Below are 72,089 nucleotides of genomic sequence, written 5' to 3' on the forward strand. Positions count from 1 at the left end.
TGGGTATATACCCGGTAATGGGATTGCTGGGTCAAATGGAATTTCTATTTCTAGATCCTTCAGAAATTGCCACACTGTACAAAAACAAGCAATGGGGAAAGGACTCCATGTTTAATAAATGGTGTTGGAAAAACTGGCTAGCAATGTGCAGAAAGCAGAAACCGGACCCCTTCCTGACACTTTACACTAAAATTAACTCCAGATGGATTAAAGATTTAAACATAAAACCTAACACCATAAAAACACTAGAAGAAAACATAGGCAAAACCATTCAGGACATAGGCATAGGCAAGGACTTCAAGACTAAAACACCAAAAGCAATGGCAATAAAAGCCAAGATAGACAAATGGGCTCTAATTAAACTCCAGAGCTTCTGTACAGCAAAAGAAACCATCATTAGAGCGAATCGGCAACCAACAGAATGGGAAAAAATTTTTGCAATCTACCCATCTGACAAAGGGCTAATATCCAGAATCTACAATGTCTTTTATGACGTAGTGGTGGATGATAGAGATGGGCTGAGGAGACCGCCTCGGGTGAGAGAGCAGTTGGAGAAGAGAAGGCTCAGTTGGAAGCAGCCAACGTGTCTGAGGAGGAGGGGTCCGTGAAGTAGAAGGAGGTCTAAGAAAGTGTGGCATCATGAAGCCAACAGACTGGCAAGTGGACACAAGAGTGGACACTGAATTTGGTACCACGGAGGCTACTGCTGACCACAGTAGAGAAGATGGACACAAGCCTGACTGGAGTGGGCTGAGTAGAAAATGGGACTTGAGGAAGTGGAGACAGCAACTAATGACAGCCCTTTTGCGAAGTTTTGTTCCGAAAAAGGGCAGAAGGTTGGGACAGTAGACTTTATCAGTGATCTAGAAAAGGAAGGGAAGGCTGAGTAGGCTGGGCTCAGTTCATTTGCAATTGTGTAAAGTCGCCTAAGAGTGGCTGAGGCTGTGCCCTGAAAGGTCCCTTGGCCCTGGGCAGGGCGCCATCTGGTGCTCAGCCGTGGAGTTGGACTGACAGGTAGGTTGGGCAATACCTTTGCTAGGACAGAGATTTTTCTTCTCACAAATTTTAAATCCATGTTGGAGTAAACTGCCAAAAGAACAACTTAAAAAACGATGACTGAAAGATGGAGGTGGACAGTTCTCCCACTTCCTTCAAACCCCTTCCAGGTTATTCCACTTTGTCTTTCTTACTCCCTCATCCTCTTTACCTTAATCCATGAGTACCTCTGTGTTTCCTTTTCCACTGTCCATTTCTATAATGCAGAATCTAGTGATGCAGCTACAAACCAAGAAACACCAAAGACTGCTGGCAGCCAGAAACCAGGAGAGAGGCTGGGAAAAGATTCTCCCTTAGAGCCTCAGAAGGAACCAGCTTTGCTGACATCTGCATTTTGGACTTCTGGCCTCAGACTTGTGCAAGAATAATTTCCTCAGCTGCCTCTGTCCTCTGGAAGGCTGCCTTCTGCTTGGAAACAGGCCCAGGGTCTCCACCGTGCTAACCTTCTTAACCAAATACCCACACTCCTCAGAAGAAACCAAAAAACACTCCATGACAAATTTTTAAAATTCTTTATCCCTGCCTCGTTTTCCCTTTTGCTATTTCCTTATTTTCACATCTAAAACCTAAGTAGTCTACATTCTAGCTCTATTTCCTCTCTCAAAGTCTTGAATTTTGATTTCCTACTTAATGAACTAATCATCTCAGTTCTGTGAGTTCCAAGGTCTTTTCTCAGTCTATCTTTGAATTCTGTACCGCAAATTCCAGCCAAACCTCCGTTTTCCATCAGCAGCTTTCTACCAGTCTCCCACCCTTCACCAAGAGCTAGTGTTCACATTTTCCTGTGGCTCATTTTTTCTTAATGATTTATATATCTTCTTTGCCAATGCGTTGTCACATGGATCCCACCAAGTCCTGCTTCATGTCAAAAGCCCAGAATTGGAACCAGGCACAGTGGCTCACGCCTATAACCTCAGCACTTGGGGAGGCCGAGGCCGGTGGATCACGAGGTCAAGAGATTGAGACCATCCTGGTCAACATGGTGAAACCCCATCTCCACTAAAAATACAAAAATTAGCTGGGCATGGTGGTGCACACCTGTAGTCCCAGCTACTCGGGAGGCTGAGGCAGGAGAATTGAACCCAGGAGGCGGAGGTTGCAGTGAGCCAAGATCGCGCTATTGCACTTCAGCCTGGGTAACAAGAGTGAAACTCCAACTAAAAAAAAAAAAAAGGCCCAGAATTTTCATGAAACAAGTAACAAGTTATCAAGGACAGCCCTCCTGCCTCCCTAGCACAGCCCTGTGAAGAAACCTATGAATAGATTCCAGAGGCTGATGATGGGCAGTGAACATGGCATTCAGTAGGGCAACTTGGATGTGCCTCCAAAATGGCATGACCACTATTCCACACTCATGACATTCCACTCCTTATCTTGAAATGTTCTCCCCACTGCTCTCTGCCAGTCCATATCAGCATCTTCTCCACCATGACACCTTCACAAATACTGGACATTCCAACAAGGGGTCCTTCTGGATGTGGTGTTTCTCTCCATGCTGCTCCCATGTCCTCAAGTGATAGTTTTGTCATTCTAATACCGGGGAAGATATGGAAGAGGATGGCAGTAGTGGTGGAGAAGCAGCTCTCACACAGTAGAAAAGCGGCTATCAGGTATCGTAGGTGAAAGCCAGGTCTCATGCCTCTGAGATGGGGATGCGCTGAAGCTGATTAAAATTCTGTTATTATACATCCTCAGCCTATTGTTCTACCTCAAGACCCATGCATACCTTCTTCTAAGGCTTCCCTCAATGCTGGTTGTTCTGGTAGTGTTGTAAGGAAGCAAAGAAGGAAGAATGAAGCATCAAAACTCTGCAGCCATCTTAACCTAAATGCATCTAGTGTTCCCCTTTAGTTTACAGATGAATGCACTGGGGTTCAGAGAGGGTGAGATTCATCTAAGATTACAAAGCTGATCAATCAGCCTAGAACACAGGTCTTCAGAATTGCTGGTAAGAGCCTTTTCCATTTATCCATTGATTCAGCAAATTTTTTTTAGTTATAATCTATAAATTGTTGCACTTGGACAAAGATACAGTGCTGAACAAGATGGGACAAAGGCCTTTGACCTCAAGGAATTCATATTGTAGTGGGAGGAGACAGACTACAAACAAAAGAGAAAAAGCAATAAATATCTCAATAATTATAGCCTATGATTGGGATGTGAAGAAAATTAAGCAGGTACTATGTATTAGAGTGTTCTGATGATGCTAATTAAAAGACATGCCCAAGGCTGGATAATTCATAAAGAAAAGAGGTTTAATAGACTTATAGTTCCACATGGCTGGGGAAGCCTCATAATCAGAGAGGAAGGCTAAAGGCATGTCTTACATGGCGGCAGGCAAGAGAAAATGAGAACCAAGTGAAAGGGGTTTCCCTTTATAAAACCATCAGATATCCTGAGACTTATTCACTACCACAAGAATATGAGGGAAAAAATGTCCCCATGATGCAGTTAGCTCCCACTGGGTCCTTCTCACAACAGGTGGGAATTAGGGGAGTTACCCATTGGAGATTTGGGTGGAGACATGGCTAAACCATATCAGACTATAATACAGAGTAGTTGGGGAGAGGTTTACTTTAGATGGGTTGTGAGGGAAACATAAAAACTGAGAGAAAACCAGGCATACAAAGAGATAGAAGGGAGATTTTTGGACAAAGGAACCAGCATTTTCATAGGTTTGAAGACAGAATGTGCTTAGCGTCTTTGTGTACCCCAAGCCAAAGGAGGCCCCTGGGGCTTAGCTGAAGAACAGAGGGCAGGGGTGTGGCTTGAGGAGGGGGTGGCAAGTGGCAGATGACTCACTCCTGCAAGTCCTATCAAGGAGTTTGGATTTTATTCTAGGTGAAATGGGAATCCAAAAACTGGCCCTCTTCCACACAGATTTTGCCCAGAAGACACAGTATTTTGGGAGGTATGGTTCTACACTACAGCTATTTGAAATAACTGAAACTTATGAGGAAAAATCCATCTGCTTCTGTACCAAAAAAAGAATGAAGATAAAATTGAAATTCATAGTATGCGGATTTGCCCAACTAAATTAAATTACTTTTCTGGAGTCTAGTGGATAAATGTTTTAGTCCATTCAGTAGCTGGAACAAAATGCCATAAACTGAAGTGTTTATAAACAACAGAAATTTGTTTCTCATTGTCAAGGCTCAGGCCGATTTGGTGTCTGGTGAAGGCCTGTTTCTTTATAAACGATGTATTAGTTCATTCTCACACTGCTATAAAATACTGCCCAAGACTGCGTAATTTATAAAGGAAGGAGGTTTAATTGACTCACAGTTTCACATGGCTGGAGGCCTCAGGAAACTTAAAATCATTGCAGAAGGCAAAGGGGAAGCAAGGGCTTTCTTCACATGGTGACAGGAGAGAGAAGTGCAAGCAGGGGAAATGCCAAACACTTATAAAACCATCAGATATCGTGAGAACTCGTTCATTATCATGAGAACAACATGGGGGAAACTGTCCCCATGATTCAATCACTACCCTCCCTTGACACATGGGGATTACAACTCAAGATGAGATTTGGGTGGGGACACAGAGCCAAACCATGTCAGATGGTGCCTTCTTGCTGAGTCCTCACATGATAGAAGGGGCAAGCAAACTCCCTTGAACCTCATTTATAATGGCCCTAAGGACACTAATTCCATTCATGAGGTCTCCGTCCTCATGACTTAGGCACCTTCCAAAGGCCCCACTTCTTAATGCTGTCACCTTAGAGATTAGGTTTCAACATATGAATTTTAGGGGGACAAAAACATTCAGACCATAGCAATAAGTATGTTGGTAAAATTTCTAAAATAAACAAATTATGCTGACATAAACAGGGAAGCGATTAACTTATAACTATAACTGAGACTACTATTTTCCAGGTACAGCTCACAGAGAAGGTAAATGTCAATCAAAACATTTTAACAGAACAATTTAAATATACTCGAAGAGCATCCCCTTAAACTCATCAAAACATTCCAAAACCGGCCGGGCGCGGTGGCTCAAGCCTGTAATCCCAGCACTTTGGGAGGCCGAGGCGGGTGGATCACGAGGTCAAGAGATCGAGACCATCCTGGTCAACATGGTGAAACCCCGTCTCTATTAAAAATACAAAAAATTAGTTGGGCATGGTGGTGCATGCCTGTAATCCCAGCTACTCAGGAGGCTGAGGCAGGAGAATTGCCTGAACCCGGGAGGCGGAGGTTGCGGTGAGCCAAGATCGCGCCATTGCACTCCAGCCTAGGTAACAAGAGTGAAACTCTGTCTCAAAAAAAAAAAAAAAAAAAAATTTCAAAACCAAAAGCAGATCTGTGAATGTGGATAATTGCCTCTAATATCATGTTTTATAAGTTAGTATTTTTATGCTAAGTTTTCTTAAAATGAAGTTTGCAGTACAAGGATGCATGTTTGCACTTAAACATATGGTCCATGCACATATACATACATGAAGAAAACGTGTGCCAAATGCTTAAGGGCCGAACTGCACTTAATTATGAAGTTCCATGTTTTAAGATTCACAATTTAAAAACATTGGATTAATATGTAACATGTCATTGGGATTTCCTACAGAAAGATTTGATTGTGTTTAATTTTTTTCAGTACGGTTTAAATAAACTAACTTGTTTGCTTATCTAGCTATCTCTGATTATTTTACAAAAAAGGTTTATTTTCCACTGTTAGTAACAATTCAGTTACTAGTGCCAAGCAATGTCCTGCAAGGATAGTGAAGTGCAAATCTTTCTTAGTGAGACCAGTTTGTGCCAAGGCAACATCTTCATGGGAGCAAAGAAATCCCACATTATGTCACAAGCAGGACATAAAGTTGTTCCACAAACCAGAAAATAAGTATTCAATATTCAAGGACTCATGAGCTTGTACTGTGTGCTAGCTTACTGGATTGACTTTTTAATAGAAGGAAAAATCTTTATTCTTCCTCTGAAATTGCCCAAGAATCCACACTACTAAAACCCAGTTTGAGTAGACCAAGTAGAATGGAGGCATGATATGATTGAGGATACATTTCCAGAATCCTAGGCTGAGGATAAACATAATTTTTAAAAGGCATGTAGTTACTGGTCTATTTAATTCCTTTTATTCTTATACATGTTAAGATGAATTACTGCCTTGATTTTTTACTTTAGAGGCATATTTGTAAGCTGTGAAACTACCTCCTTAGCAGCTTTTTCTGCCTGCTAAAGTTCTTCTGGCTAGAACAAGGTAAATGCACAATAATTGCTTCTCATCTCTCCTTTTCTGGAAATAGGTAGATGGAAGCAATTGGTGTTCATAGTCTATAGAGTCTTCTTTTAATAATTTCCTTTAAGTCAAAGCTAGATTTGGAAGTGGTTATAAAAAAAAGAAAAAGAAAGAGCTAGAGAAAGCTGGTACAAGATGGTATTCTATTAATACCCGTTGCTTGGAGTTCAGTTTGGCATTTGACTGAGGAAGTCACCACTTTCTCTCAAGCAAATAAATTAAGTTAAAAATGCAGGAAATATTCTAGAATGTGCTTACTATATGCTTATAACTTAAGTCATGGAACTGAGAATTACTTCAAATTTTTCCTAAGTTTAAAATAAAGCAAGCGCATATATGAAAGCCCAAATCACAACTAAAATGATTTAAAATGAATTAACCATATTTATTCAGTTATGCTAAATACTCTCATTATTCTCTCACCTCAAATCAATATGGATATTAATTTGAATGAATAGAGATTTGCCATTATATGCCAGATGTATAATTTTTAGAATAGACATAGGAACACACACTGTGAAAAATATATTTCTAAGTAAACCAGCAATCTGTTTATGTTTCAAGTTTTCATTTTGAGTTTATTGAATTTTTTTTGTTTTTTGTTTTTTTTAAATAGGGTCTCACTCTGATACCCAGGCTAGAGTACAGTGGTGTGATCTTCCCTCCTCAGCCGCCCTAGTAGCTGGGACTACAGGCACTCACTACCACAACTGGCTAATTTTTGAATTTTCTGTAGAGACAGGGTTTCACCATGTTGGCTAAGCTGGTCTTGAAGTCCCGGGCTCAAGCGATCTGCTCGCCTTGGCCTCCCAAAGTGCTGGGATTACAGGCCTGAGCCACTGCTCTTGGCTTTTTTGAATTCTTTACAGGTCTTTTTGGTTACATGGTTAATTGAAGTTGCTTCATATAAATTACTTAGTTTTGCCTTGTACTTTCATATAATTGTATGTTCTTCAAATTATTAGAATGATAATACAGCTTTTTGAAGATGACCCATCATAACCTAGCATCATTTACTTTGGGAGATATACACCCAATAAAAGCACCCAAAAGTCAGAATATTTTGACTTGAAATATTTAATCCAGGCAATAAAGCTAGACAATTGGATTTAGAATTCAAGATTAAGAAAATCTTAAAACATTGCTAGTCTTGCTTTTTCAGAATAAATCTTATTCAGGCCATCTTTCTGGGATTCTAAAACTCAGATCTATCAGAGCCTCAGAAATTGCTGTGAAGAACAGACTTTTGAATACAAAACAAGATAATATTCCCTCAGTTCCTTGTGACATAAATGCATTTGTTGGGTGGTTTATCTTCTTTTATAATGGACATTTTACAGATGATTAAAATCAATTCTAAGTAATGTCCACTCTGAAAATGAAACGTTGTGTTATATGCGGAGAGAGAGATGAATCAGTTCACAAATATATTTCTAAAACTGGGTTTAATTTCTATTTTGAGTCCCATTTCATTAGGGGACATAAACCAAATTTAACCCAGCTAAATGTGTTGGGTCTCCTCCCCAACACACACCCTAAATTTTTTCCAGGGTTCCATCTAAGTTCCTATCCTGTCCTCATTAGACATCTGTCCACACAGGAGGCTGCCAAGACACCCTCATTCCCATTGAGTCTTTGGTGACAGTCTTTGCAGATGACTGCAGCACCCACTTCATTAACACCACCAGGTCTGTTTCATTTGGAACTGTGCATTGCTGGAACAAGGAGAGCTCTGAGGCTGTCTCAAGTCCATCAGCCTAGGCACAGTGTCCAGGCATTTCTACTCAATGCTAGTGAATCATCTGGGTTTTCAACAAGTAACATAAGGCTTCCCACAGTCTCAGATACCCTAAACTATATTGAGATTCTGGCGTCTTATCTGCCTACTCCAAAATTTGACAAGGCTGATGTGAGAAAGGAGAAGGGTTTCCTATCAACCTGAGTGTCTAAGGTCTCTTCCTTCCCCCTGTAACTCTCTTTCTCTATTTCATTTCCAGAGGGTAGCTACACTGTTCACCAATTCTTCTAAATCATTTGTTTTTGAACCTTGCAGGATTGGAAATAGCAGTAAATTCTTTGGCCTTTCTCCTAAAGAGAGGTGGGGTATAATTCCCTCCCCTTGGGTCTGGGCTGGCCTTGGTGACTTACTTAAAACCAATAGCATATGACAGCAATACCCTGTGTGACTTTTGAAGATAGAACAGAAGAAACCTTGCAGCTTCTGTACGGTCTCTAAACACTGACACTCCACGTGCTTCCTCCAGGACCCAGCCACCAAGCTGTGAGAAGTCCAAGCAACATCCAGAGGCCATGGGTGAGCACTTTAGTCAAGAGCTCCAGCTGAGCTCTTAGCCAATAGGGAGCATCCAATGCCAGCCTATGAGTAAGCCTCTTGGATGCCCAGCCCACACGAGCCTTCGGTTGGTTCCTGTTCTAGTCAACATCTGATTGACACTTCATGAAAGACCTGAGGCAAGAATCACTCAGCTGAGTCCTTTCCAATTCCCAAACCACAAAACTGTGAGCAAATTTAAATGACTGTTTTAAGCTTCTGAATTTTGGTGTAATGTTTTATGCAGCAATAGAGAGTCAGAACATGGAATATATTTTGCACGTTTTGAAGCTCAAAATCCAGACCTTTTGTAGCTCTAAAGTCTCAGCATTTTCATTGCTCGGATAGTCGATAAGTTGAGAATTAACTAGGAGAGACAATGGGTAGATGGAAACGTGATGAATAGCATGGGGCTACAGTGGATGGAATCCTTGGTTGTCTCTAGACATTACCCCACTGCAAGGGTATGACATGTTATATGTGAGTGAAGTGTTTTCTGTGTCTTTACAAAAAGGGATAGGTTTTTATCCTTTAAATAAAAAAAAAAATGTGCGGTACAGTGGCTTACGCCTGTAATCCTAGCACTTTAAGATGCCAAGGTGGGCAGATCACTTGAGGTCAGGAGTTTGAGACCAGCCTGGCCAAAATGGTGAAACCCTGTCTCTACTAAAAATACAAAAAATTAGCTGGGCATGGTGGTGCACACCTGTAACTATAGCTACTCGGGAGGCTGAGGCATGAGAATTGTTTGAAACCAAGAGGTGAAGGTTGCAGTGAGCTGAGATCATAACACTGAATTCCATCCTGGGTGACAGAGCAAAACTCTGCCTCAAAACAACAAAAAAAGATAATTATAAGACTGATATGAAAAGCAATGTAACTATCATACATTAGCTGTTCTCAGAGTTTGGAGCATGCTGGGACTATAAGAACTCTGCAGTGGCAGGTGGCAAGGAGGGAATCAATTCAGATGGTGTGCACACCCACTTTTGTCAAACACTGTTTAGGGAGAAAGTACTATGCTTGGAGAGAAGCCTTGGAGAAAGTAGCACAGCAATTCATGAATGAGCAGGTTCTACTCATTTCTCATATGTAGGTGCTGGAAGATAATGAACAACATGCTTTCCAGATCCAAGGAAGAGTTGACTCATAAGGCTCTTCCCAGTTTAATGCAATGACGTACTGAAATTACATTTCTGGGCACCCTCTTGCGATCTCACCTCTCCCTGTCCACTGGTTTTGTTTCGCTCTCTTTACTAATTGTTCCTGTGTTCATGTGACACAGTATGTCTGTCCCACAATCCCTGAGTTCTCGTACTTCAGCTCCAGTGACACACGCAGCTGCTCAGAGTCTCAATGCTAACCTCCTAGGATAAAGATGGACGTGGTTTCGATCGGTGACTGAATGGACCTGGCAAGCCCACCTTGGCTGGGGTATGGTTTATATATCACAGTCATGACACATAGGAGCCCACCACCCCTATGCAGGAGGTGGGGGGAGAGGGAGCAGGTCTCAGAGAAGGGGCATCATTGTGGATAAGGTGGGGGTTCCAAAGTTGTCTACTTGGTCCAGTGTCTTCAACGTAACAACTGCTTAATAAACCATAGCTGTTATGAGAGACACATTAATAACATGTACTATAGATTTTAAACTAATGTCCTGTAAAGTCTCTTTCAAAGACATTCATGTGGGCAAAAATTAAGAACTTATTTCCTCAATGCCCAGACTGACTGACCACATGATCTCTCTAACCCAGGGTCTTTATTAAGAATGTCATCATCGAGGTTGATGCACCTTATAGAATGCTCATAAATGCAGTCTTCTGGGCCAGCATAATTATTAACCAGGAGGTAACCATTTTGGAACATAAACACCCCTGGAGAGAAGCCTTTGGCCCAGATCAGAACAATAGCTGTCCGATATTGGGTGCCCACTCTTTGCCTGTCACTTGATCAGTCCTTTGAGAATATTCTTTCTTTGAATGCTCACATTAATCCTGTGGGGGCAAGAATAACCATTTCTTTTCCCAGCTGGAGAAAGTGAAGTTCAAAAGTGAAGCAACTTCTTAGCAAATAAAGAGTGAGGTAGGATTTAAACCCAGATCTGTCTGTTGAACTTCTCAACACACTTGCCTAGAGGCACAAGGCCCTGCCTGCTCATGGTCCTCAAGAAGCCTCAGGGCACAGTGCCCCGCAGCCTTTCTTCCCCAGCTGACCCAGTGTGCCACTGCAGCCAACCCCACCACGCTTTTCTCTCCATCTCTGCAGAGGGCACTTGTTATTTTGTCTGTCCAGGATTATTCTTGTGTCCATACCTCCCTGAAAAAGAAATAATGGTAACTATGCCCCTTCCCTTGCCATCCTAGGAGTTCCTGCAGAAATTGCAATGTTCCACTATAACACTATTCCTCCCTCTCTTCACAGGCATTGGGTATCTAAGGAGTAGGCTCTAGATCCCAGCTGAGATAATCAGCTGCTTCTCCTGCATTTTCGGAATTGGTGTCAAGAGATGTAACCAGGTCTCTCTCCAGTTGCTGTAGCTCTAATATGTTAAAACTTAGGAGCTTCCAATGTGCATTTGCCACATGCAAGGAAATGAACAGAGAGAAGCAGAGATGAGGAACAGAGATAGGCAGAATTCTGTGGGGGGCCTGCCCATAGTCCTGATAATTATACAATTATGTGACTACACACTGACACATAGTAGGCCACCAGGCTATCAACTTCATGAGAGCAAGGATCACTCTGGTTTTGATTATTATTATACCTCTCTAATATCTAGCATTGGTTCCTGGTGGCACACAGCAAATTGTTGTTGAATGAGTGAATGACACATTCTATTAATGTCTCCTTTTTTTCTCCCTTCTTTCCTTACATAGGGAGACCTCTGGCTCAGGAAGTTTGGTGAACTCTTATCCAAACAGTCCTAGTTATTAATAACATTGTTCATTACTCATCCATCTGCCCATCCACCTGAAAACACACCGTTCAATCACAGAGAACCTTCAGTGAGCCAGGCATTTCTAGGAACTGAAAAAAGCCCAAAGAAGACGGTCATTGAGAGCTTCTGTTCTAGGCGCAAAGGGAGGTGGGAGAGATAGGCCTCTAATCTCTAATCAGTATTTTCCAGGCCATTCGGCATGGGCTACAACTGGTTGACAACAGCACAAACCCAACACTATTTCTCTAGTTGTAGTTCTACCTCACAGGGGTCCCATGTATTTGCCCCTCTTCCTGAGAGGTACACCAAAAGCTCCCATTCTTGTCCTGGTGTAGCTACCCACATCTCCCAGAACTCCTCCCACAGAGGGGAAGAACCATTCCCAGCTCTGTATACTATCCAATGGTTTGGGTATTAGGGTTTTCCAGAGAAACAGAACAAACAGGATACATATCCACATATAAACAGATCTATTATAGGAATTGGCTCATGCAGTTATGGAGGCTGAGAAGCTCCAAGATCCACCATCCACAGACTAAAGAACAGGGAAGCTGGCGGTGTAATTCAGTTTAAGTACTAATGCCCAAGAATCAGATTAATGGTGCAAGTCCCAAAGCCTGAGAAACAGGAGCACTGACGTCTGAAGTCAGAAGAAGATGGATATTTTAGCTCAGGCAGGGAGACCGAATTTATCCTTCCTCCATCTTTTTGTTCTATCTGGACCCTCAACTGAGTGGATGGTACTGCTCCAAATTGGTGAAGGTGATTTTCCTTACTCAGTCTTCTAATTCAAATGCTAATCTCTTCCAGAGACATCCTCACTGACACACCCAGTAATATTATCTTACCAGCTCTCAGGGCATCTCTTAGCCCGGTTGAGTTGACATGCACAATTAGCCATCATAGCTTTGCTGCTCTGCCTAGCCCCATCCGGTTGAGATAGGCCCCAATCTCAGATGTCTAGACTTTCTCTGCCGGCGGCATATCCTCCTCGCTGCTCTGAGCCCAGCAGCCTCTCATCTACCTGTTCCTTAGATCCCAGGAGACCACTGAGAATGCTCACCTCTTTGCCATGGACTCCTCAGTGTGTCTCCTGCTCTGTCTGCTCTGTCTCCAGCTGTCCCATGGCTAAGACAATGGTTCCTGCTGTCTTCAGTCTCCTCCCTCTTTCAGAGTCTGCTTCCCTTCCCTCCACCCACAGATGTGGGCCACTTACCATCACTCATAATTCACCGAGGGCTAAAGACATTACATCCTTCATCTTATTTAAAACTCTCAATAACCTATGAGACTGGAATCACACCCCCATTTTATAGATGAAGAAACTGAAGCTCAGAGAGGTTATTTTTGCAAGATCAAATGCAGACTAAAAAGCTTAATTTTTTTTTTTTTTGAGAGTGTTGCTCTTGTTGCCTAGGCTGGAGTGCAATGGTGCAATATCAGGCCACTGCAACCTCCACTTCCTGGGTTCAAGTGATTCTCCTGCCTCAGCCTCCTGAGTAGCTGAAATTACAAGCATGAGCTACCATGCCTGGCTAATTTTTTGTATTTTTAGTAGGATGGGGTTTCACCATGTTGGCCAGGATGGTCTCAAACTCCTGACCTCAGGTGATCTACCCACCTCAGCCTCCCAAAGTGCTGAGATTACAGGTGTGAGCTACTGCACCCAACCTAAAAAAGTTTAATTTATTTGTTGAACTTCCTATGTAAGGTCTGCAGAAGCAATGAAGGTTTATACAGTGATTCAGTTCGGACATTATCTCTGTTCAGTGTCTACAGGCTTGGGGTCAATAAACCTGAGGAGACTCATCTGGGCAAGCATTCATCCCACAGGGTCATCTCTGAAGCTGTAATGAACACTGTTGCAGTGTCCTCATGATTCAGAAGCTACCCTAGGCCTTTTAAGCTTCAATCCATGATAAATAGCATCAGTTTTTGCTGAGCAACTAAAAATACTTTTATAATGAAAAATTCCATACATTTATGAAAATAGAATGAACAGCATAATAAACTCCATGTACCCATTACTCAGCTGCTGCAATTAACAGCAAAAAGTCACTCATATTGTTCTATACTTCCACACACTCCTCCTTACAACTGGATTAATATGAAGCAAATCTCAGTATCATATTATTTCACCCAGAAATACTTTGGTATGAGTTTCTAAAAGATAAGGTTCTGTTTTTTAAAACATACCATAATATCATCATTATACATAAAAAATTAAGAGTAATTTTTTTTTTTTTTTTTTTTTTTTTTTGAGACGGAGTTTCACTCTTGTTACCCAGGCTGGAGTGCAATGGCGCGATCTCGGCTCACTGCAACCTCTGCCTCCTGGGTTCAGGCAATTCTCCTGCCTCAGTCTCCTGAGTAGCTGGGATTACAGGCATGAGCCACCATGCCCAACTAATTTTTTGTATTTTTAGTAGAGATGGGGTTTCACCGTGTTGGCCAGGATGGTCTCGATCTCTTGACCTCGTGATCCACCCGCCTCGGCCTCCCAAAGTGCTGAGATTACAGGCTTGAGCCACCGCGCCCGGCCGCAAGAGTAATTTCTTAGTATCAAATGTTCAGTACTGCTTCAAATTCCTTCTACTGCATATAGACTGTGCCCAAATTATGATGGTTCAACTTACCATTTACTTTACAATGGTGTGAAAGCCAGACACAATTCAGGAGAAACCACACTTCAAGTTGAGTTCTGTACTAAAAGTGATAAATAGAATGGTTGTATGGGTATACAATGGTTCTATACCCATACAGCCGTTCTGTTTATCACTTTTAGTAGAGAATTAAATAAGTTACACTGGCTATTCAATATTTTATTATAAAATGGCCTTTGTGTTAGAAAATTTTGCCCAACCATAGGCTAACTAAGTGTTCTAAGCACATTTAAGGTACTATGCTAAGCTATGATGATATTTGGTTGGTTAGGTATATTAAATCATTTTCAACTTATAATATTTTCAGCTTACAATGCATTTATCAGGACATAAATGTCAGAGGTGTTCGAACCTGAGCAACTCCACCTTCCATAGGGGCTGGGTAAAATAAGGCTGAAACCTACTGGGCTGTGTTTCCAGATGATCAAGGCATTCTAAATCACGGGATGAGACAGGAGGTCGGCACAAGATACAGGTCAGAAAGACCTTGCTGATAAAACAGATTGCAGTAAAGAAGCCAGCTAAAACTCACCAAAACCAAGATGGCGACAAGAGTGACCTCTGGTGGTCCTCACTGCTACACTCCCACCAGCACCATGACAGTTTACAAATGCCATGGCAACGTCAGGAAGTTGCCCTATATGGTTTAAAAAGGGGAGGCATGAATAATCCACCCGTCATTTAGCATATCATCATGAAATAACCATGAAAATGAGCAACCAGCAACCCTCTTCCTGAGAAGCACCCAAAATGCTCCCGTTCTTGTCTCGGTGTAGCTACCCACATCTCCATGAACTCCTCCCACAGAAGGGAAGAGCAGTTCCCAGCTCTGTATACCATTGGGTATTAGGGTTCTCCAGAGAAACAGAACAAATAGGATACATATCCACACATAACAGGAGATCTATTACAGGAACTGACTCACACAATTATGGAGGCTGAGAAGTTCCAAGATCCACATCTGCAGGCTAGAGATCCAGGATATATATACATATACATATATATATATATATATATATATATCTCCCCTATTAGTCCTAGTTCTTATATATATAATAGGGTGTGTGTGTGTGTGTGTGTGTGTGTATGTATGTATATAATAGGATATATATATCCTATTAGTTCTGTCCCTCTAAGAGAACCTTGACTAATACAAGGCGCAACTTAGGAAAGTTAAAGTCTCTCCTAAAACAGAGTAGGTTAGAGGGCCCTCTTAATAAAAGGCAAGGATGCTTGATCGACCTTGGATTAGAGGTCAAACTTAGGAGGGTTAGAGTGCCTTCTAGGGTTTAGGGTGTTAGAGGCCCCTCTTGATAGAGTCCATTTTGGCTAAGAATGGATTTGGCACTACAGGATGTTATCTGCTATTCTCTTTGGATTAGTCTGCCTTGCACTGTTTCCTGACGACTGTGGGTTACAGGATAAGGCATGTACAGGATCGTGGGACATGGGGGACATTTTCTTCCTTAAAAAGGGAAATTTGAATGCTGATGGGACTGCTGAAAAAAATTTCCTCACTACCGACAAGCAGCTGCCTGAACTTTTCAGCATCACTGCAATGGGTGGGTCTTTTCTCTGGCCTCCCTGAGCTCTTTGCCTTCCCCACTCTCCCTCAGGCAATGCTTCCTCTCTCTGTGTCTCTCCTTCTCTGTGCAAACTGAGTGATTAATGTAAAAATCACTCTTTATTTCCTCTGCAAAGTTTTAATCAACAATAATTTAAAACGTTTTGTTAGGCTAGTCATAAGCTGTAGCAAATTTGGTGTGCTTTGTGTGTCTTTCTGTGTTCTATGATGGAGAGGGGTACCGTAGGCTAGAACATGGTTGTAGGACCCCTGTAAGCCCGCTTTTCAAGATGGTCCAGTAAACTGGTCAGTTATAAACTTTGCTGCAGGTCTCTGGGAAAAAAAAAAACAAACCTGGATGAAGTTTCCTTCTTGTCTTGTATGTCCTTGGGAGCCTGACCTTGTAACCATGTAGCCATGCTTTCTGTTTTCACAATGGCAACCATGGTTCAGGGTTCAATTCCCGGCTTAGGAGATGGGTCCTTTATCTCCTGTCTGTGTATTTATATGTGTTGTGTGTGATGTTTATATCTAAAAGAGCTTTAATTGATTGTTTAATAATAATAAGCACATAAATCAAATATTTGTCAGAAAAGTTAGAAGTGTAATGCTTTTCATTTAGTTCATGTAACTTAAGTAATCTTTGGGAAAGAAAGACAGTTTTACAGATTATTGATAAAATAAAACTATCAGCCAGGCATGGTGGCTCAAGCCTATAATCCCAGCACTTTGGGAGGCCAAGGCAGGCAGATCACTTGAGATCAGGAGTTCAAGACCAGCCTGACCAACATGGCGAAACCTCGTTTCTACTAATAATACAAAAATTAGCCAGGCCTGGTGGCGCACACCCATAGTCCCAGTTACTCGGGAGGCTGAGGCGGGAATCGCTTAAATCCAGGAAGTGAAAGCTGCAGTTAGCTGAGATCATGCCACTGCACTCCAGCCTGGGTGACAGAGTGAGACTCCATCTCAAAAAATAAATATATAAATAAATAAATAATTTTTAAAAGTAAATAAAAATATCTTTAAAATGTAAACATTTGGTCTAAATTATGCAGTTCAGATATTAAGTTTGCTAAATGCTTTAAGATCATAAACTGCTTCTTTGGCTTCTGAAAATTGTTCACACTTTACCTACTTGGAGCATTCGATTCTAGATGAGGCCTGGGGACATGTAAAAAAGATTAAATGGTAAATGTATTTTAAAGCGAAAGTATCCAGAAGTTAATTGTGACGATCTAACAATAACACTGAAAACTCAAGATGTAAAAACTCTTGTGAGCAGTAACAAAACATAGTTTATGTTTCCCTAGGTAATGCAACAAGGGATACTTTAAGGATCTTTTAAGTTAATTTTGTTTTACTGTTAGATTGTTACCAAGTAACTTCTAAGATTTGCTACAACTTAATTCCTATGCCTAAGTCTATTTGGCCTAAAGAGAAGATATGTAATGAGACAATCAAACACTTGCCTGTTCTTTAGCACTGGGAACAACGGGCAACAAACACCACCTAAGGGAAAGTTATGAGAAAAAAAATAACAATGGTCAAATACTGAGCCAAGATGGGAGTTAGTCTTTAGAATACATTATACCATTTAATCATCATGACAGCACCACAGGATAGGAACTGTAGATATTTGGAGTCCATCATTTAGTTCAATTCCTCCTTAAGGATGAGAAACTGAGTCAGAGGAAAAGAAAATGACCTTCCAAAGAGCATCAAGTGGGTGGAAGAACTGGGCTGGAATTCAGGTTTCCTGATGTTCAATTTGGGCCCTAAAAGTGCCTCGGCCATTGAGTTACAACTATGCCTAAAAATAAAGTGGTAATATGAGACAAAATCAGTTTTGTTTCAGAATTATTACTCTTTCAGAGAGAGAAAGAAAATATCTTCTCCTGAAGAAGTAGAGTGTTGGCTTTAATAAACCCTCCTTCCCAACCCTTTTCATTAATAATTGAGCATTTAAATGTCAAAGACGATTTGAGTATACAGAGAAAAAACTAACATGTAACAAACAGGTTGGAAGCAAAATGTCTTTTATTTGAATACTGAATACATTCTGTTAGGACATAAGAGTGTGCTAAAAATGAAATCTTTTAAAGAAAAAAGTAGCACTGGCAGCAATACAATTAAAATGGAAAAAGTATAATTTCTAATTATTTCAAATATAACATAAATGACAAATAGATACAGTAGCATTCTGTGAACTCCACTTAACAATTCGTTTATGTGATAAGTTATAGTTTAAGCTTCCTTGAGACATGAGTATTTGGAATTTTCAAAAAATACCAACTATATAAAAAATAGGCACAGCAAATGGAAGAGCATATCATGATTCATTAGACACTTTTAATGAAAACAGGACTTGCCAATTAGAAAACAGTCAAAATTTTTGCTTTAGAAAAAAAAAACTACCTCAAACTCATGTTTATATTAGAAGTGACAGTGCTACTTGTGTTTCTAGCATTCCATATTTAATTTATCTTTTAAATACAAAGAATATGCTCTGCCCATTACAGCAGGATGACACGAACTTAATTTTCAGTTCCTCCAGATGCTCACAGCAGCAACAAGACAAGTCTTAGGATCATCATGAGGCTGGATTTTAAATAAAAGAAAGGCAAAGGGAGAGTCACTTTTATCTGGCATAAGACAGAAAGGGCCATGCGCTTGCCTACCCAGTAGTGTTACTAAGCTTTGGCTCGGGGGCTCTCCCAGCTCAACCCCTTGGAGGATTATAATGTCCCAGACATAACTGAATTAGCCACTTAAAAATGTTCACTAAATGAATAAGGAAAAATCAGAACTTTCTGTCCTGAAAATCTTGAATGAGGGTTTATAAGAGAAAGGTTTGGGAAGAAACTAATTTTCAAAAGCTAGTAAAATAAAGCAACTTGAAAAAATAACTGAGGACCAATTTGAGGGAGTTATTAATTCAATTTCAGCTACTTTCTATTAACTGAGGCCTTCTTCTGGTTCCATAAACCCTACTTCTTCTTCTTTTTTTCTAATTGAGTCTCACTCTGTCATCCAGGATGAAATGTAGTGGCACAATCTTGGCTCACTGCAACCTCTACCTCCTGAGCTCAAGCAATTCTCCTGCCTCAGCCTCCCAAGTAGCTGGAATTAGAGGCACCTGCCACCACACTCAGCTAATTTTTGTATTTGTAGTAGAGATGGGGTTTTGCCATGTTGGCCAGGCTGGTAATCTTGAACTCCTGACCTCAAGTGATCCACCCACCTCAGCCTCCCAAAGTGCGAGGATTATAGGCATGAGCCATCGCATCCAGCCCATAAACCCTACTTCTGATTCTTTCCACCACTAAGAATCACTTTTAGAACAGGGCTATAACTGGAGAGCCATCTTTTGTAATCACACTCCCCCCTTCCCTCCCTGAAACATAATACATAGTCACACTAGAAAATTCTACACAAAAGTAGAAAGAAGAACATTAAAATTATTCATCATACTACCACCCACAGAAAAACACTACTAACAGTTTGAAATATTTCCTCCCTGTTTTTTACACACGAATATTTTTAATCACACTATATTTGGTTATTTGTTGCCCTGTTTTTATACTTTATTATGTCACTAAGATTTTTCAATGCCACTCAATCATCTTTGAAAACATGAAATGTAATGCTCACTCAATATTCCATTAAATGGACAAACATTTATTTAAACATCTCCTTACTGGTGAACTGTCAGGGTATTCCTAAGTTTTTCAACTGTTGAGTTTTCATTAGAAATAAAATTGCAATGAACCTCAGTCTTTGTGTATATCTCATTGCTTTGGAGTAAATTCCAAAAAGTGAAAATGTGTATCAAAGGAAATAAACATGCTTATGGCTTTCAACATATAAAGTCAGCTTTCTGGAGAAATTTTTAAAATGTTATCTCTAAAATTGTATTTGGTAATACGGATAGAATTACTGGATCAAATTAAGAGAAACTTGAGTCTTTCTGTTTCTCTTTTAAAAAATATTAAACTTCTCTCTTAAAAACTCTTAAAAATATTAAATTTCTCTCCCTTAAAAACTTGAAATAACTGCACCACACTGTCACTTTGTCAAACTCTCTAAAAGAGATTGAGTATTAGATTTAAATGAACATATTTACTGTTGCAGACGGGTGAATCTTGAGGAAAAATGAGGCTGAGTTTAGCTCTTTCTTCTGAAAAAGGCAAGTATGCCTATATGACCAGATACTATAGCAACACTATGCATATCCAGTAAGAATGCTCATGGGTACGTCAATATCAAAGACCCACTGAATCCATGATATCTCAAGGTTTTTACTGTCATGCTTACTATAACAAAAAGGACTTTGATCTTTCAAATTAAAATGGATTTTTCCATAAAATGCAGCACTTCAAAGAACAGCAGAGGAAAGTATTGATCAAAATAGTTTTATTTACCTTAAACCTGCAACGAGACCAGCAGGCATTATTTTCTTGGACCTCTTAAATCTCACACCCATTATGGTGGCCAGGAAGAAAGCTGTAACTGAAAACCAAACTAATTCATGAACTAGAGTTTCAAACATGTTATCAATGCTTGCAGGAAAAAAAATGGGTATCATTTAAAGCTTTCTAACATTACAACTATTATGGATAGGTACTGAGTTGCCATTGTCTTAAAAAGATAAAGTCTCTATTAAAACACTTCATAATCTACTTCATCAAAAATGTTTCTGGGTAAACATGTTAAAATCTACTCCTGAAATGTCTTCAAAAGATAAAGACTTTCTCTCTCTCTCTCTTTTTTTTTTTTTTAATTTTGTTGAGACAGAGTCTTGCTCTGTATCCCAGGCTGGAGTGGCATAGTGGTATATCTCAGCTCACTGTAAACTCCATCTCCGGGTTCAAGGAATTCTCCTGCCTCAGCCTCCCGAGTAGCTGGGATTACAGGTACATACCAATATGACCAGCTAATTTTTGTATTTTTATAGTAGAGACAGGGTCTTGCTATGTTGGCCAGGCTGGTGTTGAACTCCTGGCCTCAAGTGATCTGCCAGCCTCGGCCTCTCAAAGTGTTGAGATTACAGGTGTGAGCCACCACGCCTAAGAAATTCTTTTTCTAACCTAAATTTCTATTTAAAGAACACTCCTTGAAGACTAGCACTGAGCGTTATTCAACTTCTCTCAGAAACACAAAGCAGCACACTTGGACCCACAGGAGACACTCAATAAATGTTTAGTTAACCGAATATAAAGAAAATAGTTAATATATCTCTTACAAGTAAGATCTGATTAATTTAAAAAAGACTAAAAAGAAGGCTGACTGGTTCGATTTCGTAGCATTCCATTTCAGAGAATTTGATGCCTGGAGACTAAAAAATAGTCTAAGCAATCGTGTTTTATTCAGAAGCATTAAGTCAGCCTTTGTGGAGCTGTACCAATATGAAGAGAAAGGTGGTTTTATGTAAGAGATTAGACAGCAATGTTTTCAAAGAAAAACTATTGATATAAAAAGTAACTGAAAATAAACACTTGTGAACTATTTAAATGCATATAAATAAAAATCCTAATATCACTATATCTGGCTGATACATCTAACACAACCTCATCACTAAAAATATCCCTAACCCCTTTTAAAAACTAAAGAAAAAAAATCCCAAATCTTTCTCTCTCCTTCAAATGTAGAATAATTTTGTCTTCATTTATATATTCTTCCATACACAATCAAGGCACCTTGAATAATAAATCAGAGACAATTTCCTTGGTATAGTTTTCTAAACCTTCCCTGTATATCTCTTTCAAGTGAGATGAAAGTCAAGTGTCCTGGTGAGTTTAAACACACAGGTTTCCATTTTTTCTGTAGATATTCTCCCACTAAGCTGAAAAAGGGAAGAAGCTAAAAAAGTGTCAGCCTTGCTTTTTTAGGTTAAGTCTTTAGGCAGTGCAGAATCTAAAAGCTGTTTGTGAACTAAATGAAACGATGCAAGCCTGTCTCTTTTTAGTTACTTTCACTGCAACGTAAAAACTATGCTAAATATCCATTTTCAGAAAATCTGAAAATCAGTCCTTGCTTTTCCTAATTCAATTTTGCTATTAACAAGTTTTTATAGAAATATTGTTCTGAGTTGGAAGGTTTGGTAGCAATGACATCATTTTTTATCAGGTCTTTCTAGAAAGGAGTAGTGTTGTATTCCGCCTCAGCACATGCATATGCCCATTTGCCATTTGACTAAATATGTTCTAGTATATCTAGCATGGGGTATCAAAAAGATCACCTGCAATGTTTGAGTCTCTAACTTGGGGAAAATGCCATACTTACACAGTGACACTTTTACATCTCGTTTGTCATTGGAGACACGGTAAGCTCCATAGCCAGCCAAACAGCCAACAAAAAGACCAGCAATCAAAGACAGAACACCACCTGGGAGGGGAAAAAAATATGGGCTCACAAAGAGAATCCCCAAATGAAAGGAATTCATTCCATTTACTTCTATTGTGATACAGGCACCTTCAAATGTACTGCTATTTGAGCACAGTAACTGGACAAAGCCAAATGAAGAATAGGACTCTTCGTGAATACTTTCTAGGAGATGACTGTTTCATGCTGAACCCAAATGCAAGGCAGAGGAGCCCTGAAGGTGCAGCAATGCAGGGAGTTAGATGTCACTTGGGGGAATAAGAGAACCTGCCTTGTGCTGGCGGATTGGACACTGACTGCACGATCTTGGGCAATTACTTAACTTCCTTCAGCCCTTCTCTTTTAATTTTTCCTATTCTCCTTGCCTCCTTTTTACTATGAGGTTGTAATGATAAAACCTAAGATGCAAAAGCATTTTTAGTTCATAGAGGTAAAGATATAAGTTCTGTAGAAACCAAGCAATGGTTCCAACCTGAATAACTGACAACCTTCAAGCCTCAAGATATCAGGACTTAAGGACTAATGGAGACCCTACTGAGAAGGAGGAAAACCAAAGTACTGACTCCAGCTCCCCAGCTCCTATCCCATGCACCCACCCACCAGTACACTCCCGACCCCCAACCCATACACCCACCCAAGAGCACTATGACAAACACCAAGCACTTTCTGTGCATTGGGCAGTAGGTCGCACGCCAGTGACACTATGAACAAGACACACACAATCCTTGCTTCATGGAACTCACCCTATTTCGAATCTATTGGATTAGAATCCCTGGAGGGTAGGGTTAAGATTATCTCTATTTTTAAAATATCCATTGGAAATTCAAATGTGTAGCCACGGTTAAGAGCCACTGCAGCACATGCAGGCATATACACACAACACACACACACACACACACACACACAGCCCAAAGCAGCATCCTGAATGAGAAGACAAACATGCTAGGCTCTAGTCCTAATTCTTTCACTTGCTGGCTGAAGGACTTTGGCTAAGTCACTTAGCCTCTCTTGAGTTATAGCAGTTGTAAAACAGGGTTAATATCATCCATGTCAGGTATATATATAAAGGGTTAGAATGTTAAAGTTGGAGGGAATGTTAAATTACACATTGTTTCCCCAAACGCTGTTATTCAAACATAGTAAGGTGATATTTTAAAAATACATCTGGACAGGTCACTCTCCCAATTAAAAACCCTCAGTGCTTCCTAAAGCTCTCAGGAAAAAAAAAAAAAAAAAAAAAAATCCAGTTTGGTATATTGTGGGAACCCTGGCCGCCTTTCAGTTCTCTGAATATACCAAACTCTATTCCTCATGGCTTTTAGACACACTCTTCCTGTGTGGACTGCTTGTATCTACACTGTTCACTTGGCCAAGTGTAGCTCACCTTCGGATGTCTGCTTCAGTGTTACTTCCTCAGAGATGCCTTCTCTGACCCACCATTCTGAACAAAGGCCCCCATCACAGACTTCCACTATTCCCAATCAGACATTTATATGCTATTCATGGACTGAATGTCAGTCTCCCCCTACTCACTTATGCATGCCATTCTTTTTGCTCATTGCTGTTTCCCCAGGGCGAGACACAGGGCCAGGTACACAGGAGCACTTGAAAATAGTGATTTAATGCATCCCCGTTATGGGTCATGTTCAAGCGGAAAATACCAAATAAGGATATCGTTAAGGAGATTAAAGCATTTTTTCAAATGCACAACTAAGTAACCATTAAGATGTCTTCTCATGTAGAGGTTCTATGATGCTCTTTTCTGTACAGTATATGCTGAAGATATCACCCCACTCCACCCTCCCCATCACCACCATACATGCACACTTAAGTATGTGGAGAAAGTAGCAGTGTCTACACTTCAGTCTTGATGGGATCAGACAGCAAACAACAGGGGCAGGCTCACCAGCACCAAGAACCAGGGAGATTCTTGAGAAATTTCAGCTTGCACGAGGAAGGTGGAGGAACTGTGGGCTGTTTTACAAGAAAGGCATGCTGGTGGAAGGAAGCAAAGATCCTAAGAACAAGCTCAGTGTCCAATAGCAGGGGCTACAAGAAAAGCAGCTCTAAGCTCTTTCCTTCCCACTTCCTGGGATGCCTGATCTGGGATGCCTCATCTGTTGTACACACACACACACACACACACACACACACACACACGAAACAGAAATAGGAGACAGCATGACTATAAATGATTCTACAATAAAAGAAAGTAAAATTTAAAAATCTTAACCTTTCCTTTTTCTCCATGACAACCCTTTAGTTGATTACCTGAGTTTTTTTCTCCCCCCAGTTTTTTGGACAAAGGTGAAGAGACAATTTTGGATATGATATCTGAGAATTTAACAATTTCTTCATTGAAATACACAGGATCAATATAACTCTGTTTTTGGTACCATGATTATGTAATGCAAAAAAAAAAATTCTCATTTAATAATAAGCAGTGGTCCTGAAAGAGATCAAATCAATTAACTATGCAGCTGATAATGACAGATGAAGTAAGAGTCTTGTGGTGAAAGAGAGGCCCCGAACCCCCAGGCTGGAACACTCTGTCATGCCTAGCCCTCTGTTTTTCACGTAAGCCTCTTCCTTTCATGAGTCCCTTCCATGACACGTGGGTCTTCAGCCATCTCTAAGGCATCTTTAGCTTCTCATCCTACTTGCAGACCCTCATATGATCTAGCACAACCTCTATACCCCAACTCATTCCCTTTGATGAAAGTTTGGGTTAGGCTTACCTCTCCGCTTATATCCAAAAATGCTTCCAAATGTCACAAGGGCTGCATAACCAAAACCGATCAGGTCCATTGGCAAGGTTGCAATTCTAAAGCAAGGGGGAATGGACAAATTACACAAAATAAAAAGTTTGGGGTAGGGAATGTATCGAAAAATGATATGCTCATATGGTTTGGCTGTGTGTCCCCACCCAAATCTCATGTTGAACTGTGATCGTTGAGTGTTGCAGGTGGGACCTGGTGGGAGGTGACTGGATCATGGGGGTGGGTTTCTAATGGTTTAGCATCCTCCCCCTAGTGATGTCTCGTGATAAAGTTCTCACAAGATCTGGATGTTTGAAAGTGCATGGCACTTCCCCCTTCACGCTCTCACTCCTGTCGCCATGTGAAGATATGCTTGCTTCCCCTTTGCCTTCTACCATGACTGTAAGTTTCCAGAGGCTTCCCCAGCCACGCCTCCTGTACAGCCTGCATAAGTGAGTTGATTAAACATCTTTTCTTCATAAATTACCAAGTCTCAGGTAATTCTTTAGAGCAGTGTGAGAATGACTAATACAAAGGCACTTCACAGAAGTAGAGAAATTAATTTCTCTAGTCTACTAAAGAAAGTGAGGTTTGGCCAGGCATGGTGCTCACGCCTGTAATCCTAGTACTTTGGGAGGCCAAGGCAGGCAGATGGCTTGAGCCCAGGAGTTTGAGACCAACCTGAGCAACATGGCAAAACCCCATCTCTAGTAAAAATACAAAAAATTAGCTGGGTGTGGTGGCATGCGCCTGTGGTTCCAGCTACTTGGGATGCTGAATGGGAGGACTGCTTGAGCCCAGGAGGTTGAGGCTACAATGAGCCATGATTGTGCCACTGCACTCCAGCCTGGGTGACAGAGTGAGACCCTGTCTCAACAGGGCTCACAGGAAAAAAGAGATTCAAACTTCAGCTCTCCCAACCCTCTACTATCCCTTTCATCCTCATCACGTTAAGCACACTCAGGGAGATACCTCAAGCTGATTCTCCTCTGCCTGTCTTCAAGGTCTGCTGTACTCTCAGCTGTTTAATTCTTTCTACTTCCCCAAATAAAACTTCTGCTCTCGTTAGCCAGGTCTCTTCACTGAACTGTGACCCTATAATTTTCACTTTTCACTTCCATAACTGAAATGTCCTCCCTCCCTACCCACCTACAAAAGCCCAACCATCCTTTGCACCCCACCTCCCTTTTAGCCTTCTCCCCTGACTTCTACCCTTATTAACTACCTTCTAATTTCCTTAACTCTAGCCTGTACTATCAAAGTGATCTGAAGCAAATGGCTTCTTCCTCTTCTAAATTCCTTGACTTCCACAACTCCATCTTATAATTCTTTCATGTTTGTACAGATATTAGTACTCTCATCTTTTACAGATGGATGTCTTCTTGGAGACCGAAAAATTCACTTTAAATGAATAATTCACCTTTTAAAGAATGGCTGTCATTAGTTTCCTTGCAAGATAGCTCATCTGTGGTAGCAGGGACATCTACACTTAAATCAATAGAGAATACAATACATACAATATATACGATATAGCTCCTGACTGAAGTTAAACAGATGACAATGGCATTCTACTGTGCATCATAGCAGCAGCCAAAACACACCCAGTGGTGAGAAGTTCCATTGAAACCCTGCCCACAATTCTCTCAGATGCAGTAGACAGTGTGTCAGCCACAGGCTAGACGTGGCTACTGGGCCTTGGACCATGCCCCTCCCTCACCCCCAACTTTCCCTGCAAGTGAGGAAAATAGATGAGATGAGCTCTGGAGTTCCGTGCAGCTTTTCAAGTTTTAAGATTCCTAGTGGTGCCTTTATTTTTGAATTTTCTCATACCTATATTTCCTCCTCAGGGAAAGGAATTATCTTTGTAAATAAGAGGAATGGTACATGAGATCCCTTGCATATTTTTACAATTTTCTCCCTGCTTACCATTTAGGTTAATGGGCCTTTTATCTCCTGTAGCAATTGGTAACAAATTAATTTAGAAGAACAGAAAAAGGGGCCAGGCGAGGTGGCTCATACCTGTAATCCTGGCACTTTGGAAGGCAAAGGCAGGTGGATCACTTGAGGTAAGGAGTACGAGACCAGCCTGGCCAACACAGTGAAATGCTGTCTCTATGAAAAATATAGAAAATTAGCCAGGTGTGGTGTGGTGGGTGCACGTCTGTAATCCCAGCTACTTGGGAGGCTGAGACAGGACAATCCCTTGAACCTAGGTGGCAGAGGCTGCAATGAGGTGAGATCGTGCCATTGCACTTCTCAGAAGAAGGAGAAGGAGAAAGAAGGAAGAAGGAAGGAGGAGAAAGAAGAAGAAGAAAGGAGAACAAAGAAAAGGAGGAGGAGGAGGAGGAGGAGGAGGAGAAGGAGGAGGAGAAAAAGGGTTTTGAGCTGACCTCAGAGTCATCAACTAGCACTTACTATGAGGAAGGGTACGGGGGAGGGAATCTGAGGCACAGGATATGACAGCACCAAATAGGAGGCAACACTGAAAAATGCTCAGTGTCTACAGGAAGGAGAAGTCGGGAGAGCCCATCTGTGCCCGAGAAGTGGTACAGCAGGATATAACATGCAGGGAGAATCTGGGTCCAAAAACCATTCGCTGACTGAACGATGGCTAAACAAATAATAACAACGAGGTTCATAATGTTTTTGAGCAATTACTATGTGCTAGGGGCCATTCCAAGGCATTCTAGGTGTCTTACATGCATCAACTCATGTACTCATGACCACACCCTATGGCAGGCGTCCCCAAACATTTTGCACAGGGGGCCAGTTCACTGTCCCTCAGACCGTTGGAGGGCCGCCACATACTGTGCTCCTCTCACTGACCACCAATGAAAGAGGTGCCCCTTCCTGAAGTGTGGCGGGGAGCCGGATAAATGGCCTCAGGGGGCCGCGTGCGGCCCGCGGGCCGTAGTTTGGGGACGCCTGCCCTATGGTATGTACTATCATGATTATCCCCATTTTCCAGATGAGGAAACTGAAGCACAGAGAAGGCAAGCAATGCTCGAAGGTTATACAGCGAAACAAAGATTTCCGACTAGGGGAAGTCTCAGTCCTAACCTCTATGCAACGTCACCTCTGATAATTGAGTTAGCTGCTGAAAAAAGTGAATAAGTGAACCAAACATGTTCTTCAGAGTTTTCAAGTGAATCAAACATATTCTTCAGAGTTTTCTATTCTGGATCAAGCACATGCTCTTCACAGCTTAAAATTGTGACCACATGGCACTGTGTCCCATCTGGTAACTTACAATGTTCAGCCCCATGAACTTCTCACGTTTGGTCCTGCTTACTAAAGGAGCTAACCGTATGCCATAAGGCATGCTTATCTTCAAACCTGATACCACACCACTTACTAGCTGTGGGATCTCAATAACTCAGTTTCTCCATCTTTAAAATAGGGATAATAAAAATATCTACATTATAGGATTGTCCTGAGCATTAAATTAGTTAATACTGGAAAGCACTTAGAACACTGCCTAGCACATACTGAGCACTCAACAATTAGCTGGTCCAATAATAATGATTCTTCTCATTCACCCTTACACCTATTTTGAGCTTGAGGTGTGTAAGGCTATTACTATTTCAGCACACTGAGAAAACTGAGGTAGGGTGAATTTATGATTTAGTTAATGAATCATACCATAATATTATAACATCTATTTGTACTCAGTTCAACTTAACAGATATTTATTGAGCATTTTCTTTGTGCAAGGCAGCAGGAAGCAATGGTAAGTGCTAAGACATGGTCTTGGTCCTCCAGGACCTACAGTACAACATAGCAGTAGGAGGCAGATGTGTAAATGAGCGTTAAGAGGAGAAGTGTGGGTACCATAACAAGTAGTGGCATCCAGCGAGGACTAGGAGCCTAAGTAAGGTTACCCAGATAAGACAGGGTCCCAGCTGGGAACTTGAAGAGATGTTGCGCCGAACCCCTATTAACTTCAATAGGGAAGGCAACAGTTTCAAGAGGCCGAAAGAGACCCAGAGCCAGCAAATGAGACATGGGGTTTCATTAGGGGCTTACATACAGAGGAGGGAGTCCAGTGGCAGTGGGCTGGGCAGGAAAACAACCGCTTGCAAACATCATGAAATTTATGTGGCATTTTCACTTAACACCCTCCCCTCAATGACCTCCACCTGGCAACCTTGATTTAACTCAAAATTCAGGGCCTCAATTCCCTGTGTGGCCCTTGTTCTACAGGACAGGCTGGGCAAGGGCTCAGATGTTCTTTATAGACAAGAAACAAATCTCTGGGTGGGACAGGCCTGGATTCCCTAGTTCACAAAACACATTCAGGTCCATCTGCCACACAGGGTCATTGTAAGGGTATGCTTTAATTATTGCTGTCAGGTGCATTTACCCTACAGGGGAGCATGAGTAAGTCAAGTGAAGAGGGTGGCAGGAAAGGGTGTTCCTGGGGGGAACATATGCAAGGCACTAATGGAACAAGACAGCATGGCATGTTCTCAAAATGATAAGTGCAAGGGGCTTGTGCAAAGAGAGGGTTCTGGTGAGAAAGACAGGGCTGTACACCCACATAAGCCCCGTGAAAGGAGACTGGTTCTGTTCTAAGGATCACTGAAGGAAACCTCACAATCAGATTTAAATTCCAGCAAGCACTTCCCCAGTTGAAGTAGTGAAGACAGGTTGTGAAGTGAAGCAGGAAGATAAATCGGGAAGCTGCAACAGTAAAGTAAGCAAGAAGTTAGTTGATAACAGTAGGTTTATCTAGAGAAATGGCAATGAGAATGGAGAGAAGGTGAACAGATTTCAGAGGTGCAGGAGGTGGAATCAGCAGAACTGAATGCGAGGAGGGACAGGAAAGCCAGGTGAATCAGAGATGACTCACCCCTAGGTCTCTGGCTTAGACCATGAGAAGAAGCAGGGAGTCAGGAAGCCTCATGCTATTCCCTGAGACAGAAAACATGGGAACAGCAGCAGGTATGTGGTTGGGGGAAGAGGGAGGTGGCCAGGAGTAATGGGATCTGTTTGGAATATATTCAGTCTGAAACGCCCGACCTCAGTCTGGAAAACACCCTTACATACAAATGTGAAGCTTTTGAGAAGTCTTTCATTATCAGGTGTAACTTTCAGACCTAATTTTCTCTCAAAGCCAAGTATCTGCTGTGAAAGACTGATTCCTCTCATCCTGAGCCCCTCAGCTCTTCCTGCGACCTTCTCTTGGGGACCCAAGAGAAGACTCTTGGTTTAGAGTTACTTATACTGGGATTCTCTCGCCTCTCAGCCAGCCAAGCTCCTTCCAGGAAAACCCAGGTTCAATTTATCTTTGTCCTCCTCACAGCACCAAGAACCCTGCCCTGCACAAGGCAGGTACTTAAAATACTTGTTAAGTGAATAAGTGAGTGCGCGAACCAAAGAAACAGCTGCCTGAAGACATTCTGTAGCTGACCTACCCAATACAGCTTTATCGACGGTAACAGGCAGCTCCTTAATCTCCTTAGTGAAATGACTGTTGTTCTAAGGGAGCAAAATAAATCTATTCCCAATGCTTGCAAGAAGATTCTGTTCTTACAGAGAAAATTCAGACAAGAGCAATCACCTTTTCCATGAGGCAGCGAGGTGGCCAGGCCAGAAGCACACATTAAAGCCAGAGGCTGCCTTAAGGTGGAAGGGATAAGGCGGGCGAGGATGTGCTCAGCACATAACACGCTCTCGTCACAAATGCGATGCTCAAGGCTTGGACAGGCTAGAAAGCATCTTGGATGCAATACAGTAAAGCGATTTACCACACCACCTACAAAACAAGGTGACAGGCGCCAACCTCGCTGCCAGCTCCAAGACCTCCAAAATTTGGAGAACTAAGAGATTTTCGGTAAACTATTATATAAAAAGCATTTTCACATGCTAAAGGTATAACAATTACCTACCCCTGAGCTCTTTGAGGATACAAAAGGCACATTTCGAGTGGGGTCCTGGTGGTGCTGAGGTTAAAATCCTGCCAAGCATTTTGTAATGGTCCATGAGCCCACCCCACCACCCCAGCTCCAGGAAGGTAGGAGGCAGGTTAGGTGGGATATTTAGGGATACGAGAAGGCAGAAACTCCGGAAATTCCCAGGAGAAGGAGAAAAATGATACCGGGGAGGGAAGACCGAGGTCCTGCAAAATCCCCTCAAGGTCCTCCGCGTCGTCGTTTGCTGTGCAGATTTGGCGCGGGGAGGGGATACCTGCTAAGCAACGCCCCTTGTATTTCTGCGGTTGTGTAAGAAAATTCAGAGCAGGAAGGTCTCTATTGCGGGATGCACAGCTCACCTGCAGCCCCGAGCCCTCACTGCAGCTGAAAAGACAGACGTCCGGGGCCGGCTGCCGGCAAGCGCGATCCCTGGAGTCCGGAAGCAGCCTCCGCGCCAGCGCGGTCCCACCCTGCGCCCAGCAGTCTCGCGCCGAGCCGAGGCCGCTCCCTCCCGGAGACGCCCTTCCCGCCGCGCGCATGCGCCGTGTCCCTTCTCGCCTGGCAGTGCTCTGCGCAGCCCCGCCCTCCGGCGGAATCCGGGCGGCCGGTGGGCCCGGCGGCCTGCAGCCCCTGTGCTGTAACGTTCCGGTTGCTTCGTCTGTCCTGCCTTCGGTCCTGTCCTGGAGTCGGGACTGGAGTTTGCTGCCTCCCGCCTGACGAATTGGGACTGGCAGGAAGTGCGTCTGCATATAGCCAAGATGACAGAAGGCGAAGATATTTAAGTGACTCCATTCATCACTCAAGGGACATTTCCAGGACCTCTAGAAGGCAACCCGAGGTCTTTTACATACCCTCCAGCAGATTGCTTCATTGTCAGTGGTGGGAGTTAAGGTTCAGTGAGGTTAAGTGATTTAGTTGTCCACGGTCAGAATCCAAGTTTACCTGGTTTCAGAGCCCCAGCACCCTTTATTACACTATGGGATCAACATCAGGATCCTGGTTTTAAACTACAGGCCCAGGATTTGCTGGGCTTAGATATCTACAGGCAAAGTATAGAATTCCAGAGTTGGAAAGCACTTAAAATCTTGTCTAGTCCAAGGCAATCCACTCAATCCCAGAAATGAACCTTAAATTGACTTTTTGATACAGGATCTCAGGTGGTCGTCCAGGCTGGAGTGCAGTGGTACCATCTCGTCTCACTGCAACCTCTGCCTCCCAGGTTCAAGCGATTCTGCTGCCTCAACCTCTCAAGTAGCTGGGATTACAGATGTGTGCCACCTCACCTGGCTAATTTATTTTTATTTTTGTTGAGACGGGTTTCACGATGTTGCTCAGGCTGGTCTTGAACTCCTGAGCTTGAAGCAATCTGCCCGTCTCAGCCTCCCAAAGTGCTGGGATTACAGTTTAAATTGACTTTAAATTATGCCTCCCTGTAACAACTTATCTCATTCTTTTGCCTTCTTGGTTGAATGCATAACTCCAACCCTCTTCCTTATGTAACAGCTCTTCAGAGATATGAAGAACACTGTCATCTAGGAGTGTAACAGCTCTAAAGGTTCTGTCACTAAGAATCAGAGCAGAATTCCTCAGAAAAAAAATAAAAATAAAAAAGGAAACTCAAAGATTACATCTTGTGAAGTTTGTTTGCTACATCTATTCCTGTGCATAAAAGTGCTTCAGAGAAGTAATGTAACTACATCTAACTTATAAGAAGTGTGAGTGGGTCCTGGGGAATTAATAACATTCCTGAAGATTCACAGAAGAGTTGATGGCAAGGCATTGGAATGTGGCTTGAACAAAATGATAGCCTGAAGTTTGGTTCTGAGTTCTCCCAGCACTCCTTCCCATTCCCTTCTATGCCCACCCTTACCCCAGCCTCCTCCCCTTCTCTCCTCAAACTCTCAGAACACTGCCTATTTGGAATAAAACTAAAACCTTCTTGGAATGCTTCAGTATCTTCATCTGCTGTGAACTGGGTAAATAACTCCCCCTGGACCTCAGTGCCTGGATTTAAGATCTAGATGCTCTGAGATCCCTTCCACCCTACCACTAACACATTCGACGCTGGAAACAGCCTCATGATATTCCTACTTAAGGTGTATCTCCTAACCCTAAAGAAAAATCGCTCTGTCTATTACGGGAATTCCATTCCCTTGAATATGTGGGAACAGGATGATTCTTAGGCAAAGGGACCACTGCCCTCTCAACACAAAGGCACTAGCTGCTGCCTTCTCCAGCTAATGGAAAGGCTGCAGCCCAAGGTAAGGATGCAGGCAAGCCAATTCCCCACACCATTTCACACAGCTTTCTATGCATGATCCACAGCAGAGACTCTTAGCTTTCAATGTGACACTAACCCCTTTGGCATCCTGGAAAAATGCACAAAATACATAGGATTGCAAAGGAAGTCAATTTTATTGAAATGCAGTTATCAAATTGTTGAACATTTAATTCTGTATGTGCTTCTTTATTAACATATTAAAGATAAGTGAATGCTTATTTTTTATGTCTACAAATAAGATAAAATAAATACAAAATTTAGTTATTCATACATTTATTCATCAGTGCCTCTTGATATTGGAAATGTTTCTCCTTTTTGGTTTATGGATTGACTGTGTTCCTGAAAAGCTTGAATTATATTTTAAAAACTCAGCCATAAGCTTTGTGGGAGACAGAATGTACCTGTCAAGTTCCTTCTTGTATCTCTAGCACCTCACACAGCATCAGGCTCATAGTAGATATTCAAGAATGTCCTCTCAATTGCAATATATTTGAAAATCTCAGCATTGAAAGGAGTTCTGTGACAAACCATTTCAAAAAGTTAAAACCAATAAACAGGCCGGGTGCGGTGGCTCATGCCTGTAATGCCAGCACTTTGGGAGGCCGAGGCGGGCAGATCATGAGGTCAAGAGATCAAGACCGTTCTGGCCAACGTGGTGAAACCCTGTCTCTACTAAAAAATACAAAAATCAGCTGGGCGTGGTGTCATGCGCCTGTAGTCCCAGCTACTCAGGAGGCTGAGGCAGGAGAATTGCTTGAAGCCAGGAGGCGGAGATTGCAGTGAGCCGAGATTGCGCCACTGCACTCCAGCCTGGCGCCTGGCGACAGAACAACTCTGTCTCAAACAAACAAACAAACAAACAAACAAACAAAACTAATAAACACTCAGTATATATAATTTTGATGAAATAGAGTTGTTCACAAGTGGACAAAACTATCCTTTAAGTAAACCAATGGAGACATTTGAGTTGAATAATTTATACAGACTTATAATCTGAAAGAGGGCTCAGACATAGTCTCATACTCTTTTATCACACAGATAAGGAAAAGTTGGAGCTCAGAGAAATTTGAAAAAGCTTGCCCAAGGCCACATCACTATTTAGGAGCAGTTATTTTAATATGTAACAAATGATGTGTGATTATCCTTTTTCAGAAGGGGTTACTGAAGGTTTTCTTAAAGTAACAATATTATATAATATTTTATAAAACTTAAAAACTCTATAACATAATGCTTTATAATGCTTAAGAATTCATAAACCTTTAATAAAAATATTTAAAACATACATAGAAATGATAAAACTGACTTCATGTTGATGGTTATATCTGGAGGTGGTGAAAAAAATGGGATTGAGAGGTATCAATTTTATTACAGTTACTGATTTTTTAAAAAACCATTGAAACAAATAGGACAAAATACTAAGATTTAATGAAGATGGGTGTTTGGGCAATGTGGGTTCATTAGTCTTTCCGTATGTTTACAGTACTTAATAAAAATATTAAAACTAAAAATCAGCGAGGGAGCTGGGCGCGGTGGCTCAAGCCTGTAATCCCAGCACTTTGGGAGGCCGAGGCGGGTGGATCACGAGGTCAAAAGATCGAGACCATCCTGGTCAACACAGTGAAACCCCGTCTCTACTAAAAATACAAAAAATTAGCTGGGCATGGTGGCGCGTGCCTGTAATCCCAGCTACTCAGGAGGCTGAGGCAGGAGAATTGCCTGAATCCAGGAGGCAGAGGTTGCAGTGAGCCGAGATCGCGCCATTGCACTCCAGCCTGGGTAAAAAGAATGAAACTCCGTCTCAAAAAAAAAAAAAAAAAAAAAAAAAGAAAAAAAGAAAAAAAAATCAGCGAGGGATTGGCAAACTAATAAGATTTTTTAAAAATATTAAGCAGAGGAACAACATCAACTGTTATTTATCTAAAAAACCATGAAAAGAAATAGACAATATAAGTAAATAAGCTAAAGGGTTTAGTCAACAAAGCAGACCTTCTGTAATTAGCAGCATGAAGGAGTTAGAGTACATCTTGTTATAATTAACAGTAAATATTTGTAGCATACAGAAAATACATGGAACAATAGTCATGCAATCACTACTCAAACACAGTTGTGCTGTTCGCACCTGATTTCAGGTTCACCTTTCTTTCCCCCTCCCCAGATGCAATTACCAGTTTAAAGTTAGTGCATTTCATTTGTTATTATGTTGTGAGAATTGTCCTTGTGAAATATGGACATTTAGTTCATTTTAATGGTTGCACAATATTATACTGTAGAAAGGCAATGCAATTTTATTTACTTTTTTATTCATTGATGGGCATCCCCTGACTTTCCATTAATTATAAACAAACCTGCAATGAACATCCTTATGCATACTTCCTTGTCTATGTATTGTAGAATGTCTTCAGGTCTCTAGGGCACATAAATGTAGAATTGCTTGCCCGTAGGACACTTGTCTCTTTAAATTTATTCAACACTGCGTATGTGAAATAAGTAGTTGAAATACGTGGGAAAACTAACCCTTCCACCAAGATTCTGTGCAAATTCCCATTTCTTCATATTTCCCTATCAGCACCGGGTATTGTTAGGCTATCTACCTTGAGATAATAAAGTTATTCTACATTTTCCCCCCAAAGCTTTAAACCTTTACCTTTTCACATTTAGTGCTTTATTTAATTTAAAATTTATTTTTGTGATGGTGTGAGGTACAGATCTGGTTTCATTTTTTTCCCGATGGAGATAGCCTATGTTCCCAAAATATTAACTGACTTATCCAGCAGTTCTCAAAGTGTGATCAGAGGATCCCTGGGGATGTTGGGAGGGATCCCTTGGTCAAAAATATTCAGAATATTAACATGTTATTTGCTTTTTTACTCTCACTCTCATAAGTGTACAGGAGAGTTCTCCAAAGACAACAATGGCATGTTATGAATTTCTCTGGCACCTAACAGATTGTGTGCCTATGTATCATATTTTCTAGAGTTCTCTATGATAATAAGTTTATGGTATAAATATGTAGTTTTCAGAAATTATTTGTTTCTTTTCTACTGTGCTTTTACTGGTTACCTTCAGTTATACCTGTTATGTTATAATCTCTGTAATCTCATTATCTTCCGAGAAATCATTTTTAAATCCCAAAATTTTCCTGTTTTTACACAGAAACATAACAAAAATTATGTTTACTTTGTTGTTTTGCAATAATATATTTTTCAAAAACTTTTTTAAATAAAAAAATTTGGCCGGGCACGGTGGCTCAAGCCTGTAATGCCAGCACTTTGGGAGGCCGAGGCGGGTGGATCACAAGGTCAAGAGATCGAGACCATCCCGGCCAACATTTTGAAACCCTGTCTCTACTAAAAATACAAAAATTAGCTGGGCATGGTGGCGTGTGCCTGTAGTCCCAGCTACTCAGGAGGCTGAGGCAGGAGAATTGCTTGAACCCGGGAGGCGGAGGTTGCAGTGAGCCGAGATTGTGCCACTGCACTCCAGCCTAGCGCCTGGCAACAGAGTGAGACTCTGTCTAAAAAAAAAAAAAAAAAAAAAAAAAAAAAAAAAAAAAAAATTATCGGAATAGGGTGGATGGTTGGCTTTAAAAAGGGAGATGAGAAAACACATGTTCTGGTGTCTGGATTGTCTATGTCTAGAGATGCTGAACAGGATGACACCGACATATCAGGAGGTTCTCTGATTCCTCATAAAAAGGAGGAATTATTCCAAAGAAACTGAGCATGACTGTACATAACAAAAATATGTCTAAAGTGATCTTTCCTTCAGCTTTATAGATATTAATAATTTATCATATTTTGTCTTATGCAATAAAACATTTTAAAATACTAACATGGTTCCAACAAAGTTGCAGTATCATACTGGGACCAATCATTCAGAGTTTATTAAAAAAAGGAATTAAATAACCTAAATGTAGATGTAACACACTCTTTAAAAGCTTCTTACAGGATAAGCCATCATATTTTATTGGCTGGGAGGAGCACTCACAATCACAGAGAGACTAGTAAAGGCTTGAACAGTTGACGTTGCTAAATACCTGCTGGATAAAAAAATCACAAGAATGCATAGTGCTGCCATTTTCCAATGATGCAATAACTTGTCAAATTAAAGACGTAACTGTAGACATACAGACTGAGTTAATATGTCATTAAAGAATTGTAACTTAGCCTTACAAATGGACTGGTCTACAGATTGCTATACATGCTGTTTTGCTTTCATTCATCAGGTATCAGTACCAATTGACCACTGATGATCTTTTATATGAATTCTGGGCAACAGGGGTTCTGAAACATTGAAAGTGTTATATGACTTTTTTGAATCTGGTGGTTTATCCTCAACAACTGTGTCAACTGTGTTAACATTTCCACTGATGGTGCAAAAATGGTGGATTTTATCCAATGGTGGGTAAAACTACTGGTGTCTTAGCACGAATCAAGGCAACGGCACCAAATTTTATTAGTAGTCATTGTATTCTTCACCACTACGCATTCGCAGTAAAAGTCGGTCTTACTAAGACAATGTCCTTGATAAAGCCATAAAAATTATTTTCCATTAAATCTCAACCCATAAGCAAATCAAAAAATATATTCTTTGTGATACAATGTGATGTACCCATAAAACACTTCTGCCACATGCTGAAATACAGTTGTCTCTAGGAAAAACACTTGCTTGAGTTGCAAGCTGAATTAGCCACTTTTTCTTTTCTTTCATTGAAACACCATCTCTTCACTTGGAAAGGAAAAAAAAAAAAAAGACTGACAGAAAATTGATTATTTGAACTTGGGAATTTGGTAGACATTTTCTTGAAAATAAACAAAGTGGTACTGTCACTTTAGGGAAAACAACTAGTTGTATTTGTTGCCAGTGCTAAAATTTAAGCTTTTAAAAGTAGAAGTTGGAATTTTGAAAGCTTGCATTTGCTACTGTGGGATACTTAAATTTTTTTTCGATATCAGCAGCAACATTAAGGAATATGATTTTTTTTTTTTGGAGACAGGGTCTTGCTCTGTTGCCAAGGCTGGATTGCAGTGGCATGAACAGGGCTCACTGAATGCAGCCTCGACCTTATGGGCTCAAGTGATCCTCCTGCCTCAGCTTCCCAAGTGGCCGAAACCACAGGTATAGATCATCACTCTTAGCAAATTAAAAAATTTTTTGTAGATATGGGGTCTTGCCATGTTGCCCAGGCTGGTCTTGAACTCCTGGGCTCAGACAGTACTCCTACCTTGGCTCATTACTATTTCTAATGCCCTCATTCAGAAGTCTGGCAACTTATTTTATAATGTCAGGTTTCTTACATAGCATAAGAGGCCACTGCCCACCTCTCCAGCTTCCCCCATTTCACTGTATTCTCTAATAAGCTGATCTTATTATTGTTCTTTTTCTTTCTTTCTTTTTTTAAGACAGAGTCTCTTTCAGTCGTCCAGGCTGGAGTGCAGTGGTGCGATCTCTGCTCATTCCGCTCACTTCTACCTCCTACCTCAAGTGGTCCTCCTATCTCAGCCTCCCAAGTAGCCGGGCCCACAGGCGCACACCACTGCACAGGGCTAATTTTTGTATTTTTGTAGAGACGGGGTTTCACCATGTTGCCCAGGTGGGTCTCAAACTCCTGGGCTCAAGTGATCTAGCAGCTTCGACCTCTCAAAAGTGCTAGAATTACAGCCACCATGCCCAGCCTATTATAGATCTTTATTAAAACAAAACAAAAAAAGCCCCAATACATTGATTCATGATGCTGTACCTTTGCATTCACATGGTTTCCTTTGCCTGGAATCACCCCCTTCTTCTACCTGCTTGGAAAATTCCTAGCTATACCTGCTAAAATTATATTCAGATGTCTCTTTTTCCAGGAAGCTTTTCTTAACCTGACTCATGCCATTAATTCACTGGGCTGAGGGCAGGGCTCATGCCTGTAATCCCAGCACTTTGGGAGGCTGAGTTGGATGGATCACCTGAGGTCCGGAGTTCGAGATCAGCCTGACCAACATGGAGAAACCCCATCTCTACTAAAAATACAAAATTAGACTGGTGTGGTGGTGCATGTCTGTAATCCCAGCTACTCTGGAGGCTGAGGCAGGAGAATCCCTTGAACCCGGGAGGCGGAGGTTGCAGTGAGCCGAAATCTCACCATGCACTCCCTCCCGGGCAACAAGAGCGAAACTCCGTCTCAAAACAAACAAACAAACAAACAAACAAAAGGCTTTATTTTTCTAGCTTATCTTCTATTTGTTTGTATTGTTGTACTGATCATTCTCTAAGGTATTGAGGCTCTTGTAGAATTCCTGTTACAAAATTATCTTTTGGTCTGATAATACTTACCTACATTGAGCAATCACATAAGAAACAGGCCTGGGAAACTCCCTATTGGGTTTCCTAAAACAATATTGTTGAGAGATTATTTAATTAGTTTTCTTTTCATTGGAATTTACCAGAGAAATATATTTCTGGTCTTATGGTATTAGTTACTCTTCAGATTTGTTTTAGAAAATAATCACTATTAACACGTTTTGGAATTGGTTGCTGGAAAATTTCTAATCAAAATTGTGGTTCACCTCTAGCAAGCATCTAAAATTTTATGATCTCCAATTAGCCTCAGTTTAGACTCTAGTGAGTCATCTAGCCTCACAATAACTGAAGTCAGGCATAGTCAGTTTTCCCACACTGATAGAGAGCTGGAAAGCGCTGAGGTGCAGAACCTGCAGCCTGAAATGGTTGCTTTTTCTAAATAACAGTAAAACGGTTGCTCTCTGAGGATAAATAGGTGGATGTTGTTTGGTGTTTGCAAAGCTTAGAGAATCCCGTGTTTGAGACTTTTTCCAATGTAAGCATTTTTTTTTTTCCTTTGCAGAGGGGCTGTTGGATAATTGTCAATTTTCCCAAGAATATGATTTTTTTACTTGTTTAAATAGAGTAGTCCCTTCTTATCTACAGTTTCACTTTCTGCAGTTTCAGTTACCCATGGCTTGAAAATATTAAGATACTCTGAGAGAAAGAGGAAGAAAAAGAGGTGTCACATTCATGTAACTTTTATTAGAGCACACCATTATAATGCTATTTTATTATTATTGTTAATCTCTTAATCTGCCTAATTTATAAATTAAACTTGATCATGGGTATGTATGGGAAAAAACATAGTATATATACGGTTTGGTACTATCTGCTGTTTCAGGCATCCACTGAGGATACTGGAACATATTCTCTGCAGACAAGGGGCAATTACTGTATGAGATTTTTTTCTTTCTGTGTAAACACATGGTATCATATTCCATTTTGTGCTGCTATAACAGAATATCACAGACTAGGTAATTTACAATGACAGAAATTTATTGGCTTATAGTTCTGTAGGCTGAGAAGTCCAAAATCAAGTTGGACTTCTGACAAGCCGGCATCTGACAAGGGCTTTTTTTTGTTGCATCATCACACAGAGTGGAAGGGTGAGAGAGAGCAAGCAGGGGCTGAACTCACCCTTTAATAACATCATCAATTCCACCCATGAGGGTGGAGCCCTCATGGCCTAATCAGTTCTTTTTTTGAGATGGAGTTTCACTCTTGTTGCTCAGGCTGGAGTGCAATGGTGCAATCCCGGCTCACTGCAACCTCCACCTCCTGGGTTCAAGCAATTCTTCTGCCTCAGCCTCCCGAGTAGCTGGGATTACAGGCCTGTGCCACCATGCCCGGCTAATTTTGTATTTTTAGTAGAGATGGGGTTTCTCCATGTTGGTCAGGCTGGTCTCGAACTCCCGATTTCAGGTGATCCACCCGCCTCGGCCTCCCAAAGTGCTGAGATTATAGGCATGAGCCACCGTGCTCAGCCTAATCACCTCTTAAAGATCCCACCTATTAATACTGTTACAATGGCAATTACATTTTGACATGAGTTTCGCAGGGGAGAAACGTTCAGACCACAGCACATGGGTTAGGTGACAAATGAAGAGTGAGGTACACAAGAGCATCCAGAACCATACCATATAGACACCAGCTCTTTTGGTGTAAAGGAGCACAAATGTAGAAGCTGCATTGTTTCTTGATAAAAGAGTCCTGGAAAGATGACCAGCTATATAGTTTCCACTAGAGGAAATGCAGATCGGTTTGTATGACTTCAGAGTATGAAATATAAAGACCTGAAGTCTGTTACATTTTTTTTTTTTTTCAGGACTAGAGTGACTGTATTACAGATAACGAAGGAAAGGAGCCTCCTTTGAAAGATGCATCTAAATTAGGAATGGGATTCTCATTGGAGGATGTTAAAAAATACAAATCAATGTCTCTCATGTTCAATGGAGCTCCTAGTTTTATCAGTTTCATGAGACTATTACTAACTTATTTGAATCCAAGATGAGTCTCAAATACACTCAGAAGAAAAAAATTAAGAAATTAAACCAGACTCCTAAGGCTTTGAATGTTAATAACACTCAAGAAAAATTCCAGCCTGGGTTATAATCAAAGTCTAAGATTTGTGAACCTAACAGGGCCCCACTGTTAACTGTTTTCAAGAGAGTGCTGAGAAAAATTCCAATCTGTACCTTAAACAATTAGGTTAAATGATTTAAAGAAATTATCCTTCAGAGGACTGACTTCTTAAAAATTTTTCTACTTGGAAAATGTCCCTTCTAAATAAAAAAAGTGCTTGCTTATAAAAAATCCTTGGTTCAAAGGTAAAACTACGTTCTGAAAAATGTAAAATAAGTACAAGCACATGTGAAAATAACTGTTAACAGCAAATGCTTAAGAAGTGTTCTTGTTTTCTAAAATTAGTATTTCCTGTTCCTAAAAAGTTTTTAGATCAGAAAATGGAAAAATATAACTCTGGTTTAATGGAGATACGTAATTTGACTGTAGACCAATAATTGTCATAAAAAGACTTTAAAAATCCTTCTAGATTAATAACATAGAGGAGTCTTAGAGGATTACCCAGTAAAATAAATTCAAAGTGACAGTATTAATCTAAGTTTCTTTAATATTCATAATCTGGGTAAACGTTTTCATAAATTAATTTTGTCAATTTTGAGATTAAAATATGTCCTGCTCTAATTTCACCATGTGTAAAATAAAAAGGCAATCATGGCCCATATAAAAACCATGCCTCCACTGAAAAAAAAAAAAAAGACTTATTTTTGGATAGTTTAACAGTTACAGAAAAATTGAACAGAAATTACAGAGAGTTCCCATATGTCCCCTCATGCCCTCTTCCTGCCAGTTTCCATCTTGCATTAGTGTGGTACATTTGTTAAAACCAGTGAGCCAATATTGATGAATTATGAAGTAAAGTCCATAGTTTACATTATGGTTCACTCTCTGTGTTGTATATTTTATTGGTTTTGACAAAGGTATGACATGTATCCATCATTACAGTATCATTCAGAATAGTTGTACCGCTTCAAAAATCCTTTGTGCTCCACCTATTCAACCATCCTACCCATGGACCACTGGTAACCACTACTTTTTTACTGTCTCCATGGTTTTGCCTTTTCCAGATTCCAATATAGTCGGACTCATATAATACGTAATCCTTTCAGATTGGCTTCTCCTTAGCAATATGCATTTAAGGTTCCTCCATTATCCAGAGACTTTTTTGGTTGCCACCATTTGGGTAGAGGGATCAGGGGTTAATGTTACTGGCATCTAGTAGGTGGAGACTAAGGATGCTGATGAACATCCTGCAATGCCCAGGATGTCCCCTACAATAAAGCATTATTCAGCCCCAAATGACAATCATGCTTGAAGTTGAGTAACCTTGTGTTAAAAGTGACATGTGGCATGATAAATGGGCAGTTTTGGCTTATGTTATGATATTCTGGATTCAGATATTTCCTTGAGCAGAGAAGCTGAAATGCAGAAAATTTTTCATCTGATGATCTTGATGCTTCCTTTCCTGACCATTGTAAAGAATGAATGGCTCCTTGGCTTTTTTTTTTTTTCTGTTTGTTTGTTTTGAAATAAGTCTTGCTATGTTGTTCAAGCCGGTCTCGAATTCCTGAACTTCTGGGCTCAAGTGATCCTCTTGCCTCAGCCTTTAGAGTAGCTGGGACTACTGGCATGTGTTACTGCGCCCAGCCTTTAATGTGATTTTTAAAATTTCATTCAGGTGACAAACTCATGCTGAGGTTCCAATTTTTGTCTTAGAGATAGAATATTCTAAATTTGTTTTTAAAAAGGTGAAGAAATACTAACTTTCTATGAAGCACTCTAAGTACTAACAAAGAGCTTGGTGAGTTCTTCCACTTACCTGTGTCCCACCTGTGCTTTAGCGGCATATATATAGATAGATATATAGAGACAGGGTTTTGTTCTGTCACCCAGGCTATAGTGCAGTGGCACGGTAACAGCTCATTGTAACTACCAACCTCAAATTCCCAGGCTCCAGCGATCCTTCCACCTTGGACTCCCAAAGCACTAGGATTATAGGCATGAGCCACTGCCCCCAGCTCAGTTGCTTATTTTGCATTATTTTAAGGCAGTGGAGACAAAACGCTAAATATCAGTTTCTCACAGATCAACATCACATCTTGGAGTAAAATAAAGTCATATTGAAGGTATTTTAATGTATGTTTTCTTGAACTTCTTCAGATTTGAAGGGAAAATATTTTCATTAATTTTTACCAAAGATTACTGGATCAAGTAAATATATTTTTCTGCTTGGTTAACAGTTTATAGTACGCTGTTATTTCTCTGTTCATTTATTTATTTTCATCATATACCTTCTAGAATAAGATTTAATTTGATGGAAAAATTTTGTGGATTCTGCTGTAAATAATGCACATAGTAGCAGTCAGTAATAGAATTTCTGTAAACCTAGATTTGTTAATGATCTAATAACTTCTCTTCATTTTGCTGCTGATTTCCACCAAGTAGATTAAATTGTGTTCTTAAAAGCAGAAATTCATTTGTGTATGGATACAAAACAAAATGTTCCCAAATGCAATCTTGGATGTGATGCTCTAAACTTTAGGAATCCAGCTTCACTTATTTTGGATTAATTTCTTCCGCTTGGAGGTTGACACACTGTTCTACATGTATCAAATGCATGATTATAAAATTAACCATTTTGTGCAAAAATGAAATTACACACACACACACACACACACACACACACGTTCTGTAAATGATACAGCACCAACTCTGTCATACTTTTAAAAGGCACTTCCAGAGGACATAAAAAATGAAAAGAGATCTTTATTTAGAACCTATTGATTTTTGATCTCCAATCTTGTGTGTGTGTGTGTGTGGGGGGGTTGTTTTTCTTTAACCCCAGTTTAATCTAATTTGAGATTCATGAACAAGGTATCTCTAAGTGAAAGAGCAGCAGATATAATTATTATTTTATAAGACTTTGTGAAGTCTTTGGTATAGTTCTAAAAACTGAAGGTAAAAGATCAAATGTATAAATGTATGTATAAAAATAGTTTTGCTAGTTAGGTGGTTTCTAATTCTTTGTTTTCAACAAAATTGAAGAAGAACCTTATACCTGAGCTGACAGATTATTAAAAAATGTTACTTAATAATAGCCCATTATGTGAGTTTACATACAACTAAGAAATTTCAAAAATTAAGTAAAATTGCCTCAACAAAATTCTTTATTTTCTTATTCATTTATATGACCAAGATTCCTTATTCTTTCATGTTAATTTTTTAACTGAAATAATACAGAACCAGATTCATTAAAAATAAGTAACATTTGTCAACATGAAATTGGAAAAATAAAGTCCCTATCCATCTCATTAAGATGCATTTCCAGTTAAATTTTACCTTTATAAATTTATACTTTTATTTACCAAATGTACATTACAGATTGAGCATCCCTTGTTGGAAAATCTGAAATGCTCTAAAATCTGAAACTTTTTGAGCACCAATATGATGCCACATGTAAGTACTGTACTTAACACAAACTTTGTTTCACATGCAAAATTATTTTAAATATTGTATAAAATTACCTTAAGGCTACGTATATAATGTATATATGAAACAAAAGTGAACTTCATGTTTAGACTTGGGTCCCAGCCCCAAGATATCTCATTTTGTATATAAAAATATTTCAAAATCCAAGATAATCTGAAATCCAAAACACTTTTGGTCTCAAGCATTTCAAATACGGGATATTCAATCTGTATTAACATTATTTTGATCTCTAACAGTTGGTAACCCTATCTTAATCCATATAACTTTTTTTTTGAGACAGGGTCTCACTCTGTCATCTATCCTAGAATGCATGCAGTGACATGATCATGGCTCACTGCAGCGTCAACCTCATGGCTCAAGTGATCCTCCTACCTCAGCCTCTCAAGTAGCTGAGTACAAGCAGGAGCCTCCATGCCCAGCAATCTTCTTTTCTTTTCTTTTTAAATAAAGATGAGGTTTTCCTATGTTGCCTAGGCTGGTCTTGAACTCCTGGGCTCAAGTAATCCTCCTGTTTCAGCCTCACAAAGTGCTAGGATTACAGGTGTGGGCCCTGCATCCAGCCCATATGACTTTTTAAACACTTAGAACAATAAATTAAAAATTCAGTATAAGAACATATTTTGTTGCAAAGAGGCATAATAGGTAGCTCAATAAAATATTTCCAAGAACAAGAAAAACTTTACATTAGGATGCTGCCAGGGTTGAGCATGCCGAAAAAAAGGAAAAAAAAAAAAAATCTACAGGGAGAGTAGAATAAAAATATGAATTCAAAGGGGGAAAAAAAGAGCAATGTAAAATTTCCAACCATTAAGAAAGAGATTGTTTGTATATTTTTTAATAATGGGTGTCAAAACATTATGTGATTTACATTAAATTGAACATATGAGTGATTAACAGTTTTATTTTAAAGTGTTAATATGGGAAATATGTTGGAAATCATATATTTTTTGCAACTATCTGGACACATGTTGACAATTTTAGGTCTACCTAAGTCTATGAGAGGAGGCGTCCAACATTTCACAATCCTTGTAGGAAAGATGTGAAGGGAAGACCATCGAGCTATTCTTCCTTCTTCTTTTGTTACCCCAATAGGAACATGGACTTACAACTGGAGAAGAAAAGCTAGGTGTCAGCAGATCAGCAGAGACATGATGGAGTGGACATTTCTTTTAGTTCCTTACCAGGAAGTCCTCTCAAACTGAGGAAGAAAATACTAAGGGAGAGACACACTAGTCTTGAAGCCCATACATTTTTTTTTTTTTTTTTTTTTAGATAGAATTTCACTCTGGTTGCCTAGGTTGGAGTATAATGGCACTTATATTGGCTCACTGCAACCTCCACCTCCCGGGTTCAAGAGCAATTCTCAATTCTCCTGCCTCAACCTCCCAAGTTGCTGGGATTACAGGCATACGCAATCACTCCTGGATCATTTTGTATTTTTAGCAGAGACAAGGTTTCTCCAAGTTGGTGAGGCTGGTCTCGAACTCTGCTCTTAGGTGATCTGCCTGCCTCAGCCTCCCAAAGTGCTGTGATTACAGGCGTGAGCCAATGCGCCTGGTGTCCATGCATTCTGGAAGGCCCACCTCACACTCCAAATTACCAAACCCCAAAGCTCTCTTCAGCTCAGCAGGTTGTTCTTTAATTTTCAGCAACTCTTCCCCACAGCAGAAGAACCAGTTTTTCTTTTCCCTCATAATTTGAACCCCTCCCTCTAATTTACTTGAAGATGAGACAGTGTTCTCTTTTACTACCAGTGAAAATAAAATGAGCTGAGAAGAGAAAATAATCTGTGTGAGGCCAGGGTAGAAGTAGAAGTTGTGGATCCTCGAATAAACAATTAGTCTTACACCTGAAGCAGGATAAACAATAAATGCCAAACCCAAGGCAGAAACTAGAAACATGGAGGAAAAGAGGCATAAATGCCCCACATTAGACATTCACATTCCAAGAAATCTTTCTTGCAGCAGTGACCTTCCTACAATGACCAACTTCCTCTGACTCCAGATTGACTCCTTATTTACACTTGGGTTAGATATTCCTTTGACTAGCCAATCATCCTATTGTATAGTACCATTTATACATGCATCGTGCTCACCTGAAGAGTTTTTATGGAGTCTAGGACCTAGTTTCCCTCCATTGAGTCACTGGTGAAAAATTTAGTAAATCTAAGAAGAGAGATTAGTAAATGTAAGAAGAGTTTGCTCACTGTGTGTGATATTCCTACAGATTCATGTCTTCTACACACACGGATCTCTTGGATATAAGGTACGCATTTCCCAGTTGTCTGGGTGACTTTCTGGTCACTATCCAGGTTTCTGGCTCGGCTTCTCAGGCCCCTGTGAATAAGCAGAGGGGATCCACATCCAGACCAGGCTCCTGGGGCTGAGACCACAGCGGCTGGCCGTGCCTCGCAGACCTGACATTGCGCACTGAGATTCCTGGAAAACCTGTGCTGCTCATTTTGCAGTTCTCCATTTTGACTGCTTCTCAGACTGACCACCAGCCTGTGAGTTTTCATCAGCCGCCTGCCTCACCTCCTCTAACCCAAGCAGCAGCAGGGACTCACTTGCAGGCACTGGTCTTGTAGGCAGTGACTTTTCAGCCACATCCTCTGTCTACCAGGCTAGACTTGCCTGCCTGAGAGGCATACTCCTTCCATCCTCTATCGTATATCTGTGAGCTACCAACTCTGGCCCTAATGTGACAGTGCCAGAATATTGTGCTCATCTATTTAGAGTGAGAAACCCATAAGGCAAACTGAAGAGGCCCTGTATCCTCACTCCCTTTCTGCTCAGTTTTTTGACCTATATTATCTCAACTTCACTCTACTAACCAGAGCACCAAGGGTAGGCTAGCAATTATGTCCGTGGTGACTACAGAGAAGCAGGGAGAAGATGACTTAACGATCCTCTGCGTTGGATCCCTGGTCCTACTGAAGGCATCTGATAGCTTCTGATTTCCCTGGTCTGAGAAGAAAGTCCCTCTCTACCTCTCCCTCCTTACTCTACCTCAGGCTGAGGGGCTCAGGCAGCCTTTTATGTTGCATATGGCATAGGTATCTCTGCCTCACTCCAGAGGGGATCAACCAATAACCACCTTCTTCTGAGGTCTAGTGCCCACAGACCTGGTGTTCATAAATTTAAGTCCTGGATTTAGGTCTCCTTTCCTGTAGCCAAGTGATCAGTGACAGGCAAAAATCAAGAGCCCAGACTTTCAGAGTAACCTGATCAAGACTGAGGTAACAGCTCACACAGCTAGAGCACAGACAGATACATTGGGTCTGAATCTTGCACACCTCCCTTTGGAACTACTGGGATGCACGAAACATGGGATTTCACTCAGTTGTGTTCACAGTGTATGATTTTCTACAGATTCTTGTCCTCTACACACAGGGATTTTTGATCATTCTGAATTGTTGATTCCCATAAAAAATGAATACATGGTCATCATTGTATATGCTGCATTTATGAGAGTCTCCAACACATCTTTACACGTCTGAGGAGTGGAAGAATTTTCCACAAATTAGCTTCTGATTCCCCAGATTTCAAACCTCATTCCTCTTCCACCTCTGGCACTGGGAGTGGCACAGCTCTTTAGTGCTCCAGGCCAGAAGAGGTGGCGCAGGGGTAAAGTCATTTCTGGTGGGGGGAGAGGGGTTTGGAGAAAAGAAAGAGAGAAGACTGGGGGGGTGGTATACAGGGAGGGTTAGGAGAAACTCCGGAGATACGGCCCACTCAATGGAGGCACATGTAACCAAGCTGAGAAACGACACAATACCCAACAGAGTTGGGAGATGTGAAATCCAAACATCGATGTCCAACTAGGCATAGAGGAAATACTCAGATTTCCAAGCAGGTTCGAGGTTCAGAGGAGAGCGCGCTGGGTTGAAAGCGCTGCTCTTGCAGGATGGGGTGGGGGTGTTCATGCAAACTTCTGGTCCAGCAGAGGTAGAAACAGACCAGGTTCAAGTAGCAGCTTAGAGGCAGCGGACTTGAGGGATGAAGACGTGAGGCCCAGAGGGTGGTGCCTGGCAGAGAAAACAGCTGCCGGACACCAAGGCCACCTCGGGTTGAAGGGAACAAGTTATAGCCAAACAAACACGGTGAAAACAGGAAGAATAAGGATATCACCCGGAGTGCTCCCTGAGACCCTCCCCAAGAACACGGATTCTCTAACGATGCCTCCAGAGCAGGGACACTCGGCGTACATACATCTGACCCTTCTCCCGCCCCTTCCCTCTCCTCCACGGGCCGCCCTGGAGGACGGTCAGGGACGAGAACTACTCTCACTGTGTCTCCCACCCCACCCCAACGATAGGGGAATCTAGAGATCCGTATCCCTCCTGCACCCCGCCCCCAGCCGGGCGCCTTCTGGGAGACACAATCACCGTCCCAAATCTCACCGTGCGACTGCATCCGAGCGCTTTCTCCAAGTGTTCGGGGAGCCGCCGGAACTCTTCTTCCAGGCAGGCGTTCAGGGACCCTGCACATTAGGCACCTCCCCTTGGGGTTTTGAGTCCCAGTGTCTGCCTCCGTCCAGGCCCAGGTGCCGACCTTTCAGTGCCGGGGGCGGGAAGCGCTCACACCGAGGACCCCTCAGGCGTGCGGCCGCCTGCGCCGGCGCGCTGAGAGATTACGTGCTTGGGACCCGCCCCCGCGGGCGCGCCCGGGGCGCTCCAGCTCCGCCCTCCTCAGACGCTGAGGCTATGATTGACCTGGCTGAACGTCAATCAGGGCTCGGCGTCGTGGAGGCGGGAGGGACGCCGCAGGCCCCGCCTGCTTAACGCCCCTTGGGGTTATTCTCCGCCTCCCCTGGGGGGCCTGCGCTCGCGAGTCCTTTAGGGGGATCCCCGCGGCAGCCTGAGGTGGTCGGCGCCTGGTCGGCGCGCCCTCGCGCTGGTTGAAGAAGAAACTGGCCCAGGCGGGTCTGTGCGTTCCTGGTCTCAAGGCCGTGGTTCCGGTACTGCACTTCCCGCTCCTCCAGTCCCAGCTCCCAGGCTCCGTCTTCTCCCGCGCGGCGCCGGACAAACACCCGGAAGAGAGAGTCCCAGAGAGTCCAGACTGCTGGCGCCCCGCGACCTGACTGCCGCCGTCCACGACTCCGGCCCTGGCTCCCTCTAACCTTCCCGCCCCTCTGTGCCCCAGGGGGGCTGCTACGCGGACAATTACTTGTCAGCTGGAAGAAAAGGAGGTGCCAGTGTTAGGAGCCTAAGAGGGTTGGATCAGGAAAGCAGGAGAGGGGGAAGAGGGGCCGCGGAAGAAGCGGGAAGGAGTAACAGCTCGAGCTTTTCCTGTAGGATAGTTTCTCTTCTCTCAATCCCGCCCCAGCTGCTGCTTCTCGCCTCAGTTCCCCACTCCCACCCGTGCATCTCTGCGGTAGGCGAGTGAAGGAGTGGGAAGGGGGCTTTTGGTCGGGGTATCTGGTCCTGCAGACCCCACAGCTTTGTCTGAGAATTTACTTAAGCCCATTCCAACTGACTTGATAAATAAGAATCTTGACCAGCCCTGGAATCTTCCCCATTGGTAGGTAGAAATGAGGGACGTCATCTGTCCCCTAACGGACTAAGCTGAAACTGCAGGTCATGTGGATGTGGGAATCCACAGCACCGGCTGCGCTCCTAAGGCTGTTAGGTCTACCTCCAAACCTCATCTAAGACCCTGAGCCTAAGTAGGGATACACTGGATTTTTTTTTTTTTTCTTTTCTTTCTTTTCTTTTTTTGAGACAGGGTCTTGCTCTGTTGCCTAGGCTGGAGTGCAGTGGCTCGATCTCGGCTCACTGTCACCTCCGCTTCCCCGGTTCAAGCGATTTTCGTGCCTCAGCCTCCTGAGGAGCTGGATCTACAGGTGCGCACCACCACACCTGGATAATTTTTGTGTTTTTTTGTAGAGACGGGGTTTCACCATGTTGGCCGGGTTAATCTCGTTTTTATTTTATTTTAGAATAAAATAGAATTGAAAATACTTGCCTGTATCACAGGCAATCAGAATAACTGTAGTTTCATGAAAACTTTGTTTCTGTTAAATATGTTTGTGTGCGTGTGCGTGTGTGCTGGAAGGTTTTATATATATATATATCTTGTAGAGAGAGCGGTGGAAATCAACAACAAAATAAAACTCCGTAATTTTGTTATTTTCTAATAGTTCGTGATTTTGAGTAAAAATACTTCTTTAAGAACAAAATTTTGAGCCAGCTAAAGAAAGATCAGAATCAAGCAGGCTCCCATTGAGGCCTAAATAGAGGTTCATCTTATTTGGCTTTTTTTTTTCTTTTCCATCTTGTGGGCTCCTTTTAAGGCCTAGCAAGGAATTACCCTCCCCAAGTCTCCACTCCCTGCTTGGTTCAGCCATTCAACCATCTCTCGGGCTCTTATCCTATCCGTGTATGGGATGAGATTTTTCTGATTTGACAGAGACAATTCACAAATCACGTTAACTTTTTGAAGGCAGAGATTTTAAACTCAAATATTATCACCAGAGAACTAAATAATTAAGAAAGATGAGTTGTCAAAAGTACAGAAGTTTTACAGCATTAAGGGTTGTTTTGTCAGGTCTTGTCCAAAATATTTGATGTCTAGAGGTTTGAAAAATTGTTAGAAATAATACTTTATGATGACAGTTTTCATTTATTGTTCTTCCCAGCTTTAGGAGCAGGGGAAGAACCTTTTTTCCTTCTTATCTTGTTGAGAATTTTTTCACCAGTGTTTCAAGGCTAAGAACTGAAATTCCAGTATTGACATTAAATTAAAAAGAAGCAGGCCCTTTTAGGAAGTCAAATTTTATTATATGAGATGGAATATAATATTGAGATTACTTATTACTTAAGCATGGGATGGGGGCTTTTAACAACAGACCAAAAAAAATAAATAAATAAAGTTGGAAGAACAGGAATGAAATAAAGCAAACTTTAATTATTCATAGATGATAAATTATCTACAGAGAAAAATAATTTAAAACATAAGAGTTTGGCACAGTGGTTGGCTGAATATATAAATCAATTGCATTTTCTATAAAAACAAAAAAGTAAAAATGTGATTAAATAGTTAATAAAATATAACAAACTTCCAGTACAGTTGACCTTTGAACAACATGGGCTTGAGCTGTGCAGGTCCACTTATATATGGATTTTCTTCTGCCTCTGCCACCCTTGAGACAGTGAGACCAACCCCTCCTCCCCCTCTTCCTCCTCAGCATACTCACCATGAAGACATGAGGGTGAAGACCATTATGATGCTCCACTTCCACTTAATGAATAGTAAATATATTTTCTTTCTTTATTTTTTTTGCAGAGATGGGGTCTCGCTATGTTGCTGAGGCTGGTCTTGAACTCCTGGTCTCAAGCAATTCTCCTGCTTCAGCTTCCCAAAGTGCTGGAATTACAGCCATGGGCCACTGCACCTGGCCAACATTTTCTTTTCTCTAGCTTACTTAATTGTAAGAGTATATAACACATAAAAATATAAAGTATATGTTAAACAACTGTTTATGTTATTGGTAAGACTTCTGGTCAACAGTAGGCTATTAGTAAAGTTTTGGAAGAGTCAAAATTATATGCAGATTTTTGACTGCACAGGTGGCCAGCACCACTAACCCTCGCATTGTTGAAGGGTCCACTGTAATCAGGAATAAATTCTCAAAAAGGAAAGGCATGCAAGAGCTTAGTGGGGAAAATTAAAATCATTAAAAGAAGTTGAAGAAGTACTGCACAGATGGAGAGCTATATTCATGGTCAGGAGGCATCAATATCATAAAAATGCCAGTTTTGCCCAATATGATCTGTAGTTTCATGCTATTTCTAGAAAAATTTCAACAAAATATTTTATAGAATTAGACACAATGATATTAAATGAAGGAACACAAGTTCAAGAAGAGCCAAAATACCATTGAAAATAAAGAGGAAGTTGGGGAATTTCCTGACTACGTGAGAAGATATTATATGCACCACTGGATTTAAGACCATGTGCTATTATTGGTGGCAGGGGGAGTATACAACCGGGCCAATAGAATAGAATGGAAAGAGCGTCAGGACCCCTTGTATGTGAAGAATGTTTACTAAAGACCAGTGGGTAAAGGATGTATAATTCAGTAAGTTTGAATTTATGACACTGGATTAATGGATATATATACATCATGCATAATAAATTCCAGATGAACTGAAGACTGACACATTGAAGGCAAAACTGCAAAACTTTTTAAATGAAAATGTGAAAGAAATACTTGTATGACGTAAAGGCAGAAAAATATTTATTAAAAAGGCACATACAAATTTTAAAAATATGAAAAGATAAATAAATTTGACCACATTAAAATTAGAAACTTTTGTTTATCGAAATACACTCGAGAAAAAAAAGCCACAAACTTACTTTATTTGTACCACACATAATTTATATAGGATCAATATCCAGAACGTCTAAGAATAGCCCCATAGGAAAATGATCAAAGATGTGAAAGCGCAGTTTACAAAAAGGGATATATAAATGACCAACAAATACACAAAAGTTACGCTCACAATAGTTTTAAGAGGATTGTGAATTAGAACAGTCCTTGAAATAACATTTTAAAATCACTAAGTAGACAAACATTGAAAAGTCTAACATTATCAAAAATCAGTGAGGATATAGAGTGAGGGGAACTCATACTCTGATGGTGGACTTCCAACTGAAATAATCTACTTGGGAAAAAAATGGGTATTTTGTAGAGTTGAGACTAAGTATATCTTAAGGCATAGCTGCTCTACTCTTAGGTATACATGCACCTTAGGGAAATTATGGAATAAGGGAAATTATGGAATAAGGCACCAAGAGCAATGTCCAGGAAAAGTCATGAGAGCATTTTTTTGTAATTGCAAAAAGCTAAAATCAACCCAGTGTCCATTTGCAGGTAAACCGATACACAAATTTTGGTAGAATGTGGATTTATGCAACATTGAAATCAGTGAAATACAGATACAATAATTAACTTATGTAATTCTTAAAATTATTGAATGAAGCAAACAAGTAACAAAAATACATTATGATATTAATTATGATGTTAATTTGTTGTCGGAAGCAAAGACAATATTTACTATGATGAAAAGCAAGATAATTATCAACTCCAAATGTGGAATAATAGTTGCATTTTGCAGAGAGGAAGGGAGATTCTAAGGGAAGACAAACACAGGAAACTTTAATGTTAAGGGTAATGTTCCATTCCTTCATGTGACTCGCGGGAAAAAATGGATGTTTAAAATTCTTGAAGATATGCATCATATGCATTATTTATTCGTAAAAAAAATTTCAAAAACCGGATTCATAAGAAATAAGAAAAGGAGAAAGATGTATAAGAAATCGTTTGTACAGGGACAAGTAACAAAGACAATTTGATGAAATTTATTGAGACAGAAGACTAAAAAGTGAAAAAGCATGGTACATACAAAAATATAAAAATATGGCAGAAATAATCCAGATATATATGTATTTGTAATCCCCATTTATATCATTGCATTAAATCTAAATTTTTCTGCTTCTCAGTAAAGGGGTGTGTGTGTGTGTGTGTGTGTGTGTGTGTGTGTGTGTGTGTATCTATCTCAGCTGTTATCTGCTATTCAAAAAGTGCTGGTGGCAGTGGCTCATACTTGTAATCCCAGCACTCTGGGAGTCTAAGGAGGGAGGATCACTTGAGCGCAGGAGTTTGAGGTCTGGGTAACATAGTGAGACCCTGTCTCTATAAAAATAAAAAAATTAGCCAGATGTGGTTGTGCATGCCTGTAGTCCCAGCTACTCAGGAAACTGAGGTGCAAGGATCACTTGAGCCTGGAAGGTTGAGGTTGCAGTGAGCCATAGTCACACCACTGCACTCCAGTGTAAAAGGCAGAATGAGACCCTGTCTCAAAACAAAAACACACAAACAAAAAACCAAAAACTAAAAGCATGTAAAACAAAATGACACCAAAGTGATTAAAATAAACCAATGGACAATGATAAACTCAGGCAAATGCTAAGAAAAGTTATAGATAGAAATACTGATTTACTCCCATTTGGTGCTGCTGTAACAATATCCAAGACTGAATATTTATAAAGAACAGAGATTGATTTATTACAGTCCTAGAGGCTAGGAAGTCCAAGGTTGAGAGGCCTGCATCTTGCAAAAATCTTTTGGCTGTCCCATACTATGGTGGAAGGCAAGAGGGATGAAAAGAGCACAGAAGGAGGGAGAGAGAGAGAGAGAGAGAGGGAGAGAGAGAGAGAGAGAGAGAGCGCCCAAGTACAAGAAGTTGAATTCACAGGCTTTTAGCCTTTTAGTAATTGGCACGAATTCATTTATGAGGGTGGAGTCCTTGTGACCTAAACACCTCTCATCAGGCCTCACCTCCTAACACTGTCGCATTGAAGATTACATTTCCAACATATGCTTTTTGGGGACACATTCAAACCATTGCAAATATTAATACTGAACAAAGTAGAATAAATGGTGAAGACACTTATCAGTGTCACAGAAGGATACTTTATTATGCTAAAATGTACAATTCACCAATTGCCCATAAGTTATAAGCCTTTATATCCTAAACAAGTCTTCAAAATTTAGGGAAAAAATGTGCTTTGTTAAGAAGGATAAATTGACACATTTAAGAGCTTTTAGCATACTTTTTTTTTTTTTTTTTTTTTTTTTTGAGACGGAGTTTTGCTCTTGTTACCCAGGCTGGAGTGCAATGGCGCGATCTCGGCTCACTGCAACCTCCGCCTCCTGGGTTCAGGCAATTCTCCTGCCTCAGCCTCCCGAGTAGCTGGGATTATAGGCACGCGCCACCATGCCCAGCTAATTTTTTGTATTTTTAGTAGAGACGGGGTTTCACCATGTTGACCAGGTTGGTCTCGATCTCTCGACCTTGTGATCCACCCTCCTCGGCCTCCCAAAGTGCTGGGATTACAGGCTTGAGCCACCGCGCCCGGCCCAAGCATACTTTTAAATTAAACTGTCATATTAAAATTTAAAACAATATAAATATATTTTACTATAGCAAATAGTGGTCTTAAGTTATCAAATATTTATAAAATTGTATACTCAACAAATAGTGAATACATATTTTTTCAAATATAAGGCATTAAACCACAAAGTAAAATTAAATAGTAGAAATTAGAAACTACACAGTCTATATTCTCTCACCATTATAAAATACATACATAGAAAAACAAAACTAAAATAAAATTTAAAAAACACAAAAACAAAACCCCTCCAAAACAATACTAACAAGAAAGCAACCACTTGGAAACTTAAAAACATCTCACTAATTTTTGGGTCGAAAAGGAAATCAAACTTGCAATTCAAGGGAGTTATGTTTTTGCTAGGAATATGGAGGGAATTCAGTTCAGAATTAATTTTTCTGTAACTATATAGTGGAGCAAAGAGAATGAAAAAGAAAACCACTCAAGAACTTCATTTTTAGTGAAACTAGAAAACAAAAAGTATGGTTACATCCCAAATTGCATGTCATTTGTGCTTAAAGCAACGGAGAGCAGCAGAACTGGGCACAGGAAGCCAAAATGTTGCTGTGGCAACAGATGAAGTGTGGAGGGAACTAGTGGTGAGGGACCTTGGAAAGGGCCAAAAATATGCTCTCTCTAAGAGTAGAAGCCAGGCTAGGTTGGAGCTGCTGGCAGGTGGCCTGAGCTACAGTGAGGCCCAGATGCTAGGGTAAGCAGAAGAAGGCTCAGATATTGGGGGAGCAGACATTTTTTTGGAGTTTTCAAGGTGGCAGATCACAAAGGATCCCTCTGGAATGCATGGAGCTCTAACACTGGTAGGTCCTTGCTGAAATAGGTTAGATTCCCAAAGTTGGAAGAGACACAGATATTTTAAGATAAAGTTCGCTGTGGTAGCAATAAAGGATGAGTCCTTCAGTGGTAAAACCTGGAAGGTTACTATTGCCCATGTCTTCTCTCACTACCCCATCATCCCACCCCCATACAACAGAAGTCTTCCACTAATATCTGGTCCAGGAATGCTTAATTAATTCAGAATAAGTAGGAAAAGAAATGGCACAGGTTCCACATAAATATGCCATGACAAAATAATGTTTACAGAAAGCAGCAAGATTTCCCTCCGGAAGTAATGAAGCAACCTCAGCCGTGAAGATCATGGAGTAAAGACGAAGACCTTCAGCAAGAGCAGTTAGGAGCCAAAGAGCTCCGAGGGCACTGAGGGAGGGGCCAAATGGTAAGAGCCGCCTCTGGCTGGGATCCAGGGTGCCCAAGTGGGAAAGTGAGCAAGCCGGGGAGTGCTTGGTTTAGGGATTGAGGAAAGCACACAGGAATAGGTTGGATACCAAATTTGAAAATAAACAGTGAGAAAAATACCAGGATTGAAATGAAGTAACAGAACAATTAAAAGTAAGTGATCCAGGACAGAGACTTGAACTCATAAACAGGCCTGTGTTGCCCATTAGTCACAAGGGGAGCAGGAAGCCGTTGTTAAAATACCAAGGATTCCCAGTGCAGTTTACTTGGAACTCTGCCCAGCAATGCAGTCGTCTGACTTGTCTTTTCTGTAATAGTTAGAATCAAAGAAAAATAAGGCACAGCTGGTGGGAGGGTGAGACGCAAACATCATGAACCAGGGTTTAATTCAAGGATAAAACTGCTGTCCAGTTCTGGCAGATTTTGGATGGCAAGGGGAATAAAGCTGAGAGGCCATATTGGCACCTAGGCACAGTGAGGTGAGTCTGGCCACCCATTTTAAGAAGCCCCTGCAAAATGATACAGGTGGTTACTAGAAACCACCTCTGACCTCTGGAAAAGAGAAATAGCATCTCCCAGGTAAGAATATCTGGGTCTCACACCTATTGGCCAGGTCAGAGATAGGATTCAATTGGGGATGGGATAGATAGAGTAAAAGTCATGGGTAAAGAAACTGGGCAGAGACATAGTGCCATTTACACAGAGTGGCCAGGCATGTTGGAGGTTAAGGAGGGAATTCAGTTCGGAATTCATTTCTCTATAGTACAGCAAATGCTAAGTTTGGAGGTTAAGTAAGGATGCTGCAGCTCACTCATGGTTGGTATTCCTTCAGAGTACTCATGCCTCAGCTTACCCAGTGGGACTCAAGGAGAGGAAAGTGTTTGTGTGTATCTATCTATCTATCTATCTATCTATCTATCTATCTATCTGTCTGTCTTTCTTCTAATCTCCTAAATCAGTTAGTGTGTTGATTCCAACCCCAATGGATCCCTGTCATTCAATTTCAGTAGTGGTACCTCTCAGGCCAGTTTGCAGAAAAGCTGTAAAGGGCTATAAAAGGCTGTATGAGAACATAATCTGAAAATCGTTGCTCAAAATAGCATATTATATATTTTTTGGCATTTGTGAAGAAATTAGATCTCACACTGAACTAGTTAATAAAGATTTAGAACTACAAATGGGCGGCAGCATGTGATTCTGAACTTGACTATTCACTTTTGCCCTTCAGTTGCGGACTGTGGTATGGCTTGTGATTCTCTACCACCCCCTGGCGGAAATTCATTTAAGTTCTGCTGCTTCTACTCATTTAGTCTGAATGATTCACTCTTGTTATGAAAGATTCAAACCATACAGAAGGGTACGGAGTAAAAGGTTTCCTTTGGTTTCCCATTCCATTCTAGGTCCCAAAAGTAACTGTGTGGTTTGCGTTATGCTAGGATATTTTGTGTGCTTTTACGCATTCCAGGTATATGGCAGGAGAAATCCTGAGACATCAACTGAAGATTGTTTTCCTCAGGTGTCTTTCTACAATAGAGGCAGATAATGCATTTCCCCTCATGCTGTGGGAAACCACAGCAAGACAGCAGTGACCAAAACATTAAGATTTTTCATTTAAAATTTTATATTGGAAAACCATGGTAGGCCAGGTGTGATGGTTACACGCCTTTAACCATTTGGGAGGCTGAAGCAGGAAGATTGTTTGAACCCAGGAGTTGAACACCAACCTGAATAACATGATGAGACTCGGTCTCTTAAAAAAAAAAATTAGCAGGCATGGTGGCACTCACTCACTCACTTGTGGTTTCAGCTACTCAGCAGGCTGAGGCAGGAGGATGGCTTGGGCACAAGAGGTTGGGGATACAGTGAGCCGTGCTCGGGTCACTGTATTCCAGCCTGGGTGAAAGAGAGATCCTTTCTCAAAAATAAATAAAATAAAATAGAAAACCATGGTAGAGGCAAAATGAAATAAAGGTCTTTGGAGGTGAAAAACCTTAGATTATTACATATCTGAAATCATCACTTGTGCCACAAATAATACACTTGGGAAGGACTCTGGATAACGCTAGAACCAATTTTCCTGCTGTGGAAGTGATAGGAATCCACAGGCTGAAGAAAGAAAGAGCGTCAGGAACTGGTTTGGGGGTTTGCACTCTGTAATCCAGTTAAACTGTGTGACAGAGGGTCAGCGACTCCTCCAACTCAGATATTTTGGGCATACAAGGGTGGGATCAAAGAGAGTGAGCTGTTTCTGGTCTATGAAATATCAAAAATTTGAACAAAACAAAAATATTTCTAACAGTTTCTAAACTCTCTTTGCTTAATACTCAATAGAATGGTTGGTTATACATGCTGGGTAAGGAAAGATCTTGAGGAGGAAAGGAAAGAATCAGCGTTTCATGAGAGACAGGGTTCTGGGGATCCCAGCACCATGATGAGGTCATGGCTAGGTTTTCTCTTGGGTAATGCAGAGAAAAGTTGACCTTTACTGCTGTGAAGCAAATTAGAAGCCAGCCAGTGTGTCTTAGTTTGGTTTATTCCAGAAGCAGTCCCTGACATAAGGACATGAATGAAAGTAATTTATTTGGGAGGTGCATGAACCTGCAATAGCAGCGGAGTGAAAGTTAGATGGGGAAGGGAAAACAGCCAACAAAAGGTGAATGACTGGAACTTAATCCCCTGGGGAAATTCTGGGAAAGCACATGCTTTAGAGTTAACCCAGGCACGGAAGGAGGGAGTTGGGCGATTGTATATCAATTCCTATTGGTCATTGATTGAAGGCTCCTGCCTGACATGTGAACTCTTTGGCCCTTCTAGTTTTCTGTGAGTCGGGCAGAGTGGCCCTTCTTGGTTTCAATAAAGCCTTCAGGAACGATGTGAATGTCCAGCCAGTGTGCACTGCAGTGGTACGGCCCAAGGAACATGGTAGGTATTAGTAGTATCAGCCATATCAGGTCTGTTTCTAGATGGAGAACCCTTAGATGGGCTGGAGCCTATGATCTCTTAGGTCTATAATATCTGTGATCAGAATTGAAGAATTTCCTATGGTCTTTTTTTTTTTTCCATTCTCCTCAAGCCTTCATAAAGTCTTGTTAAAACCTTAACAACAGCGGCCAGGCGCAGTGGCTCACACCTGTAATCCCAGCACACTGGAAGGCTGAGGTGGGTGGATCACCTCAGGTCAGGAGTTCGAGACTAACCTGACCAATATGGAGAAACCCCATCTCTACTGAGAAGGGAGACCCCCTCACCTCCTTCTATTTCACCTCCTCCCTTCCCGGCTTCCAGATGGGAAGGAGGGTGAAGAAGGAAAAAAAACAAAATAAAATATCAAAGAGCTAGGAAAATAACTCCCTTTTTAGTTCCCAGCGTCTCTGCTAACTGTTAACTTGAAAGAGCTGCAAATAAATTTTATCCCTGCCGGCTGGAGCCCTGCACTCGTTCATGCCCCCACATCTCCACGGACCAGAATCCCTCCTGGAAACACCTCTGCCAACAAACAGCTTGTTGGCTTTGCCTTGTCTCTGTAAGCACCCCCTGCCGTTCCCACACGTGCTGCATATGAATTAGCAAATCGATAAAGCCAAAAGATGGTAAGGTCGGACATCCAGCAAATGGACAATGACATAGTTCTGCCTCAGTTTCCCCTTTAGCATTGTAAGCCTATAAAAGGGGAGAGAAGCTGCAGCTTGGGGAGCTCAGTGAATAAAGCTGTAGCCCCCCCACAGCTCCTGGCCAAATAAAAAGCCACTTCCTTCCTCAGTTCAGTGTTGGAGAGGTTTGATCTTCGCCGTTCCTGCTTCATACATGGAGAAACCCCATGTCTACTAAAAATACAAAAAATTAGCTGGGCGTAGTGGCACATGCGTGTAATCCCAGCTACTCTAGAGGCCGAGGCAGGAGGATTGCCTGAACCTGGGAGGTGGAGGTTGTGGTGAGCCGAGATCGCACCATTGCATGCCAGCCTTGGCAACAAGAGTAAAACTCCCATCTTAAACAAAACAAAACAAAACAAAACAAAACCTTAACAACAGTCTTATTTTCACATTCTCCTAATCAAGAAGGACAGTCCTAGGTCCAAATATAGGAGTATGTATTCGTGTGCTAGGGCTACCAAAAGAAATACCACAGACTGAATGGCTTAAACAAATAAACCTAATGCCTCATGGCTCTGGAGGCTAGAAATGTGAGATCAAGGTGTCAGCAGGGTTGGTTTACTCTGAGGCTTCTCTCCTTGGCTGGTGGATGACTGTCTTCTCCCTGCATCTTTGTATGGACTGCTCCCTGTGTGTGAATGTCCTAATCTCTTCTTATATGGATACTAGCTATATTAGGACTTACTTTCATAACCTCATTTTAACTTAATTATCACTTTAAAGACTCTAACTCTAAAAATATTTCACATTCTGAGGTACTGGATTTAGGACCTCAACATTATGAATTGATAGGAGGACACAGGTCAGCCTGTAACAAAGGACAATGGGGCAAAGGGAAAATCCTTCTTCTCTGTCTATTTTCCTTTTCTCTCTAAAAGGCCAAGGTGAGTGAAAGCAACATTGGATCATGGGCTCTTGGTTGCCTTGCAACTCAAGAGATACCTGGCTTCAACGTTAGCAGTGAGCAGCAGCAGAGCTGAGAACAGTGGTATAGAATGAGTCACACCTGAGGCAGGCTACATTTCCCAGGCTAATTTACAAACCAGAATTCCAGATATAATTTATATTCACTCAAACTTTCCACTCATGAATTTCCTAAATATATTTTGAAAAAGTATACACACCCTCATACATGTTTTTTAAATTAAACTTTTTAGTTTGAGCTAATTAGAGACTGACATGTAGTTGTAAGAAATAGTACAGACAGAACCTTTTACCCTTTATCCAGCTTCCCCAGTGGTAACATCTTATAACACGTCAGTACAATATTGCAACCAGGATATTGACATTTGTATTAATGTCAATATTACAGTCAAGACAGTATTTCTGTCACTCCCAGTATCCCTTATCTTTCCCTTTTATGATAAGTTCACCTCCTTCCAATCCCCACCACTTCCTTAATCACTGGCAACCATGAATGTTTTTCTCTATTTCTGTACTTTTGTCATTTCAAGCTTGTTATACAAATGGATTGTGCTTTTGATGTCAAGCCTAAGAATTCTTTGCCTAGCCTGACATCTCAAAGATTTTCTCCTAATTTTCTAAAATTTTCACAGTTTTATTTTACACTTTACATGTACTCTGTAATCCATCTTGTTTGTTTATTTGTAGAGATGAGGTCTTGCTCTTTGCTCAGGCTGGAGTGAAGTGACATGATCACAGCTCACTGCAGTATGTAACCTTTTGGGATTACCATTTTTCACTCAGTAGAACTCTCTGGAGATTGATCCAGGTTGTGTGTATCAATTATTCTTTCTTATTGCCGAGTAGTATTTCATGGTATAAATATACAATAGTTGGTTTAACCACTTACCTGTTAAAGGATATCTGGGTTATTTTTTACTAGAATGAGTAAGTAGACAAAGATTTGCATATGAGGTTTTGTGTGAAGGCATTGTGTGTGCGTGTGTGTGCCACTTTTCATTTCTTGGGGCTAAATACCCAAGAGTGCAGTTCCTGGGCAGGATAATAATAGTATGCTTGGTTCTTGGGTTTTGTTATTGTTGTTGTTGGTTTTGTTTTGCTGTTTATAAGAAATTGCCAAATCATTTTCCAGGGCGCCTTGCCAGCATTTAGCATTGTCACTATTTTTATTTTAGCCATCCTGATAGGTGTGGAGTGATACCTCATTGTGGTTTTAGTTTGCATTTTCCTAATGATTAATGATGTCGAACAACTTTTCATGGCTAATTTGCCATCTTTATAGCCTCCTTAGTGAAATATCACCCTCAGTCTTTTGCCTATTTTCTAACTGAATTTTTTAGTGTTTTGTTGTTGTTGTTTGAGAATTCTTTATATATTCTAGATACTAGTCCTTTGTTCAGTATATGGTTTGCAAATATTTTCTCCTACTGTGTAGCTAATTTTTTCATCCTCTTACCAGCTCTTCACAGAACAACAGTTTTGCCTTTCAATGAAGTCTAATTTATCAGTTTTTCCTTTTATAGATCATGCTTTTGATGTGAAACCTAACAATTCTTTGCCCAGCCTTATATCTCAAAGATTTTCTCTCTCTTTTTTTAACTTTTATGCATTACATTTACTCCATAATCCATTTTGTTTATTTTAATTAATTGATTAATTGTATCTGGTAAAGGTTAAGGCATTGCATTTCTCTGACAATTTTTTTTTTGAGGCAGTCTGGTTCTGTTGCCCAGGCTAGAGTACCGTGGTGCTATCACAGTCCATGGCAGCCTCGAACTCCTGGGCTCAAGCGATTCTCCAGCTGCAACATCCCAATTAGCTGGGACTACAGGCAGGAGCCACCACATCAAGCTAATTTTTCATTTATTATTATTTTTTTATAGACAGGGTCTTGCTATCTTACCCAGGCTGGCCTTGAACTCCTGGACTCAATCCAATTCACGCTGAATTAACTTTTGCATGAGGTGTGAGACTTAGGTCAAGGTTCATTTTTATTTTATTGTCTTGCCTGTGGATGCCCAGTTGTTCCATTTCACCATTGCTCAATTCACCATTTGTTAAAAAGGCGATTTTTCTTCCATTGACTTCCTTTCGCACCTTTTTCTTTTTCTTTTTTTTAAATTGCATTTTAGGTTTTCAGGTACATGTGAAGAATATGCAAGACTGTTGCATAGGTACACACATGGCAGTGTGATTTGCTGCCTTCCTCCCCATCACCTGTACCTGGCATTTCTCCCCATGCTATCCCTCCCCAACTCCCCGCCCCCTGCTGTCCCTCCCCTATTTCCCCCCAACAGACCCCAGTGTGTGCTGCTCTGCTCCCTGTGTCCACGTGTTCTCATTGTTCAACACCCGCCTATGAGTGAGAATATACGGTGTTTGATTTTCTGCTCTTGTGTCAGTTTGCTGAGAATGATGGTTTCCAGGTTCATCCATGTCCCTACAAAGGACGTGAACTCATCGTTTTTTATGGCTGCATAGTATTCCATGGTGTATATGCTTTTGCACCTTTTTCAAAAATCATTTGAGCAGACTGTGCGGATCTTTTTCTGGGTTCTCAATTTTGTTCCACTGATTTGTGTGCCCGTTCCTCTGCCATAGTCAGTCATGATTACTGTAGCTATATAACGAGACTTGGACTAGGGAAGACTGATTTTCAATCATTTTCTTCTTCTTTTTCAAGAATGTTTTAGGCATCGGCATTGCTCCCGCCCTGGAGCTCTAGGCCGGTGTCCTCCCGCGAGCGGGTCAAGTGCCGGCGTCTAAGGGTGCACGAGGAGCCCCTAGAACGCTCCGGTAGCCTTGCAGAGGCAGCAGGCGGCCACTTTCGCCCTGAGGGGGCTCCGCAGCTGCCTGCGGGCCTCTGCCAGGGCCGACCCTTCTCTTCGCGGACCCCACGCCAAGCAGCTACCCTGAGCTGACAGCCTGAGCGCCCGGCAATGGCAGCCCCGACGGCCTCGCACCTCCCATCAAAGGAACCTGAAGAACAAAACCTCTGCGACTTCCTCTATGGTGGCATCGACCCAACAGCCCGCGGGAGTGTTGACGAGGAACTGAGCAAAAAACCCCAGAAGTGGGATGAAATGAACATCCTGGGGACATATCATCCAGCAAAGACTGTGCTTTAATGAAAACAGATGAACCAAGCTCTCCTTACCGTAGTATGTGGGGTGATGGTGAAGACGCACGCAGTGATACAGAAACCACTGACGCCACGGCACCACGCACCTTAGCTGAGAAATTAGCTGCTGCTGAAGGCTTGGAGCCAAAATACCGGATTCAGGAACAAGAAAGCCGTGGAGAGGAGGATAGTGACCTCTCACCTGAAGAACGAGAGAAAAAAGCGACAATTTGAAATGAAAAGGAAGCTTCACTACAGCGAAGGACTCAATATCAAACTAGCTAGACAATTAATTTCAAAAGAACTACATGATGATGAGGAAGATGAAGCAGTGTTAGAGACTGCAGATGGAGAAAGCATGAATATGGAAGAATCAAATCAAGGATCTACTGCAAGTGACCAACAGCAAAACAAATCACGAAGTTCATAGAAGAGATGTGTTCAACACTGCAATTGTTTGTTAGATATAAACCCTGTTGCTGTAATCTGTTGCTTCTTGTTCCCCACAATTCATGACGTAAGCACCAAAATGCACACCAGTTATTATATATTGCCAAGAATTAAATGATAATCTTAGAAACTGACTAGACTGAAAATGCCTAGTTGCGATACATATATTCTTGTGCCTAGTACTTTACCACAAATACAGTGTACTATCATCAGTCCAAAACTGCACTGCTTTTGTAAAAACACTGGCGAATTTGTATAAGATAGTGTATAGTTTTGTGCATTAGAGGTTAAGCAATATCTTTGTGGGGGCACTAATTTATTTTCATCACTCTAAATATGGTGGTAGCTCTTATAAAGTTTCTTGATTTGTTGTTGTTGTTTTAAATCAAAAGTCAATTGAGCAACAGGATATATAGACTGATAAATATTCAGGCTGAATAGTATTTTACCACTTGCCTTCAACTTGATTTGTCTGTTTAACTGAGAAGGATTCTAAGTCTGTTGCATTTTCTGGCCTACTACCTTTAAAATTCCTGTTGAGTTTCTTTGAATTTACAAGGAAAGTTCTGAACTTTTTCTCATCAAAACTAGCTTTTTTCCTCCCTACATATTATCAGGTTAAACTTGCACTAATGTCTGCTTTTTTTTTTTTTTTGAATGTTTTTGATACACTAGGCAGACTTCCAGGCATTGTTTTTTAATAATAAATATTCTAATGTAGTTTATCTCGGCACTCCCTTTAAATACCTGTCTTAACCTTCTGCTTTTATTGCCTACCCCTTTCCACGCATACACACACAATCCTTTACCTTTTAAAGGATTAAGATTGTCACAACATTAGGAACCCTTTATGCCTATTAATTCTTCTAATACATGAAGAAAATAGATTAACAGCAGTACTATAGGAGGGAAATACAGTTTAACTGCTGAATTTCTATACTTCTCTGATTTACAGCTTGCTAATTAAATTGCTATTATTAGTTTGTTTGTCTTAATTACACTTAAGAAAACAACTGACTGGACTGAGGGTTTTCTTTTTTGTTTTTTTGAGGTTTTTTTTTTTTTTTTTTTGGCATGAGGAGAGAATTGTATGTAACCCGTGATATGGTTATTGTTGAATGTACAGACAGAAGCAAGCATGGACATTGTTTAATTTAAAAACTTTAAATAGTCGTTGCTTTAAGGGAATATGATAATGTGTACTACGACAAATGTACTTTATTCTTCTAACCCGGTAAGAATTACTTGGAATTTTTTCCTGAAATGAAGTGCAGGAAAGCCCTGTGTATCTTAGTTTAGTGGTGGCTCATTTCTAGCCATATGAATTGTATACAATTTTTGTTAGTACCAAAATAATCTGTATATGAACAAACTTCTAAAATAATGTCTGTATATTATACATATAAGAAGGATTTTATTGAACAGTTTATCTTTCACTTGCAAATTTATGGAAATATCAGTAGGTCAAAATAAATAAAAAGTGGGGGAATTCTTTGCTGTTAAAAGAATATACTTATTATTTTGATTTCTTAAATGGGATACAATCAAAGTACTGCTGAACTATAGGTAAAGTATTCTACTAAACATTTTGGCTAGTAATACCACTGATTTAGAAACAACCTTTTTTTTTTTTTTTTTCTTTCTGAATTTAGAATGTTGAGATTACCTGTTTAAATCTGTTTTGGTGGATGTAGAGGCTAAGTCTGTAAAGGTTGGGTGCGGTCGCTCACGCCTGTAATCCCATCACTTTGGGAGGCTGAGGCAGGTAGATCATGAGGTCAGGAGTTCAAGACCAGTCTGGCCAAGAAGGTGAAACCCTGTCTCTACTAAAAATACAAAAATTAGCCAGGTGTGATGGTGGGCGCCTGTAATCCCAGCTATTTGGAAAGCTGAGGAAGGAGAATCACTTGAACCTGGGAGGTGGAGGTTGCAGTGAGCCGAGACCATGTCATTGCGCTTCAGCCTGGGGGACAGAAGGAGACTCCATCTCAAAAAAAAAAAAAAAAAAAAAAAGAATAAAAGGAGAGAGAGATTAAGTCTGTACATATGTGTGCACATATATTCATGCACTCTCTGATTTTGGTTTTCTCATTTTTGAGTTCCTAGAAAGTATCCATATCCCCCCCTCCCTGACTCTTTTTTGGTAGAAGTAGCTGTTGTAGAGTGAAGAAAAGGGTAAGACTTTAAGCAGTTGATTCTTTCTGTGTTTTCTACAAACTATGTTTTGAAATTTAAATCACAAGCAAACTCATTTTCTGGTTTTTAGAAAGTAGATGATTATTCCAGAGGCATAAGACATGACAAACAGCATGCTCAGTGGGATTTTAGGTAGTCAAGTGCAGCTGGGAAAAAGTATTTTCAAGTCGTAAGTTGCTAATTGATATGGTATGAACTAGTCAAAATATGAACCATTATGATTCAAGTTAGATTTTCCTCTAGAGATGGATCTGAATGTTTATTTGTAGCGAAGGTAGATTTTACTTTCAACTTTTAAATAAATATCACTTTCTGTGCTTAACTCTTTGGTGTTACTTTGTCCGTTTTCATTTCTCTACAATTCTGTAGGGATGACTAAAATGTGACATAATGATATGCATGGATTGTTAAGAGTAACTCTAAGTTGAAGATTAAAGCAAGATGCCATTTTCCCTATGACTTTCATTTGTTTACAGTTTTTTCTTTACGTTAGTATACACTACACGTACTACAATAAAATAATACAAAAAAGAATGTTTTAGATATCCTAGTTCCTTTGCCTTTCTATGTAAATTTTAGAATAATCCTGCCTATAATCAAGAAATCTTGCAAAGATTTTGGTAGTTATTGTGTTAAACTTGTGTATCAGTTTGGGGAGAATTGACGTATTTATTATGTTGAATCTTCCAATCCATGAACAGTATTTCTCTCTGTATAGATAGAGACTAAATAGATCTTTGATAAATTCAGCAGCATTACATAGTTTTTAGCATGCAAGTCTCGCACGTTTTGTTAGATTTACACATAAGTTTCATGTCTTTGAATAATTGTAAATAATATATTTATACTTTTGGTATCACCTGTTCATTGTCAGTGTGTAGAAATACAATTCATACTGGTTTGTTTATCCTGTATTCTGTTAATTTGCTGAAATCAAATATTCTAGAAGCTTTTCTGTAGATTCCTTGTGATTTTCTACATAAACAATCATGTCGGAACTGTTTATTTCTTCCTTCACAATCTGTATGCCTTTAATTTCCTTTCCCATGCCTATTGCACTGTCTAGAACTTCCAACACTGTGAATAAGGGTGGTGAGAGTGGATATTCTTGCCTTGTTCCTGATTTTAGGTAGACACTGTTCAATCTTTCACAATCAAGTATGTTAGCCATGAGATTTTTGTAGATGATCTTTATAAAGTAAAAAAAGATCTCCTCTATTCCTATATTTCTGAGATTAAAAAAATTATGAGTGAGTGTTAAAGCAGGTTAAATACTTTATCTTCATCAATTGATATGAACAAGTAAATTTTCCTCTTCAGCCTGTAATGTAATGGATTACATTGATCATTTATGAATATCTAACCAGCTTTGCATCCCTGGGATAACTCTCATGTGGTTATTGTATATAATTCTTTTTATATATTGGTAAATTATATTTGCCAATATTTTGTTAAGATTGCTGTATCATGAGGAATGTTGGTCTACAGTTTTCCTCCCATTGTCATTGCTTGGTTTTGGAATTGGGGTAATTCTAGCTTTATAAAATAAACTGGGAAATACTTCCTCTGCTTCTGTTTTCTTGAAGATACGATTTATTGATGTTAATTCTTCTTTCAGCCTCTGGTAGAATTCTTCGTTGAAACTATTTGTCCCCAAATATTTCTTTTTTGTGAGTTTTAAAATTATGAATTCAATTTCCTTATACGTGTAGAAATTTTTGAATTAATTATTTTAGATTTAGTGAGTTGTGGCACTTTATATTTTTTGAGAAAAGATCTATTTAATTTATCTTTTTTTTTTTTTTTTGAGACGGAGTTTCGCTCCTCTTGTTACCCAGGCTGGAGTGCAATGGCGTGATCTCGGCTCACCTCAACCTCCGCTTCCTGGGTTCAGGCAATTCTCCTGCCTCAGCCTCCCAAGTACTGAGACTACAGGTGCGCGCCACCATGCCCAGCTAATTTTTTTTTTTTTTTTTTTTTTTGGTATTTTAGTAGAGACGGGGTTTCACCATGTTGAGGATGGTCTTGATCTCTTGACCTCGTGATCCACCCGCCTCGGCCTCCCAAAGTGCTGGGATTATAGGCGTGAGTCACCGTGCCCGGCCTCTATTTAATTTAAATGTCAAATTTATGTATGTAGAATTGTGCATATAATTATTTTATTATCCTTTTTATGTCTGTAGAATCTTTGATGGTATCCCACTTCATTTCTGATGTTGGTAATTTCTACCTTCTGTCTTCTTTTTTATTTTGTGAGTCTTGTTAATGGTTTGCCAGTTTCGTTAATCTTACAAAGTGCCAGCTGTTTACTTCATTGATTTTTTTCTTTTTGTTTTTGCTTTTGTTGTTCTGGTTTCAGTTTCATTGTTCTGCTTGCTTTTTATTTTGCTGTTCTTTTTCCAAATTCTTGAGGTGAGAGCATAGATTATTGGTTTGAGACTTTTCCTCTTTTCCAATGTATACACTTAGTGCTTTAAGTTTACTTCTCAAATGCAAATCAAAACCACAATGAAATGCCGTTTCATGACAGAATGGCGGTTATTAAAAACTCAAGAAACAACAGACACTGAAAAGATTGCAGAGAAACAGAAACACCTTTACACTGTTGGTGGAATGTAAATTAGTTCAACCATTGTGGAAGACAGTGTGGCGACTCCTCAAAGATCCAGAATCAGAAAATCCATTTGACCCAGCAATCCCATTACTGGGTATATACCCAAAGGAATACAAATCATTCTATTATAATGACGCATGCATGCATATGTTCATTGCAGCACTATTCACAATAACGAAGACATGGAATCAACCCATCTATGATAGACTGAATAAAGAAAATGTACGTATACACCATGAAATACTATACAGCCATTAAAAGGAATGAGATAATGTTCTTTGCAGGAACATGGATGGACCTGGAAGCCATATCCCCATCAAACTAATGTAGGAACAGAAAACCAAACACCACTAGTTTCTACTTATAAGTGAGAGCTGAACAATGAGAACACATGGACACAGGGAGGGAAAAAACACACACTGGGGTCTGTCTGGAGTGGGGGTGGGAGCAGGAAGAGCATCAGAAAAAATAGCTGATGCATACTTGGCTTAATAATTAGGTGGCCGGGCGTGGTGGCTCACCCCTGTAATCCCAGCACTTTGGGAGGCTGAGGCGGGTGGATCACGAGGTCAAGAGATCGAGACCATCCTGGTCAACATGGTGAAACCCCGTCTCTACTAAAAATACAAAAAAATTAGCTGGGCATGGTGGTGTGTGCCTGTAATCCCAGCTACTCAGGAGGCTGAGGCAGGAGAATTGCCTGAACCCAGGAGGCGGAGGTTGCGATGAGCCAAGATTGCGCCATTGCACTCCAGCCTGGGTAACAAGGGTGAAACTCCGTCTCAAAAAAAAAAATATTAATAATAATTAGGTGATGGGTTGATCTGTGCAGCAGACCACTATGGCACATGTTTACGTATGTAACAAACCTACACATCCTGCACATGTACCCCTGAACTTAAAATAAATTTACTTATCATAACTATTATAACTGTATCCCACAAATACTGATATGGTATATTTTCATTTTTGTTTAGTTGTGTTTGTGTATTTAAAAAAAATTTCCTTGAGACCTCCTCCTTGACCCATGTATTTCTAAATGTGTTGTTTTGTCTCCAAATGTTTAGAGATTATCCTGCTATTTTTCTGTTGTTGATTTCTGGTTTGGTTCCATTGTGGTAGGAGAACACTTTCTGTATGATTTTATTGCAAAAATTTGTTGGTGTTTGTTTTATTGTCTTAGATACGGTCTATCTTGGCATATATTCTCTGGGCACTTAAAAAATGTGTATTCTGGCTGGGCACAGTGGGTCACACTTGTAATCCCAGGACTTTGGGAGGCTGAGGCTTGTGGATCTCCTTAGGTCTGGAGTTCAAGACCAGCCTGATCAACATGGTGACACCTTGTCTCTACTAAAAATACAAAAATTAGCTGGGCATGGTGGCATGTGGCTGTAATCTCAGCTACTCGGAAGGCTGAGGCAGGAGAATCACTTGAACCCTGGAGGCAGATGTTGCAGTGAGCCAAAATCATGCCATTGCACTCCAGTCTGGGCAATAAGGGTGAAACTCTGTCTCAAAAAAAAAAAAGTGTATTCTGCCATGGAATACTATGCAGCCATAAGAAGAATGAGATCCTGTCCTTTATAGGGACATGGATGGAGCTGGAGGCCATTATCCTTAGCAAACTAATGCAGGAACAGAAAACAAAATATTGCATGTTCTCACTTATAAGTGGCGGCTAAATGATGGAACACATGAACACATATACAGGAAAAAAACATACTGGGGCCTATTGGAGGGCGAAGGTTGAGAGGAGGCAGAGGATGAGGAAAAATAACTAATGAGTACTAGACTTCATTCCTGGATAATGAAATAATTTGTACAACAAACCCCCATGACACAAGTTTACCAATGTAACAGACCCGCACATGTACCTCTG

General features: G+C 40.7%; 1 protein-coding gene, 1 long non-coding RNA gene and 1 pseudogene across 6 annotated transcripts; 1 reads left to right on the forward strand and 2 right to left on the reverse strand.

Moving 5' to 3' along the window:
* Positions 1-17,828: 17,828 nt before the first annotated feature.
* Positions 17,829-31,402, reverse strand: TMEM14A (transmembrane protein 14A). Of its 4 annotated transcripts, none has more exons than XM_074398207.1 (6): positions 31,224-31,313; positions 26,969-27,061; positions 24,929-25,014; positions 22,092-22,193; positions 20,231-20,318; positions 17,829-18,407 (listed from the first exon to the last, which is right to left on the reverse strand). In XM_074398207.1, exons 3-6 carry the CDS (start codon positions 24,996-24,998, stop codon positions 18,368-18,370), a joined length of 300 nt encoding a protein of 99 aa, XP_074254308.1. In that variant the 5' UTR covers positions 24,999-25,014; positions 26,969-27,061; positions 31,224-31,313; the 3' UTR covers positions 17,829-18,367. The 4 variants fall into 4 exon arrangements, with proteins under 4 accessions (XP_074254308.1, XP_074254309.1, XP_003926440.1 ...); XM_074398208.1 differs by lacking the exon at positions 31,224-31,313 and adding an exon at positions 31,050-31,217; XM_003926391.3 differs by lacking the exon at positions 26,969-27,061 and having other exon boundaries at positions 31,224-31,402.
* Positions 31,403-44,297: 12,895 nt separating this feature from the next.
* LOC141584344 (uncharacterized) lies at positions 44,298-49,657 on the reverse strand. 2 transcript variants are annotated; one of them, XR_012517345.1, is made up of 3 exons: positions 49,443-49,657; positions 47,247-47,376; positions 44,298-46,148 (listed from the first exon to the last, which is right to left on the reverse strand). It is a non-coding gene; the product is annotated as an uncharacterized LOC141584344 (long non-coding RNA). The 2 variants fall into 2 exon arrangements; XR_012517344.1 differs by having other exon boundaries at positions 44,298-47,376.
* A 15,108-nt stretch (positions 49,658-64,765) lies between these two features.
* On the forward strand, positions 64,766-65,377 carry LOC101051692 (protein phosphatase inhibitor 2 pseudogene; annotated as a pseudogene).
* The last annotated feature ends 6,712 nt before the right edge of the window (positions 65,378-72,089 follow it).

This window comes from Saimiri boliviensis, chromosome 4 (genome assembly GCF_048565385.1).
Source record: "Saimiri boliviensis isolate mSaiBol1 chromosome 4, mSaiBol1.pri, whole genome shotgun sequence".
Taxonomy (NCBI): Eukaryota; Metazoa; Chordata; class Mammalia; order Primates; family Cebidae; genus Saimiri; species Saimiri boliviensis.

Coding starts and splice junctions, on each gene's coding strand:
- TMEM14A (XM_003926391.3), bottom strand. CDS start 24,998: ATGGACCTGATCGGTTTTGGTTATGCAGCCCTTGTGACATTTGGAAGC. Junction 20,319..22,091: donor AGATGTAAAAGTGTCACTGT/GTAAGTATGGCA, acceptor TTTGGTTTTCAG/TTACAGCTTTCTTCCTGGCC. Junction 18,408..20,230: donor GGTCTCGTTGCAGGTTTAAG/GTAAATAAAACT, acceptor TTTAAAATCCAG/CCTCATGATGATCCTAAGAC.